The following is a 65,902-nucleotide window of genomic DNA, read 5'->3' as shown; positions in this document are numbered from 1 at the left end:
ATATAATGATATCAATTGATAAAATTGTACAACATAACAGTAAATCATAAAATTTAATGTAAATTGTATTAGTAGTAAATCATAAAAATGTAGAACATAGTCAATTTATTGGCATTAATAACGTGTCTCCAAAATGAGAAACACAATTAAAATTTAAAAATACACCAGCATATCAAATACAGTCATACAAATAATTATTCAAACTTCATCATTAAATTCAACCTAAGCAATTAATTAATTATTAGAAGCATTACCTTCAAATAATAATTGTTTCTGGACAATTAAGAGTAATGGATGGAAATAGAAATAAATAAGATTAATTAATCCACTCATACAATGACATAAAATTTCAATAAAATTTACTAAGGATTTTCCTACCTTTATCATAATTTTAAAATTGAGATTTAAAGATTGGTAAGATTGAAGTAAAAGTGTACATAAAAGATGGTAGAGTCGGAGCGGTTGCTTTATTTTTGCAATTATTTTTGTCACCATCTAGTTTGAAATACTCAAACATGACAAAATAAAAAGCATAGTATTTTGTAATTCTTGCCATTTTATTTAAAGTTCACAACAATCGTAAAAAAAAAATTTATCATGTAGTTGCCGTCATTAAATTGTCTATCATTAAATTAAAAGTTTGAATAATCAATTTGAACCATTAAAATTTATTTCCATGTGAAAATGTACTTGCGAATCAAATTTTATAGTTTTTAGAATATTTTATACTATTTCTTTAGATAGGTAGAAAACCATTACTTTTGAATAGTTGAGAATTTTCAAAACATGTGATTTTTTTTATCTTTTTAAAAAAATTACAAAATTCTAAAAAATATAAATTTTGATCTACAAGTATATTTTCATACAAAAATCGTATTTTCTAAACGTTCATTTTATTTTTAATAGGTTAAATCAATTACTAATTATTTTAAAACAATGTTGCTTAAATCAATTACTTTAAATTGCATAAATTTAATTAATATATGTATAATATAATATATGTATATATAATATATTTACATATAATTATATATAACTTAGGTTTTTGTACAATATATTCAGTGTTTTAAAATTTGATATACATATACATATACATATACATATACATATACATATACATATATTCGGTGTTTTAAAATGCGGTCGTATGCGCCGCATTTGCCACAACATGCGCTATGTATATATGTATAATATATGTATATATAATATAATGAGGTGGGCTACGGTGAGTTGCGAAGTAAAACGCGTTTCTACTTCACGCCGTATTTTTATTGTGAAAGTCCAAACGATCGATCCGAACCGTTAGATGTTTAATCCATATTGAAATGTGCTTGGAGACCAAATTTTACATTTTTTTTGAATTTTTTTACTATTTATTAAGCATTTTTTAAAATTGTTGTTTTGCTGTAAACAGTAAAAAACAGTAAAATTTTCTGGACCATCAGATCAGCGACTTTCAAAATTGCTTAATAAATAGTAAAAAAATTCCAAAAAATGTAAAATTTGGTCTCCAAGCACATTTCAATATGGAGAACAAGATGAACGGTTCGGATCGACGTTTTGAACTTTAAAATCGCAAAATATGAGCGTGAAGTAAAATAGTCGCTTTACTTCGCAACTCACCATAGCCCACCTCTAATATAATATATGTATATGTATATATAATATAATACATGTATGTATATATATGTATATGTAATATAATATATGTATATATAATATAATACATGTATAATATATGTATATACATATACATATAAGATGAATGCTAATGTTATATGTTTATAAGTGAAAAAAAATGTTATATGTTAATAAGTGAAATATGTTATGACATATAAATAATTCTATGATCAAATTTTATACAATTTAAGTATTCTTAGGTGACATAACAACAACCATTAATTTTACATCATTGAAAGATTCAAATCATTTTATAAACAGTAAAACACACATCAAATTTTATTATTTTTATAAACATGATATAATATATATGCATAACATATATCATACCTATAATATTAATTTGTAATTTTGGACTTGATTATTAAATTTTATTATTTTGGACTTTCATTAATTTTCTCTCTGTCAATATGGTTCGGATAGGCTATAGTATATACTGTAGGAATTATAAAAATGTGACTTGATAATTTTATGTATATATATATATATATATATATATATATATATATACTATTTGATATTGAACTATTCAGATTTTAAAAGTTGAATTATAAACACGTAATAATATTTATACGACACTGTTAAAAAAAATAAAATAAAAAAAACAAAAACAAAAACAAAAAACAGAAAGAAAAAAAAAAAAACAGTATACATACTGTAAGGGGTGGGGGGAATTTTTTTTTTAATTTTGAAATTTTTTTTTTTAAAAAAAAAAAGGTACATGGGTATACGGTAGGGGTGAAAACGGATCGAATACGGATCGGATAGTGATAAAACCATATTCGTATCCATTTTTATTTTCCGGATACGGATACGAATCGGATATTAATCGGATACCACTACGGATCGGATATTAATCGGATACGAATACGGATCGAATATTAGTCGAATACAAATACGAATACGGATATAAATTGAATTTCTAATTCGGATATATATATTATAAAAAGATTGTATAACATCTGTGGAGTGAATTAAAATTTTTAATTGTAAAACAACAAGTATCCACATTTGAAATCAGAACAAAACTAATTAACTAATGTGTTATTTAATAAAAATAAAATGACCCATCATAAACAATAAATTACATCAAAACTCAATTAATTAAATGAGAAAATAATTAAAAAAAATAATTATTAGTATTTTTAAAAATTTATTATGGATTTTTAAACCTAAGATTTAACTCAATGAGAAAAATAAAAATTCAAGATGTTGTTTGAATGACGATAGGGTCTCATGGCAGGACTTCTCACTCACGGATGGCCACACAGATCTCATCTCTTAATTCTTCTCTCTCTATTTCTATTACAGGCGGACCCCACCTGTATCCGAATATCCGAAAAATTATCCGAAAAATTCAAAAATCCAGATATCCGAAAAATTATCCGATTATCCGAAAAATGAAAAATTCGGATATCTGGAAAATCAACGTATCCGAATTCGGATAATTATCCGAATCCGTATCCGTATTCGCTTTCAAAATTAAAACCGAATTCGTATCCGTATCCGGATAAATCATATCTGTATCCGTATTCGTATCCGCAAATTATCCGTATCCGACTATCCGAATCCGAAAAATTAAAATACAAATCCGAATTCGGTCGGATAATATCCGACCCGTTTTCACCCCTAGTATATGGGTACGGGCACGGGCATGGGTACACGGGTACACGGGCACGGGCACGAGTATGGTTGGATACGGATATGGTCGGTCCGGGTATGGTCGAGTATTTGCCCAAAAAATCGTTTTTTGCCCGTACCCGTGTACCCGTTTACCCGACCTATACCCGAGCTCGGACACGGGTACTCCGGGCATAGGGTACGGGCGGGCAGGGCAGGGGCTGCCCTAGGCGGCCAAAATCAATACACTAAAACACACATTTTGAGCCGTGATTTTTATTTTTACCCATTTAAATAAATATTTTGTTAAAAATAACCAGATTTTAGAAAAAATTATAAAAATGTCCAAACCGTAGAGAATATTTACGATTCGGATTTAAAATTTCAAACTGCACAGAATATTTACGGTCCGGAATTTTTTTTTCGGACCGTACAGAATATTTACGGTCCGAATTTTCTTTTTTTCTTTTTCAATTGAGTGAAGTTTCATACGAAAATTGACCGACATACAGTCTTGATATCTCACGATCTGTTTGGAGATTTCGTGCGAAACTTCACAGCCTTGTTCTATGATGTCAAGACTGCATGTCGGTCAATTTTTAGGATTTTTGGAGATGTTTTGCTATGTTAACCATGGATGCAAAGTTGGGCTCATAATGCACTCTTTTAGTAGTTCGGGCAATTTTTGAGACCTGATATCTCATGATCTGTTTGGAGATTTCGTACGAAACTTCACAGCCTTGTTCTATGATGTCAAGACTAAGCATTTAGTCTGAGGTAGCTGAATATTTGTCTTTAGATCAAAACCAGGAGAGATCCCTTTAATATTCGTGCCGCAACGGATCGAACGAGAGATCAAAACCAGGAGTTCATGCCTTTAGTCTGAGGTAGCAGAATATTTGTCTTTAGATCCGTACCGTCCAATTAGAATCCGAATCTCCAGTCCGAGTTGGGAAGCATGAGCCCCTTTAATATTCGTGCCGCAACGGATCGAACGGTCCGGATCTAAACTCAAAATTTTTGTTACCTCAGGCTATTAAATTCTGAAAACCAGAACCAGGCCATATCAGACGAGGGGGAGGTTTCCTAGACAACTAGTTGATTTTCTCCATTTGAGCTAGTAAGATCGATCGATATTTCCTTTTGAAAGCGAGAGTAAGCTCTTGAATCAGCCATGGCGAACGGTACTTGTCCTTCCCTTTAATTCCTTCCCACATTAATTCTTTAATTCTTCATCGTTGTTTGTTTCCCTTTTCTCATCATCGGGAGAGTCCATCCAACGAATTTCAAAGTTGCCTGTGCCATGAGACTTTAATTGATTTAATTTTTTGGTTCAATTGGCACCCTTTTTTCAAGGAGAAAGGAATTTCTTGAGAAGAAGGTGCTAATTGACTGTTATACCGAGCCTGATTGCAGTAGAAATAGCCCATATTGCATTTGTCAGTATGTATTTATTGATTGTTATAGTGAAGTGATTATCAACTGTACTCTACAAACTAAACACAGTGCTGAGAATCATAGTTATATGATTTCAGGAATGAACAAGGCTCAATTCAATGTGTTTGGGGAGCATGCTCCGTTCGCATTTAGAGGTCAGAATCTTAATCTTATTTTGTTTTATAGTAGCTATGTAGTGAACTGTAATGATTTTTTACTTCCCGCAACACAAGTGACTCACTTCTTCACTGTATACATTATATCCTGGTTTACTTCTATATTTATTTTATTTTTGTGATTACATGGCCCGTAGTTCTATCCTGGTTTACTTTAGTTTACGAATGTGATGGTCCTTTTGATAAACTGGATTCGCATATTTCTCTGGCCAATAGGTTAATTTGGCCATAGTTGGGATTGTATTTCTAAGGGGGTATTTTTTTTTTTTAGAAGAATCTTTTTTTTTAAATGCATAATTATATTAAAGATCCTCATGTGTACCCTTGCACGCCACCAATTACTCTGCATACGCCCCGAGTTATTACCCATAAAATACATGAGAAAAATCCTAATTATTTCTCACCAGTTCATGTAGTTTGGTCAAACATTTATTGAAGAAAAATGTAAAGAGGATTCTCATGGGCTTATATTACTTTTCTTTGCAATACTATTGACAAAGAAATATTTGATACATTTCTTACATTTTCAGATGCATATGTTAGTACAACTTAAGAACAATTGACTTTATTGGATTTGTGAAATAACATAGTAAGTATCCCTCATTTAGGTCTCCTTGGCAAAGACAAATTCAATCAGGTTAGGGGCTACAAAACCATCACCCAATCTCCTATCGGGATGGGTAGATATCCCCTCTCTACCCGTCATAGTGTTCCAATTGGCACAAGCAGGGGACTGCATGCAGGTCGGGCCTTGTCGGGTCCTGCGGCGAACCGCCCGCTATCACCTCACCTTCCTTTGAAGAAGCCGCAGTTCAGCGCCACCTTCTCAATCTCACATCGTATTTTTGGTATGGCTTTGGGAACTGCTATCATGCTCACGCCTCTTGCTTACAAGTTCAGCCTCCAGTTTGATGTTTGAAAATATTTTTTTAATTTTGAATCATTGTTGTTGGTTTTGGGAATTCTCTGGGTTTGTTGGAATGGTAATTTTAGGTCTTTTGTTTCCTCGGGGGTAATTTCAGTTACTTCTTTCTTATTTAGTGTCCATGGTTTTGAAAATAAGCAGCAGCTGATAACTCTTTGAGCTTCTTTATATCTGAGTACATCTGTGGGACGAAATTCCTAATAATGGAGTTATATATTTTCCTAACTTTTTTCTGCAGATAGATCCCATTTATGTTTGTAATATTTGTATACCATTTTATATTATAATTTTCAAATTATTAAATCATCATATTAATCTATTTGTTAACTTTTCTGATTATGCAAGCTATTCCAATTTGAATCACAAAGCCAAATGGTTGTATATTCTCAGTTGTGCTTGAATAACTGAGATCTAAATTTATGTTTTCTTAATTGTGAATGGAAACATAAAACTGATGCATAGAATGAAAAAAAGGCAGACTATGTGATTAGAGGATTGATAATTAATTCGAAATTTCTATCTTTCAATTGTAACAGTAGGTGGATCAAAACATCTACATGCTTAATACAAAAGAAGAGATAGAAGAGATAATATATGTAAGTATAATTTATTGCACAACACGTAATAATAATCTCCATGTTATGTGTATGAGTAGTGTATTAATGGTCGGGCGGGTACGGGTACCCCGGGTATACCCGGGCACGGGTATGTCTCGGGTACGGGTATGACGGTACTAGGGTATACGGGTACGGGTATGTCGGGTATTTTTTTCAAAAACCATACCCTACCCGTCCTATACCCGTACCCGTGTACCCTTGACGGGTAGGGCGATCCGGGTACGGGTATTTTTTTTTTTTTTTGCTGTTTTTTCTGGATTTTTTGTTTTCGTTTTTTTTCCTGTTATTTTTTTTTCTGTTTTTGTTATGTTTTTTTTTTACTTTAAAACAATAAAATATAAATATAAATATAAATATAAATATAAATAAAAAAACAGAAATTAAAAAACAGAAATTAAAACAGAATTTTAAAAACAGAAATTACAAAACAGAAATTAAAAACAGAATTTTAAAAACAGAAATAAAAACAGAATTTTAAAAACAGAATTTTAAAAACAGAAATTAAAAAACAGAAATTAAAACACAGAAATTAAAAAATAGAAATTAAAAAACAGAAATAAAAACAGAATTTTAAAAACAGAAATTAAAAAACAGAAATTAAAAAACAGAAATAAAAACAGAATTTAAAAAACAGAAATTAAATTGAATTTGGGGTTTGAATTATTGGGTCGGGTATAGTGTTTGGTAAATGCCCCCGGGGACCCAACCCGGACCGGTCCGCCCGTGCCCGTGCCCGGACCGGACCGTGCCCGTGCCACGGGTATGCACGGGTACACGGGCACGGGTATTAAACGGGCCGGACCCGGTTTTTTGGAAAAATGCCCGTGAGAACCCGAACCCCCGTACCCGTGACGCCCGTGCCCGTGAGACCGTGCGCCCGTGCCCGTGAGCCCGTGTGTCACACCCCAAATCCACCGGGTCTGACAGCCTGCCGCGTGTATAAATCAGGCGTCACATATACACGCAAGGCAGTGGATCTTTTATATGCATTACCAATATCCTCACTCGCTGCGTCCGCATAAAATAACCTGAAAATAATCGGGAGGGTGGGGGTGAGAATAAATCCTCAATGCGAATTTGCCACATATGAATTATTGGACTTGCAATCAAACTCTATATTCAACAATGAAACTCAAACAATAACAATGCAAACAGTTATATAAGAAACATAAATAACAGAATGCCATTACTCGACAACAGTTAATCAACCTGAAACACAGTTTACGGAATTTCCAAGATGGTTTTCAACACACAACATATATTTTGGCTTAACTCGATTCCTAACTCAGTTCAATTGGGCTTGTAGCAATTACAGATGTTCTCTCGAGCTGAACCGTTATCAAACCCACATCTGTAGGGTTACAGACGCCTACAGATGGCCAACCAAGCTGAACCTTTATCGGACACCCATCTGCAATTGCTGTTTGGCTTAACCATTTCCTAAGGTTCGGTTACAAGTCACCAATACAGGTCAACTTGACACAAATGCAACACACGGAATCAAAGTTACCTATACAAGTCAACTTTGCTAAATCTCAAGCAAATATATCTCAAAGCCACACATACAGGTTAGTCTCACAAAATCATAACACATGGTCAACGGATAGCTCACCGTCACCTTATCCAGCCACCTTAACAGGTCGGTCTGGCAAATCCATAACAGGTCAAACGCATAAGTCAGCAGCGTCACCCTATCCAGCCACCTAAACAGGTCGGTCTGGCAAATTCTAACAGGTCAAACGCATAAGTCAGCAGCGTCACCCTATCCAGCCACCTAAACAGGTCGGCCTGGCAAATTCATAAACACAGGTCAACGGATAGGTCACCGTTACCTTATCCAGCCACCTAAACAGGTCGGCCTGGCAGATTTATTCACATCAAGAACAATTAATAGAACTAATCAAATAATAACCATACCAACATGCCAATCAACCTTAACTGAAACAATTCAATCATTCTCATCTATTCAAGAATCAATATGCAGCATGAATTCCAAAATATGCAACAATTAATCATTCAACATGACAAACGAATAAACAGTTTAATTCCTGAAAATAAAGTATCAAACAAGTCCAAGAATCCCGCACCTTATTATGACGAGCGTACAGCTTAATTACGGATCGGGCGTCTCGAATTACCTCGCGATATCTGGCTCGACTGAGCCTACACCTATATTATACGATTACTTGGTTTAGTTCGGTTACATTCTCAAACTTAAATTCCGAAAGCCGTATTTTAATTCGTCAATTCTTTTATACCTTTTTGGCTCATTTATAATCATTTTAATTCAATTCAATTTAATTAAAAGCCCATAATTTAGCAAGGGTTTAAGCCGCTAATTTACAATTCACAATTTACTCCAAGTCCATTTATAACATTTCTAATGCGTAGGCCGGTCATTAATTCAAAACCTCACATTTTCACATTTAGGCTATTAATTTATACTACTCTACATAAGGCCTTATATTTTACAATTCATACCCCTTATTTTTATAAAAATTCCCAAGGCTTGTATTTTGCACAAAACAACCTTCAATTTAATTTATTTATATTTTTGGGTCCATGTCAAGTCAAGGACTGCTACACACACAAAATCAGCACCATTTACCGGGAAAATCAACAACCCGAGCAAAGGTGTAATTAATTTTAATTCCCTTTACAAAATCCTAACTACAATTCCCTTTAATTCATACACATCACTGTGGTATATATTTTACAATTTCCAACCATTAATAAAACCATTTTGCAATATAACCCCTTATACTTAATTTATTCGAGCAATTCGATCGAGTCGGGAAAATCAACAACCCGTACTCAAAAACTAGAAATTTCACATCCTACGACATTAATCGGTTCATCCAGACACCAATCAAGAGGTTTAGAATTTATTTTGGGAAATTACCCGAAATAGAAAATGTCAAAAGAGATCGACCGGTTCCGAGGGTTTCGTCCCGCCTTGCAGCCACCTCGCTCGAGTACTAGGAATCACCATAGCACCCCAAGATAGCACCAATCGAGCACCGAGACAGCACCGAGCCTAAACCCTAGTTCCTAGGGTTTCAAGGGAGGGAAGGAGAGGCAGAAACCGAGAGAGAGAGGGGGCGGCTGTGGCTCTCATGGGCGGAGAGGAGGAGAGGAGAGATCAGAGATGGGTCCGGTGGGGTTCGCCGGCGACGGGAGGGGGCGGAGCCCCTCTCTTTTTTTTTCTCTTCTTTGGCGTAACAGAGAAGGGGCGGGTGGGGGGGTCTGTTGTGGGTGTCGCCAACAGAAAGGGAAAGAGAGGAAAGAGAGTGGGGAGAGGTTTATTTGGGTTGCTTTGAGATTGGTGCTAGATTAGATCCAAGGGTTCACAATTATATGAATTTTCAATATAGTTCCATTTAATTGATTTATGGTATGTTTCTTTTATAAATTCGAATCGAAGTTTCATAATATTTTGCGATTAATTTCGTGTGAATATTTTGTACTTTTATTTCTCTATTCTAATATTCAAATCATTCGGTATTAATTGTACATCTTTATTTATATATATTTATTTAATTAAACTTCTATAATTCATTAATAAACAAGATTTATAAATTTCATAATTTATGTGTACAAATACTTCGTATTGTTATTTTTTTATTTTATGTTTAAACTCTAAATTTTAATATACAAAATTTTATACTTCCTTTATATTTCGAAATTTTAGTTTCGTTTTAGTCGGTCAGAAAATTTTCTGAACGATCGTTAATTTAATTAAACTTTTTATTTAAGCAAATTGATCGGTTTATCCATTTAATCAAGTTTTAAAATTTCTGAATGTAACACCGTGGCAGAAATTTTTTTTTTTTTTTTTTTCTTTTGGGTCTAAAATTCGAAATTTGAAATCAAATTCTCCCCCCCATTCCCCCCATGCCCCACATCCCCACTTTCTACCCGGACCCCTACCCATTTTTTTTTCAGTTTTTTTTTTTTTTTTTTTTAAATTCAAATTTTAATCCCTCCAAACAAAATTCTATAAATATACACCCATTCCTTACAAATTTTCACATCTCTCTCAATATTTTCATCTCTCATTCTCTCAATCTAATTATTCTCCAATTTTAATTTTATTGTTAAAAAAAAATAGTTGTTAATTTAACAAATACGCAAACACAAACACAAACACGCAAACGGAAAGGGAATTACGAAGGTATTCTCGAAGATTTTCCCACGAAATTAAAAAGGCAACATTAATTTTTGTTAGATTACATTTTGTTAGATTAAATTTTGCTAGATTAAATTTTGTTAGATTGAAATATTGAATGTTAGATTTATTTTTGTAGAAAAAATTTAGAATTTAAATTGAATGTTTTTTTTTTTGAAGGACAGCTCGAGACTGTCAATTCCTTGATAATAAAAAGAGTATTTACAAAGGAATTTAAATTGAATGTTAGATTTAGTTTATGTTAGATTTATTGAATGTTAAGTAATTAGATTTGTTATATTTATTGAATGTTAGATTTATTAAATTTCTTAAGTAATTAGATTTATAAGATTTATTTTATGTTAGATTTGTTAGATTTATTTAGTTTATATTAGATTTGTTAGATGTGTAGTAATTATATTTGTTTTGAATATGTGATGTTATATTTTATTTTTGAAATTCGGATTTATTTTTAATAGGTTAATAAAAGATGTTAGATTTATTTTGTTGAATATGTGAAGTAATTAAATTTGTTTTGAATAGGTTAGATTTTATTTTTGAAATTCGGATTTATTTTTAATAGGTTAATAAAAGATGTTAGATTTATTTTTTTGAATATGTGAAGTAATTTGATTTGTTTTGAATAGGTTAGATTTTATTTTTGAAATTCGGATTTATTTTTAATAGGTTAATAAAAGATGTTAGATTTATTATGTTGAATATGTGAAGTAATTAGACTTGTTTTGAATAGGTTAGATTTTATTTTTGAAATTCGGATTTATTTTTAATAGGTTAATAAAAGATGTTAGATTTATTTTGTTGAATATGTGAAGTAATTAGACTTGTTTTGAATAGGTTAGATTTTATTTTTGAAATTCGGATTTATTTTTAATAGGTTAATAAAAGATGTTAGATTTATTTTGTTGAATATGTGAAGTAATTAGACTTGTTTTGAATAGGTTAGATTTTATTTTTGAAATTCGGATTTATTTTTAATAGGTTAATAAAAGATGTTAGATTTATTTTTTTGAATATGTGAAGTAATTTGATTTGTTTTAAATAGGTTAGATTTATTCTATTAAGAATGAGTGCCAACACAGCGGAATCTCATACGCGAGCTCTCAGCCCGATTGCAGAGCCCTCAGCGGAATCTCGTACACGAGCCCTCCCCTACTTCCGCTCAAGAGATCTCGAGGAACTTATGAAAGAAGAAAATCCCGAGAACCTTCATGAAAAGTCCCAACAACGTACAAACAAAGAACCGGTGGATTTTTGCAATCCCTGTCACCAATATGGGAAGAGGAGCGAGATGTTCTGTTGCGCGGAATGTTTGCAAGGTTTCCACCCTTCCTGCATTAGCGCCTACCCGACACGCACAAGGGAGGATATAAGGTTCAAGCATTTTATATGCCCACCATGCGCCTTAGACAAGTCTAAGCGAAGCAGGCAAAAGAGAAAACGAAAGAAGCAGTGGAACTCTGATTCCGATTAGGATTATCTCAACATTGTATTATTTTTATTTTCAAACGCGAGCTATCAGTTGCTAGTTGTAATTTCCTTTATTTCAATGTTATTTTTCCTTCATTTATCTCAATTAATTTTTTACTTTCAAAATTGAGTATTTATGACTTTAATTCACAACAAATGAAATTTTTATCTTTTGATTTTCTTATTTTGTCTTGTATATATGTATTATTTATTTTTATAGGAAAGATATAATTACATAAGCAATTAAAATGTGTAAATTATAACAAAAATTATTGAGTTCAAAAACAAATATAATTACTTATATTTCAAATGGAGAGTGAACAAATAAATCAGAATTTTTATAGGTTATAAAAATAGATTATAACCTATCTTTATCAAATATAATTACTATGTCAAATGAATTTTAATAGATATGAATTTGGATTTATAATTGATTGATTTTCAAAGAAAAAAAAACAAAAAAAAAAACAAAAAAACTGAACAGAAACAGAAAAAAAAACAGAACAGAAAAAAAACAGCGAACAAAAACAGAAACAGAAAAAAAAAAAAAAAAAAAAAAAAACGGTCCGGACCCGGACCGGACCGGACCGCCCGGCCCCCCGTACCCGGACCGTCCTGCCCCCGAACCCGTGACGGGCACGGGTATTAAACGGGCAGGGCAGGATTTTTGAAAAAAAAACCCGTGATGCCCGGCCCGTTGTGCCCGTGTGCCCGTGACCGTGGCTACCCGTGCCCGTGCCCGGGTTTTGCCCGGACCGCCCGGCCCGGCCCGTTTACCAAACACTAGTCGGGTATAAGGGTACGGGTACGGGTACGGGTACGGGTACGGGTACGGGTACGGGTAAGGGTAAGGGTAAGGGTAGACGGGTACCCGGGTAGGGTAAAGTCGGGTACGGGTATGGTCGGGTATTTGTCCAAAAAAACCTATCCGGTCCGTTTTTTGCCCGTACCCGCGTACCCGAGTACCCGACCCATACCCGGGCTCGGGCACGGGCGGGTAGGGTAGGGTATACCCTTAACGGGTATAATTAATACTCTATGTATGAGTATGACAATAGTTATTGGATCAAAAGACCTCGTTCAAATCATAGTTATCCCGTCTCCTTCAGACTTCTAACCCATCAACTGTAGATTAAATTCAAATTTTAATTGTTTGTTTTAACCATGGGATAGAAATCACAGTGCTCAGTAAACATTAAAGAAAGAAGAAAAAATGAAGTCCACGGACATACGGAAACAGGAGGTGTTCATATTCAACTGAGCTAGTACAACTATTGGATTATGATTACAAATTAACGAGAACTACTTGTAACGAATGTTTCTCTTCTCTGACAAACCAATATGCTCTCTCACACATCATACTGCCCACTTAAACAAAGTATGCAGCAGAGAACAATCGACAATAAATAGTTGAAAATTACGAAACATTTTTTTTTTGACAAAAGAAAAATTACAGAACAATTAAATAAATAAGACTTCATATCTTCCGTGGCATTGCCTGATGTCGAGGCTTATTCAATGGTACATAATACTTTGAATTGGAGATGGCTTTAGGCTTTGGTCCTATGTTGCAGCTCCTGTTGAATTTATGTTCAAGTTGTAAAGTACGCTGATCGGTGATGCAATCATGCGGAGGTTTCATCTTAACAGTGAATTTTACTCTACTTACCCCGGGGTGATGAAATCTTGGAGGTACACGGGGGATGGGACAGATCTTTCGGCCGAATCCGTTGCCCTCGGTTCTCTGTGGCAAGGAAGAAAAGAGCATGTATTGTAAGATAGATTCAGTAGCCAAAAAGTTGATTTAGGCATCTGGTTACTATCAAATGTATTGCATATTGATTATTGAGTTAATTAACATGTCGTGGATTTAAGAAAGATGGAAAGTAGATTGCCCATGAGTTGGGGCAATTTGTCTCTGTGCGGAGCTTTGTATAAAAAAAAGAAAATTCTTTTAAAATGTTTTATTGGTTGTGTTCCAATCATGTTTCACATCATTATCTTTATTTTTCAAAATCTAGACAGTTGATCCAAATATATCAACATGATCTCTATAATAAAATATATTTGAAAATCAAATCTTTTTTTTCCTACTTTTAAGTAGGTACAAAATAACTTTTTTTAGAAGATTCTAAACCATAAAATAAGAAAGTGATTTTGTAACTATCTAAAAAAATAATAAACATTTAAAAAAAAAAAAATTTTGATCTCCAAGCACATTATAATATGGAGATCATCTTGAGTGGTTCAGATCGACTGTTTGTATTTTGAAAATGGAAATAAATGTTTGAGGCATTATTGGAACACTAAAACAATGAGGCATATTAACCGTATTCAAAATAAACTATTAAGCATGTTAATAATTTGAATGCTTTAATTAAATTTGAAATGAGTTTTTAACCATGGGTCATGTTAGAATAATGCTCAGTTTTTAATTAAAGATACGAACTTAATTACTCGAACTTCTTGTTATATATATAATGATTTTGAAGGGGCTTCAGAAGATGGATAATGTGATGAAAGGAAATCATGAGAATAGTGCTAATCCAAGGGATTCAAGAATAGCACTAACTTTGGCTATTCCGAATTTGTAGAAATGTTGTTTGGATTGTATGTTAGGAATAGCAAATGAAGGGAAGAAATATAATAATGATTTATTTGTTTTTATTTTTTCAACTAACTTTTATATTTATAATGACTTGTTAAATATATATAAAGCATCATATTTTTCAATAATACTTCAATCTAATATTTAAATTAATATTATCTTATATTAATATTTAAACTAATATTATTTTATTTTTAAATTAATATTAAATTTAATATTAAATTTAATACTAATCTAATATTTAAACTAATATTATTTTATTTTTAATTTAATATTTAATTTAATACCAATCTAATATTTAAAGTAATATTATATTACATGTAATATTCAAAAAATATTATATTATATTTATTTAATATTAAAAAAAATATTATATTATATTTATTTAATACTAATATAATATTTAAATTAATATTTTATTTAATATTAATCTAATTTGATATTATAGTTATTTAATTATTAATCTAATATTTAAAGTAATATTATATTACATTTAATATTCAAAAAAATATTATATTATATTTATTTAATATTCAAAAAAATATTATATTATATTTATTTAATACTAATATAATATTTAAATTAATATTTTATTTAATATTAATCTAATTTGATATTATAGTTATTTAATTATTAATCTAATATTTAAATTAATATTATATTACATTTAATATTTAAACTAATATTATATTACATTTAATATTTAAACTAATATTATATTACATTTAACATTTAATCTAATACTGTATTACATTTAATATTTAAACTAATATTATATTATATTTAATATAATATTTTATTTAATACTAATCTAATATAGTATTATATTTATTTAATATAATATTTAAACTAATATTATATTATATTTATTATTTAAATGACGACCATATGATATTTAATCTAATATTATATTTAATATTATATTTATTTAATACTAATCTATATTTTAAATTGATATTATATTATATTTAATATTTACACAAATATTTTATTTAATACTGATATAATATTATATTATATTATATTTAGTACTAATTTAATATTTAAACATATTTTATTAATATCACTAACCCCACTAGAGCTATTCTTGCTAACCCACCATTTCTTTCGATTAGTAGAATAGAGCTATTCTTGAGCTAATTCTATTTCCAAATTTGTGTTTGGATCACCAAGATTTGAGAATAGTGGAGCCAACCAGATCTCTATGATCCAATCGGCACGTCTCGGTTCCCATTTCAAGAACTCGAAGCAACACATCATCTGGAAGGCCTGACATGGTTAGCTCTGAGAGAGATCTGTTTGAACAAGCAAAGCATGCAGCCTGCAGGGAGAGGTAGGGAAGAAATGAAGATTGACAATATATAAGAGAAATTACAAGGATATATTGCCTCCTGGCACTTCCAAATAAGTTATATTATATGTAGACAATATTTCTTAATTTAATGCCTCTGTTGTTCTTTTATCATATTTAGAACAAAATAATCGCAAAGAAAGATTGTGCCCGAGCTTATGATCCTTGAATATTGAAATAGGATACGATCTTTTTGCCTTAAATTTGCCAATGCAAAACCAAAATTGGAAAGAAAAAAATTACAGTGCATAAAATTTATGATGAAATCATTAGTTTTCTTAAAGAACAAGTTTCAATTAGTTATGAAGATTTCATGCATCTTGCCATATTATTTATGGGAACCAATTCAATATTGGGTTTCAAACTTGACATTGAGATTATGGGTCGGGCCGAGATGTGAATATGACCATTTTTCTAATGTTATTTTCTCTGTCATTGAATTTCTGTGGAGATCCGGTATTATTTTCTCTGCCATTGAAGTCTTTATGTAGGGGTGTACAACGGGCGGGTCGATGATATTTTATTAAAATTTGAACCCAACTCGATTACACCGGGTTAAAAAAATTCTTTAATTGACCCACCCATAACCCAACCCAACCCATCTATTTTTTTATATACGGGTTATGCGGGTTAAACGGATTAAACGGGTTGTAATTTTGATCGAAAATATATTATTATAAGGCCTCAAATTCAGCCGAAGTCGGGGGCTAGCAATTTCATTCATAGAAGGGAATGAACCAAGTCGAGCACCTTACAAACTTCCATTCTCACAAACTACGGCCTAACCTCCCTAGAGATAGAACGTATCACTAACATCATAGTAAATGTATGTTACATTTATTTTGTCTGACAACCCGGTTTCAGTTCATTTTTTAGAGCTCAAAAACCATAATCAGGCTCGACAAGCCGACACCAACTGAATTAAAACATGAATACAACTTTCACCACGAAAGTAATTTACTAATTTTGTCAGTACAATAACCTAAATCCATGACCGAGACCAAACTTGTCTGCATAACAATAGTAGCAATCCACCGATTAATCATTAATAAAGGTGCCACCATCAGTAAAATGATAAAATAAAAGGAATAAATAAACTTTGTTCCAATGTTAAACTTCAATTCCAAAATTAATATAAAAAAATGGCTTACATAGACTAAGATTATATGAACAAATGAAAGATTTATGTGAGTATTGGAAGTACTGGTACTAAGTCACAAAAAATCCAATGTCCAAAATTATTGCCCATATCAGAATGATAATTAAAACAAATTCAATTGTCTTACCAAACAAATGAATTGATTGAGATTTAAAAGAAAAACAATTACCATAAAAAAAATATTATTAGAAACATAGATTTGAGGCCGGATCCGGGTATAAACGGGTTATTAAGAGCAAACTCATGATCCGACCCAGAGTAACGGGTTTGTCAAAATCCAACCCGTACCCGACCCAGTAACATCTCAACCCGGTAAAATACGGATCGGGTCGGACGGGTCAGACGAGTCGGGTGGGTCGACAGTATTTTTGTACACCCCTATCTTTATGTAAAAATTATCAAGTTTTATATCGAGGAAAAATTGGTTATTTGTCACTCTAAAATCTTCAAATTGTAAAAATGTCATCCCGAAGTTTGAAATTGTAAAAATGCCACTCCAAACTTCATTAATTTGTAATTCTGTCACTCTAAATAATTAATGACTAAAATGCACTCCCTTCTTCTCCTGCCTTCTCTTCTTCTCCTCCCATGGTTGATTTTTTTTTGCAGGATGCGAATAGCTCCTTCTGTATAATAGTTAACCAATTTTACAAAATTGACAGCTGCTATCTTATTTCTTAAGCGAGGTGACATTTTCAGTCCCATTTCAGAGATAGCGTGCTATGCTTTCTAGTTGGTACTGCTAGCCCGAGCTCTTTGCATTGTTGCTCATATGGATAGAGGCTAACTGGTGAATCATTAAAATACTCTCTAGTACACTTACTGATCTATTAATAGTAAAGCATACCCTCACCGTTTGATACCATAGATGGGAATCTCTGTTTCGTACACTTAACTGGTGAATCATGAAAATTACTTACTGTAGCCTGCTATGCTAGCTTGAGAATCATTAAAAAAAAAAATCAGTCATGGCAAGAGAAGAAGAGGAGGCAGGAGAAAAAGAGGAGGAGAAGAAGAAGAGAGGATATTTTAGTCATTAATTATTTGGAGTGGCAAAATTACAAATTAATAAAGTTTGGAGTGGCATTTTTATAATTTCAAATTTTGAGATGTCATTTTTACAATTTCAAGGTTTTGGAGTAACAAATAACCAATTTTCCCTTATATCTAACCTATCAAGTTTTTGTAAATACTAGATATATCAATTCTTTATGAAGATTGGATAGCTAACACTAGTTGTTTTTTTAATTTAAATTGGAGTATTCCATAAATGCTATGTATCAAAAGTATAACTAGCCAGTGTAAAATATTATAAAAATCATTGATTGTAAATGTTACGTTACGAAACTTTAACAATTAAATTCTGAATATCTTAAAAGCAAGAGTCGAAAATTTTGCTAATAAAATAGACATTTAAACCTTAATTAAGGTTCCTCTAAATGAGTAAATTAAGTATGAATCGAAACCGCGTCGGAATTTCGAAGTTCTGAACCTTTATAGGTCCAGTGCGTCCGCACTGGTGGTGAGTGCGGGTGACTGACCCACACTGGATTCTGTTTTTCTTGAGTTTTTTCTGAATTTCTTCTCAGTGCGTCCGCACTGAGGTTGAGTGCGTCCGCACTGAGAAATTCTGTATTGGCTGAATTTTCCAGAATGGGACTAACTACTGAGTGCGTTCGCACTGGATTTGAGTGCATCCGCATTGGAGTATTCTTCTGTGTTGATTGAATTTCTTTCCAAAATCCGTGTAAGTACTGAGTGCGGGTGATCGACCCGCACTGAAATTGAGTGCGTCCGCATTACGCTCAGACATTTCCCTTGTTCAGTGTCGTTTTCATGAAAATTTGACTAAGTACTAAGTGCGTCCGCACTGGACTGAGTGCGTCCGCACTGGAGTATTCTTTTCTGTGTTTTCAAGCTGCCAAAATTCTACCAAGTATTGAGTGCGGGTGATCGACCCGCATTGAAAATGAGTGCGTCCGCACTCGTGTATATTTCTGTGTATTTTCAACTGCTGAAAATATGTTCCAAGTGCTGAGTGCGGGTGACCGACCCGCACTGAATTGAGTGCGTCCGCACTCAGGGTATTTTTAACCCTAAAACTCAAATCGAACCTTCTCTCTCTCCCCACAGCTCACTTTCCCCATTTTTATGTGATTTTCGCCCAAGAGAGAAGAAAACGAGCGTGAGAGCTTCCTTTCCCACTCAAGCCCCGATTGTTGTGAGAAATCGAAGTTGGAACCGAGCAAGCGGCCGTGGATCTCTTCTAACTCTCCGATTCAGTATTCCTTTCTCTCCTTCTCTCTTTCGAAACCTCGAATTTTCTCGATTTCTCGGGTTTTCGTTTTAAACCCGAGATTTGTGTTCGAATAGCTCGTGGACTAGTTCCTCTACACTCCTTGCTTGTTTATTTGTCAATCTTTTTCCCGATTTCCTTCCGATTTGTGGATTTCGATTTTTAGGGTTTTCATGCCAAAACTGAAATTGGGCATAATCGTGAATTGATTTGTTTAATCCAACCGATTAGACTTGTAATCGGTAGGGATACCTCTTGATCTTGGATTTCTAGAACGTTTAACGGTTAATTTGAGGTTTTGACCAAATTAGGGTTTAACCAATCGGTAAATCAAATTGTTACGAGAACCAAATTGGTGAACTAGTAAGTGAATTGTTACCAAATTGAGAGTTTACATGGTCCAGAGGACCTAGATGAAATTGTGTGTGGTTTTAGAGAATTTTGGTAAGAAAAGAGGAATCAAGATAATCGGTACCAAAGCATAGGAATTGGTTAAGGAATATATAAGCCCTAATACAACTCGAGTAAACTCCTCGATCATGAACCAAGGTTAAACCTAGTATACGTGTAATATAGGCGTAGGCTCAATCGAGCAAGACTTCGCGAGGCAATTCGAGACGTCCGATCCTTAATTAAGCAGTACGCTCATCGTAATCAGGTGCGGGATTCTTGGATTTGTTTGATACTTTATTATCAGGAATTAAACTGTTATTCGTTTTTCATGTTGAATCTCATTGATTGCATCATTGAATTGTGTAAAGCATTTTCATAGCCCAATCAAATTAAACTCGAATTGATATGACTTGAGTGATTTGCATGCTGGTATGGTTGTAGGTTGTGTCGATCTATTATGATCTGATTTGATTGAAAGTCACCACGATTTGGATATGTATGTGAATAGATTTACGAAGTTAAGCACTTGGATCCAATGAATTTGCAAAGTCGGGCAGTATGCTGGCTTTGATTCACAGGATCCTAAATGGCCTTAGGTGAACGGCCCTCAATGTTTCCCAGTACCGGTTGGGACGAGGGAGGGTGATTATGTTATGATGTGTGAATTGAAATCGTGGGTGACTAGTGTGTAACGTCTATGGCTCAGTGGCATTCTCCTACGTGTTAATGCATTTGGAAGGTCAATTAAATATTACAAATATTGGAAACGATTCTAAAGAGAATTTTCTTTATGTGACTTGAACCAGACCTTAATAAACGGTTAAGCCAAGCAATTGCAGATGGGTGTTAGATAAAGGGTCCAGCTCGGTGGGCCATCTGTAGGTGTCAGTAACCCTACAAATGTGGGTTTGATAAAGGGTCCAGCTCGAAAGAACATCTATAGTTGCTACAAGCCCTAATGAATCGAGTTAAGCCAAAATATATGTTGTGTTTGAAATTCATCTTGGAAATTCCGTAAACTGTGATTCAGTTTGATTAATTGTTGTCGAGCATTGGCATTCTGTTATTTATGAATATATATCTGTTTGAACTGTTATGGTTTGGGTTTCATTTTTGAATATAAAGTCTGATTGCAAGTCCAATAGTCTAAACTGTGGCAAATTCGTACTGAGAATTTTATTCTCACCCCCACCCTTCGGGTTACTTTACAGGTACTGGTGCGACTGATTCCGGAGAGGCACGAGAGTAGTAGGCCTTAGTAGCTTATCATTACATGACCCTAGATATGTTTTGTTGTATAGATTTAGGGTAGGCCTCATGGTTGGTATCCGGATGAGATACTTTTGTTGTATTATTTTTTTGTCCAGACTGTGTACTCTGATCAAATATTAGAAACTCATTTTATATTACTTGTTGTTTTGCTTGAATTGTTTATTGCCTTGTAAGCATACACGGCGTTGTATGCTTACGGCGGGGGACTGTTGCGACCCGTGGCTGCGGGGTGTGACAGTAAACTTTTTATTTATAGCAGTAAGACTTTATATCTAGCATATCAAGTCTTATAAAGATTCAAAGTGCATCTTTATACTTAGTCGTATGAAGTCTTTATATCTAAAATTTTCAACATGATTTTCTAAATCCCATGCACCAAGCTGATTGGCCTAAAATCTTGAGGTTTTGTTGAATTTTCCTTTTGTTTTGGAATTAGGGTTATAAAGGAGGAGTTCAAAGGAGCTAGTGTGGAATCTGTGTCAGTTACTGTTTGAATAACTACAATGTGATCAAGAAGCAGTATATCATGAATAGAACTCTCCTGTCAGTCCTTCCGGCCTTGGAGTTTTGTTGTTGGCCAGATTCATGATAAAATGTGTTATTTCCTCCTTATTGATGTTGATAAATCTTGTAGCTCATACCTCATTGGATACAAAGATTCCCAATTAATGTTGACTGAATTGACCTGATTTGATCCCATCAAATTGGAATAGAAATCAAAGAAAGCTTTAGCTTTTCCTTTCTGATCCGCATAAACCTGACCATTGTACTCTTATGTGTTCTATATTATTGTACCTTTTGAATGTTGAAGCATACGCTTGAAAAAACTGTGTTTTAATCTCCCTCCATTTTCCACTTAAGTTTCGCTCTTTGCCTCAAACTTATAACCTTTCATAAAGTACTTCTAATACAAATGTCTTATTTCAGACTCAAATTTAATATTAGTGAATTCATTGTATTATAAATAAAAAGATCCATCCAAAGCCCTTTATTCTACCATTTTTTGGTATTTCTGCAGCATAAGTAAATAAAGGGAATGCCAAGCTTGCCAATAAAAATACTTTTCTTTTCTTTTTTTTAAGAAAAATAGGAGTCATGCTCCTATTTTATATTACATGCAATTCGTTACTGAGTTTGTGAGTTTTCAGTTGTAACCTACAGAGGTATTTTATATTGAGAAATGTTCTGGTACCCCGAGCCATCAAACCCGAGCTCGTCCCCGAACTGATTTAACTGGGTTTAACTGTCCGCTAATAACGAAAATTTATTAATTTGCCATTAATTAACGCATCGATGTTTTAACGCATTTCTATTTTACATTGATTGCTTTAAATGTTAGCTTTGCACGGTTTTGTTTTGCGCTTTAATTTCGTGGACAGTCTGTTAGGAGGAGTTGTAATCACTAATCCCCGAGCTAGTCCCCCAGCTTATTAACAGTCATGTAATCATTAATTAACTACTTACTTGAACGTACTTTAAAGTACTTTAAAGTACAATTTAAACCCAGTTAGCTCGGGGACGCGATGGGGGATTGGTTCTAATTTTAATTATGCAAATTAATAGCTTTTGATATTTAATAACTAAAAATACAATCTCCATTTTGAACAAGTAATCCATTAAATGAAGATTTTTCAATGTTTGTAAACACAGGTTTATATGTTTTAAAATGTGTTTCTAAACACAGGTTTATAATGCACAAATTTTTATTGCTTTGTTTATGTTGTTTTCTTGCCAGTATATATTGGTTTACTTGCTTTACACACAGGTTTATATGCTTTAAAATGTGTTTGTAAACATAGGTTTATATGTTTGTAACACAGACTTTTTAATTTTTGTAAACACATGTTTATATGCTTTAAAATGTGTTTGTAAACACAGGTTTATATGTTTGTAAAAAAAAATTAAATGTTTGTAAACACAGGTTTATATGCTTTAAAATGTGTTTGTAAACACATGTTTATATGCATAAATTTTCATTACTTTCTTTATGTTGTTACTAGTTATATGTTATGATTTTGACAAGGAAAAGTCTTTGATGCTCCCAGCTCATAAACGATGTCTATATCAATTATGTACTGTACGACTTAGCTTAATCCACTCATATCAGTTTACTGTAGATTTAAAATGAATTGTCAACTAATCATTGCCACTTTATGTAAAAAAAACCAATATCAGAAGTAAATTTTTTTTATAGATGTAATATAAAGAGGGACTTACGAGGCTTCTTTGTTACTTGAAAAATCATGTGTCGCTATACTGTAATTGTCAAATAAGTATATTGGTGCTCCATTGGATCTAACAGGAAAAAAAATGTTGTGGGAGAATTGCTCCAATCAGTTAAAAAGTTCATTTGATCCAAAGCCAATACAAAAGAACATTTGTTTTGTTTTTTTATGCAGTTATGGCTACACTGGTACTACAGTATAGTTTTATGCTTAAGTCCCTAATATTTCAATTTTGTTGTGTATTAAATTCTTTATTCTTTCTGAAACATTTTCAGGATGATACAATTATTGTTGTGAACAAACCACCCGGTATGGCTGTGCAAGTAGGTACTTTAGATATTTTTTTTAAGAGTGCATAGCACAGATTTATCTGTACTATGGATCAATACTTTATTTTTAAATTCCAAACATTTGATCTGAACCGTTCAACCGATCTCCATATGAAAATGTACTTGTAAACACAGATTCAATGTGTTTGTAAACACAGGTTTATATGCACAAATTTACATTGCTTTGTTTATGTTGTTTTCTTGCCAGTATATATTGGTTTACTTGCTTTACACACAGATTTATATGCTTTAAAATGTGTTTGAGGAATAAGCTTTAAAATGTGTTTGTAAACACAGGTTTATATATTTGTAAACACAGATTTTTCAATGTTTGTAAACACAGGTTTATATGCACAAATTTTCAATGCTTTGTTTATGTTGTTTGCTTACCAGTACATATTGGTTTATATGCTTTACTTGTTCACATGTACTGTTCCTGACACATTCTGCACAAATGAAGAAAATTTGTGTTGGGGGACGCCCTCGGGGATTAGTGCAAATTTAGAGGTGTAAATTTTGTGCTCGGGGACGCGCTTGGGGATTGGTTCCAGTTTAGATCTATAAATTTTTGCTCGGGGACGAATTCGAGAATTCGTTTTTGTTTTTAAAAATGAAAATTTAACTCATTTATAATGAAAGTTAAACACTTGAACGCAGTAGATTAAACGCTTTCCTTTATATGTTTAAATTATATGATTGTTTCCCTGCATTTGATGGTGCTTTTGTTAAATTTGTTTAACAAAGTGTTTTTCTCTTCATGCAGCAAAATTCTATACAATAAAGAAAGATTGGTACTGTTATTGCGCTGTATGAAGTAAAACTTGATCTTTTTGTCACCGATATTCTAGAAGGTTAGGGGACGCGTACGGATACTTTGTTTGGGGTACAATTATCAGCTTCCTTTTATATTAACTAGAGTCATTTTTCAGGTCATCTATAGAGTATGTATATTGGTTTGAGGGTTTTTTATATATATTCCTCAAAAATTTCAATATTATGTGTTTATTTCTTTAAAATATGTAATTACATATTTATCAATAAAAATTGTAAAAACTAACATATTTGTCCAATTAAATCATATTTAACATTAACTTTATATTTATTCTCATTTTACTCTTCTTCTATTTTTCCTTCTAAAACTAGTGTTTATGTCTTTTTAAAAAGCTTCTCCACTTGATCTAATTAAAAAATGACAATCATTTCTAGAGAAAGGGGTTGATGGATTTGGAGCTTTTGTGAACTTACAATAAGATACTGTTTGGTGATTAGATTGTACTTTCTCAAATAAAAGTAGAATTATGTGTTAGAGATATATGTTTTTTATTTAGAGTTAGGCTGGGGTGCTATGGATAGCATAGTGGCCTCTATGCTACGGCTCAATATTCGAGTTTTCAAAATCCAAACGGTCGATCCGAACCGTTCATCTTATTCTCCATATTAATATCTGCTTGGAGACCAAATTTTATAATTTTATGAATTTTTTTACTATTTATTAAGCCACTTTGAAAATCGCTAATCCAACGGTTTTACTGTTTTGTGCAGCCACCGTTGGATCAACAATTTTGTAAAATACTTAATAAATAGTAAAAAAATTCAGAAAAATGTAAAATTTGGTCTCCAAGTATGGAGAATAAGATGAACGATTCGAATCGACCGTTTGGATTTTGAAAACTCAAATATTGAGCCGTAGCATAGAGGCCACTATGCTATCCATAGCACCCCAGTCTAACTCTTTTATTTATTACATGACTGGTGATTGGTGAAAGAAGTGAAAGTAGAAATAGAACCAAAATATGTTAAGATGCTTTTTAAAAAGGACAAGAACACTACTCTTGGAAGGGAAGATAGAAAAAAGGTAAAATGAAAATAAATAGAAAGTTAATGTTAAATATGATGAATTGAACAGATATGTTAGTTTTTACTATTTTCAAAATAAATATGTAATTATTAATTAAAAGAAATAAATAAGTAATTTGAGGGATAACCATGAAATTTCCTTTTTTATTTGGGTTTTGATTTCTCGATCTCTTTGTTATTTCACTTCCATTTCTCATAGAGATTGTCTCCAGTCTATTGAAACTGGATGTTTCCAGTTCACCGACCAGGCATCTTTGTATTTGACAAGGTTCATATTTCCATCAATAAATACTGTACGCTTTACAATTTCGGATAAATTTATTTTATAAAAAAATTGGATAAATTTTATTTTGAATACATAGACGGTAGAGAAAATTTCGAGTAAACTTTCTTTTAAACTAGTGGACATCAAGTAAATTTTATGTAAATTTTCTTTTAGATAAATAGACACTTAAGAAAATTTTGGGTAAATTTTCTTTTAGACTAATAAACAGTCAGATAAATTTTCTCTTTAGACAAATTTCAAGTAAATTTTCATATAGACAAGTGAACAGTCGGGTAAATTTTCTTTTAGGCAAATAGACATCTAAGAAAATTTCGGTTAATTTTCTTTTAAATATATGGATAATCAGGAAAATTTCAGATAAATTTTGTTATTAGACAAATGGATAGTCGGGTAAATTTTAGTTAAAATTTTATTATAGACAAACATACAGTTGGAAAATTTTTGGATAAATTTCCATTTAGACAAATGGATAGCTGAGAAAATTTTGAGTAAATTTTTTTTTAGACAAATAGACAATTGGGTAAATTTCTTTTTTGACACATAGATAGTCAAGGAAATTTACTTTTAGACAAATGAAATTTCTTTTTAGATATATTTTGGGTAAATTTTCTTTTTGATAAATTTTGGATAAATTTCCTTTTAGAGAAATAGACAATTGGGTAAATTTTCTTTTAGACAAATGGACAAACATGTAAACTTCTTTTTAGATAAATTTTGGATAAATTTCTTTTAACAAATGGAATTCTAACTGCCTCGACTTATTCTGACTGATCTACAGATTAAATTAATTAGAGTAATGATTTCATCCCCACATTCTAGTTCCCTAACAATCTTTCTGGCCATTAACTACTTATAGTAACTATCTCTCCCATTCTAGTTAGTCTTTCTAACTGTTTTGACCCATCTTTCTCTCCCGATCAACAAAAAAAATTCGCGCTCTTCACGGCCTTCATAGCCTCCGCCTCTTCTCTTTCTCGGCGTGGTGCACCGTTGAGATCCGGCGAGGAGAGCGTGGTGCATCGTCGAGATATGGTGGAAAGAGCATGGTGCACCATTGGAGGGGGTCCATGCTAGCCCAGCGAAGGTTATCAGAGTGCAAGATATGAATACTTCATTAGTTGGATATGCATACTTCATGTTGTTAGATATAAATACTTCATATCTACATTAATTAGTTATAAATACTTCATTATTTGTTAGATATGAATATTTTATACCTTCAATATAAATAGTGTTAATGTCAGGTGTGAATACTTACTATAAAAAAAGATTTTAAGTGAATTGAAGAGGCATTGGAAGAGATGTCCCGAAAGAGGTGTCTAATTTTGAATTGTATAAATTATTTCTTATATGTATGAATACTTCATGTTGTCAACATATGAATACTTCATTTGTTAGATATGAATACTTCATTATTTATATATAAATATTTCATTAGTTTGATAGGAATACTTCATTGTATAGATTCGCTGTAGTGGTCCCCAATCTTGGCAAATGTTGCTTTCAGACTGTTGCGGTCCTCAATCCAGGCTGTCAGACGTCGTCAGTGGTCCCCCTAGTCGTTACTAGTCCCCCAACAATTTGTGTTTACATTTGACCAATATTATGGATAATAAGTAAGACTACTTAAGTCCATAGGTATGAATACTATGCCTGTCAACGATGAAAAATCGCGTTAGCCCTGCAGGTTGCCGGCAGTTATCTGATGTCCAAGTCAGTTAGCGGTCCCCTGTTGCACGTTTTTTGTCTTTTAGCACGGAGAACGTTTAGGGAATTGATATGGGGGTACTATTAGTCGATCCCAATTAAATAAGCATTCTTCTAACTTAAAAATTAAATTAAGGAATAAAAGATTTAGAATTAGTCCTCAGTAGCTAAATAGGAAGGCTTAATTATATATGTTATATCATTTTTTGTAATAAATAATAAAGGCATGCTAACTTGGAAGGGGGGTAATATAACATTTAGTGGTTAAATCTTTTGATAAAAAATATTTACTAGTTAAATTTATGCATTTTTTTTTCCTTTGTAGTAGTCAAAATTTATGAATTGAGGCATGTGTACGTAAGTACCTTTTGTTAGCCCTGCTACGAACTTTGTATAAATTTAGTAAAGGAAAATATTTTGTGTATATATATATATATATATATATAGGCTGTGGCTAATTTGCTGCCGGCAGCATTTCTGCCGGCGGTGCTGCCACTGTTTTTTCTATTTTTTTATGTTCAAATGACAAATCTAAACCGTTAGATGTTTAATCTATATTATAATCTACTTGGAGACCAAATTTTACATTTTTTGGAATTTTTTTACTATATATTAAGCTGGATTGAAAACCGCTGATTTCAATGCTGCAGAAATTTACTGAAATCAGCGGTTTTCAAACCAGCTTAATATATAGTAAAAAAATTCCAAAAAATGTAAAATTTGGTCTCCAAGTAGATTATAATATAGATTAAACATCTAACGGTTTGGATTTGTTGTTTGGACATCACACGACTAAATATAGCCCCGGCAGCACCTCTGCCGAAATGCTGCCAGCAGCAATTTAGACAGACCCTATATATATATATATATATATATATATATAGAGTTAGGCTGGGGTGCTATGGATAGCATAGTGGTCTCCCGTGCTACGGCTCAATATTCGAGTTTTCAAAATCCAAACGGTCGATCCGAACCGTTCATCTTATTCTCCATATTAATATCTGCTTGGAGACCAAATTTTACATTTTTCTGAATTTTTTTACTATTTATTAAGTATTTTACAAAATTGTTGATCCAACGGTTTTACTGTTTTGTGCAGCCACCGTTGGATCAACAATTTTGTAAAATACTTAATAAATAGTAAAAAAATTCAGAAAAATGTAAAATTTAGTCTCCAAGCAGATATTAATATGGAGAATAAGATGAACGGTTCGGATCGACCATTTGGATTTTGAAAACTCGAATATTGAGCCGTAGCATAGAGGCCTCTATGCTATCCATAGCACCCCAGCCTAACTCTATATATATATATATATAGTAAAGCTACCATACTTTACAAATTAAAGTAGGCATTTTATTTGCGCTCATATCTCTAGTTTCAAAATTTAAATAGTCAATTCGAACTTCTCAACATGTTCTTCATATTGAAATGTGCTTAGAGACCAAATTTTACATTTTTTGGAAAAAATTTACCATTTTTTTAGAATTTTTCAAAATCAATATTTTTCTGAATTTTTTATTATTTTTATTTAATGAAAGTGAACATATTAAAAAATTCTAAAAAATATAAAATTTGATCTGCAAGCGCATTTTAATATATCTATTATGTTGAACAGTTTGAATCCTAAGCATTTAATCTAAATGTTTTCAGAAACTTATTAAAACTGGTGTTGATGAATGGTCAGTGAGACAGTGACGCTTGGTGTGGTACTGTGATAGCATTAAAAAAAAATGCAAAATAAATAATAAAAAAGAGAGCTTCCCGTTTCTTCCAGAAACTCCCCAATTTTCGGTGGGCCTACCTTTTTCTTCCAGAAACACCCCAATTGTCTACCGATACCTTATTTCTCTCTTCCTTTCTCTTCTAAAATCAAAATCAGATGACTCAACCTTCTTTCTTTTTCTTCCACACGTTACCATCCTCTCAAGCCGTAGCTTCCAGAACGTTTCTAAAATATCTCTTTGATCCCCCATCCAATAATCCAATATCCAATATCCATTCCCTCTGAACAACTTTGGTCGAGTCGAATTTTAATCAAACACGATGGCGGAACAGAACGGAGAAACCTCCGCCTCCGCTGGAGCCTCTTCTCCGGCAGCGGTGGTGGCGGTGGCAACGCCTGCAACGTCCGAGGCAGCTCAGCGATCTTTACCAACTCCTTTTTTGACAAAGACTTATCAGCTTGTAGACGATCCAGCTGTAGATGATGTAATCGCCTGGAATGAAGATGGATCGACTTTTATTGTGTGGCGCCCGGCTGAATTTGCACGAGACCTCTTACCAAAGTACTTCAAGCATAACAACTTCTCCAGTTTCGTTCGGCAGCTCAACACTTATGGATTTAGGAAAATCGTCCCTGATAGGTGGGAATTTGCAAACGACTGCTTCAAGAAAGGTGAGAAGCGGCTTCTCTGTGACATCCATCGGAGAAAGGTAACAACAGCACAGCCTCAGATACAGGCTAGTATACCAGTTACTGTAGCAGATGCTGCCATACCAGTGGCAGTTGCGGTTCACCGGTCGGGATCTCCTGCCAATTCTACCGAAGAACAGGTACTCTCCTCGAATTCCTCCCCGGGCCTGCATACAGCACCATCCACCTCCGGATCTGGAGATGCAATGGATTTGACTGAAGAAAACGACCGACTGAGAAAGGAGAACGCAAAGCTGTCGCGTGAACTGGGACAGATGAAGAAGATGTGTAACAATATTATGGTGCTTATGTCTAAGTTCGCCGCCGGTCAGAGCCAATCAGCTGGTGGTGATGTGGTAGGTGAGATGGTTGAAGCGCCAGTTTTGGATCTGATGCCAACTGGTCCGGGTATGGTGGTTGACGAAAAGGATGAAGAACCTGTTAAGATAGAAGAGGTTAATAGCCCGAAAATATTTGGGTTCTCTCTTGGATTGAAAAGGTGCCGGGAAGATGAATCTGACAGTCCGGGGCCCTCTACTGGAGATAATGTTAAAAAGGAGCCGTTGGATCAGCAGGATCCGATGGATCGGACGGATGATGATCACAGGCCATGGCCGATCTACCGTCCCCGGCCGGTTTATCAGGGTTTCAAGGCCTGTAACGGGCTGGGTTCTGGATCATCGGATCAGATAAGATCGGATGTCGATGGTTCTGGGTTGAGCTGACAAATCCGAAATGGGAGAAATGGGAGGTCGGTGGGGCCCGAGAGGAGCAGTAACTTTGTAGAAAGCCAATTGCATGCAGGAAACCTTTCTAGAAGGTTTAGATATTTTGATTCGTAGATATGTATTTAGTTAAATTCTTCAAAAAAGGTAGGTCCTTCAGCACACCTATTCATTTGGTAGTGCTTCAATACTCAGAATTCTGGGTAATGGTGCAAGCATTCTGTTTGGCATCTTGAGACAAGAGTTGCTGAACTTATATTCACATGCAGCACAACACAACAAGTAGCGAATTTTCAACATCTTTGATTGCTCTTCCGTCAAAACCTCTCATCTCAAGCAGCCTCTGAGTTGCAGCAGCTGCAACAAAGTCTCAGCCTAGCCCTTCATCTGACATCCGATCCGGATCAGATACGCTGGAATGAACCACGTCAGGAACCTTTACTGTGAAAAGCGCATTAAAACTAATGTTGGAAAGATTTGGAAATTAAAGGTTCAACCACGGATGATGATCTTCGTATGGCTGATGGTGCTTAACAGAGTCTCTACGATCGACAATCTCCAAAGAGAGGATACAACTGGTAAATAGGTGCGTACTATGCAAAATGAATGCTGAAACAGTTCACCATCTTTTCTCACAATGTGCATACACAATGCAAGTATACAGAAGAATAAATCAAATAGAAGGGACCAGTATTCCAGTGGGGTACGAAAACGTGGCTCAGGCATTGCTCCAGACAATATTCTCGTGTGAAGACAGATCAGTCATGCTCATAGCTCAGTTTGTAATATGGCGCGAGAACTACTCGATAATTTTCACAGAAAAAGCAAAACAAATGGAAGAAGAAGTAAAGAAGATACAGCAAACTAACTGGGCAATGAGAAGAGAAGCCCAAAGCAAGACAACTCATACTTGCTGAAATTCACTTCATTGGCCAGACCAAGCTGAGATTAACATGCAGTGAGGACCAATTACAACTAAAACAGTGCAACTGGTACCAACACTGGTACAGGGAGGCATACGGTACAGGCCAGCACAAGGTACTGGTAAGAAGTGAGGAAGGGCAAAACAGGCACAATGAAGAGAATAATACTGGAATGGACTCATTTAATTAAATCTATTTTGAGTCTTTTCGCCCTTGGGTTCTGAAATTTTTGGATTTTTTAATCATTCTGGTACTCTCATGTTTTGAGTACCGTCTTTTTTTTTCTTTTCTTTTTTTTTTGTATTTCACATTGTTACTCAATTGTTTTGAGTACTGTTACAAACCTCTTGTAAATATGTACTCTCTTTCCCTTCAGTTTCCTCCAAACCCTGAAACTGATTTTGTGTTAATTGGAAAAACCTCGTACTGGTGAACAAAGCCCTCTCTTGACTGTAGCATGCAATTCCTTAATGGCATCTTTCAAATCCTTCTCCTTAGTCTGCAATAACTCACTCACTCGTTTTTGTTTTCTAGGTACGTACTTAATATATCAATAAATAAACCAATGTATGTATATGTGGGTCAATCATAATTGAATAGCCAATTAAAAAATTATGAACAATAATAGAATATGAGTACCTTGGATTCTAATTTCTTTTGCAAGTCATTTCTGGAATGAAATTCGGTCCTCAATTCTTACAAGTGCATCAAATGCTCGACCTCTGCAGTAACTCATTCTCGTTTCCTAAGTACTCAATCTATCAATAGATAAACCATATGGTTAATCAAAATTGAAAAACAAATTAAACAAATTTGGAAAAATAATACACATTGAGTACCTTGAATAATTCAAGTTGAATTCGAGCTTCTTTTGCAAGTAATATTTGGAACCTAACTCGGCTCTTAATTCTGCGAGTGCATCAAATGCTCTCAACCTCTGTGTGCTTCAACTTAGTGTGCACTGAGCCATTCTCGTTTTCTAGGTACTCAATCTATCAATAGATAAACAAATATGCATATGCTGGTCAATTAAACTTGAATGATCAATTAAAAATTTCCACTATCAGTCAATTATTATCTCGTAATGGATCTATGTGGCCAATTTGTTTGACCAAGAAATAAAAATTTCCCCAACAGTAACGCCATTGATATTCACATCTCTTACACCACCACCAATCCCACCGTCATAGTCCACCCTCATATATTTTTGCAAACATAACCAATAATAAAGCCCCAAGTTGTTATTGTGTTGACATTCACTTATTATATATTTTCGCGTTAGGGAAAAGTTCCTAAAATTTGGATTTATATTTGCTTTTTGTTATAGGTATGTTGAATTGGACACCATTTTATTAACAAAAATTTAGTCTGACAACATATCTGTTAATGAAATTATAGGCCCAGCGTCCATGCATGGCCATTGCCCATTGGTATCAAACGATGCCATCTTTTTTTTTATTCAGAAATTAACTTATCTAATTTAGTAAGCCCCGTCTAATGCTGGGGCCTCGTAAAAAGTATTGTTGTGCACTGAAAGACATCTTCTATATAATATTGAATTCCATTGTTCCAGTTGCATTTGCAAATGAGTTATACTAAAATGACTCATAAGGTGTCTTATTAATTTATGTTCACCTTAGAATATTATTTGTATAATCTTTTTCAAATTATACTTGTTCTTTGGTCCTTCCATTTTACTGGGCTTATTCATTTTAGTTTATGAATTGACAATCTCAAAGGAATTTAAAAAGAAAAACACAACAATGTCACTAAACAGCTAATAATATTCTTTACTTTTATGATAAGGATTACAGCTCATGGATTAAACAGCTTCAGCGTGTCATTTTAATTTGTCAAGTTAGGAGTAGTTAATCAATTAAGAAAAATAATATATCTGTGTCAACAGAAAGTCAGGAAAAGAATGATGGAATGGATGAAGACTAAACAAAACAAATGAACTCGTTAATTAACCAAGACCAGCAGAACAAGGCCCCAATAATATAGTAGAACTATGGTGTTTCTATGTTCATCAAGTCTCTTTGTGAACTCAACTCTAAAACTTATCAGATTAATTTTAAATTCATCTATCTACCTTATGGGTGATACATCTACATGTGAAAAAAAAAACTTTCAAATTAATTTAGTATAAAATCAAGCGGTCAAAAAAATATTCAAAAAATGAATGCATTAAAATTAATTTGTAAACCTTCTAATTTTGACAGCTTGACTTTAGACTAAATTAATTTAAAAATTCAATAATTTAAAAAATGTAGATGCATCACTCGCAAAGTAGATGAATTTCAACAGTTAAGATTCATCATTTAAAATCATTTTGATAAGTTAAGAGTTGAGTTCACAAAAAAAAAATTGTAAATCTACTCTCATAATATAGTATTGTCCCCAAACAGCCAAACTCGCTCAAAGAACTGCAAATACATATAATTGGGCCAAGCCCAATAAGTGTGGCTTATTACTATCAGATAGCCGATGAATGCTTGCTCAATTCCGGCACCACTGTCTTCTTGGAAGCGAAGGGGTTCTATGAGAATATAATCAAACTCTGTTTGGTACGAAAAGATAGATCTTTTATACATAAAAGAACTAGAATTATATTCAATTGAACCTATAAATTAAAATCTAGAGAAATATTAAACCATTATAGTTCTAATTTCTAACCAGAATACAAGGTGGGAACGGGTCAGGCCTCTATAATATTTTCTTTTTTTCTCAGAAATGTTGAAGATCAAGCACTTATCTCTCAGATAGATATTTGTACATAATCATCTATGTTTTAAGATAAAGATAGGAGCAACTTCCTCACCTTTAAAAATCCATAAATAATCTCTCATCCGGATTTCAAATCTACAATCTCTCATACAAAGAACAAGAGTGCACTGTCTTTAGCCACTAGATCAAAAATTGGTTCTCCATAGTGTCTCCTAGAACCACCAATTAGTACTAGATGGGACACATTGTCTTAAACAAGTCAAGTAACACTAATTATTTAAGTGTTTGATTATAACTGATTAAGCGCGAAAATGTCAATTTCAGAAACCTCCAAGGAATCTGATGGAAATCACAATTGTACCAAAGAGCACAGTCAGGAGAGATTTGGAGAAACCATATTCAAACAGAATGGTTTAGATGATATGCTTAAACCAGCTCTATGAAATTTTTGAACTTACAACCAGAAAATATAGACAATTAGTTTTGGATGCTCCCTTTAGGAAAGATTATCATGCATATAATTACCCATTTTAAAGTCGTTATTGGAACTTACATTGTGTAATTGTGTGTTGTCAATCAGAGATTATAACGCTAAGTTTGATCGATTTTGTGCTTCATTACTAGTGGAATATACATCCAATCAGAAATTTCTTCGCAATTCCATAGCAATTCATATAATTGGACTGATTTTAGATTAACATAAATTAAACCCAGATCCAAACTAGACACTGAAAATAACAACTTAGGCAAAGTACACTAACAAGGAAATCCATCAGACAGTTGGCGTGCACATAACCAAAACCCAAAATCCCACACAAAGATTCAAATTTTTAAAGCAAATTCAAACCCAAACAAAAGGCCTCACTGCGCCGACTGAAGCTGCAAATTGAGCAGGGCCTCTCCGTCACCGCCTTTTGGTAGATGTGGCGACACATAAGGCACAGCAATGTGGTGCTTGGTCTTGCTAATGGGACGACACCTCTCAAGCGTGACCAAATCCCCGATTTTGAATTTGTTCTCTGGGTCATGCGCCTGGAATTTCCTCACCATACGCACGCGCTTCTTGTACTTTGGATCGATGCGGTAGCGTATCGTTCTGACATTCACAGTCTTGTCGTTGGTGGTGCGTATGACCTTCCCGTGGATCGGTTTCAAAGCGACGATTCTGGGGTAGACAGGCTGGCGGGGGCAAGGCAGCGGCTTGACGAAGGAGAGAGAGAGATTGGAGAGAAACGAAGACTGGAGAAATGGAATTGAGGCAAGCATTTTTTTTTTTTTTCTCTTTTCTTTTTCTTCCTTATTTGGTGAGAGCGTGAAGTTCTTGTGCTTGAGCGAACAGACGTGGTGATACTGGGATTGTGTTATCTCTTTCTTCCTCAAGATAACGAGTCCAGTTCCTGTGCTCTATATTATCTGATGGAGCTCCTGTAACGGGTTACTGATATTTATTAGTCTAACTTTGGTGGGACCAACGTTCAGTAACTCGTGACAGAAAATGTATGTCTCGGAACAGACGCTTGGGATGAGAATTAGCGGAGGAAATCCGGCTCATTTAGAAATCTAGAATTCCTTCAGGTAAAATTGTTGGTAAATTTCTATTTTCTTAAAGAGGAGGTTCAAATGCCTTAATTTTTTGTGCCGCTTTTTTTTTTAAAAACATTAATAACATAAAATTTAAAATTTAAAAGTCAAAATAAAACCGTTGGATATGATCTACATTATTTTATCTAGGCACATGTAAAAAATTATAACATTTCAATTTTGTTTTGGTTGTCATCAAGAGCTTGTAAAAAACGCATTAATGTTGATTTTTTAACTTATTTATTCACATATAAATAAAATTGAAATGTGATAATTTTTTATGAGCACATAGAGAAAATAACATAGATCACATCTAACGGTTCTATTTTGATTTTTATGTTTTAAATTTTGAATTATTAAGGTTTTTAAAAATAGAGGCGTGGTGGAGGCACAAAAAATGAAAGCATTTGAACCCTCCTCTTTTTGTGCCTCCATCATTTCCATGAATAAAAACTAAACTTATAAAAAAATTTGTCAGAAACACTTCCTAAATAATATGCCATGAATTACTTTAAAATAAAATTTATTTACCTTTTACATAAATAAACGGAGAATATATGGCTATGTATATGAAAATATTAAAAATCTTGTCTTCATTGATATGAGAAATGAGAAATGAGATTAGTAAAAAGATTGTATAATCTTTAGTTTTGACTTCTCATATTCTAATTTATGGCTATGTTTTTGTATATGGTGCAGCTTATGGGGTGGGACAAAAGAGCTCCTTTCATAACAAAAAGGTGACCGCCCCACGTTTGAGCGATCAGGACATTTTTAAAATTAATTTCAATGCGAGGGTAGATTTGATATTTTCTTATTTTTTAGGGTATTAATAAAAATCTCGGGTCAAAATTACCTATAATAATTGACTACAAATTTAAGCACGTAAAATATTATGTGAAATACAATCAATTTAAAGTTTTAAACGATAATAATTTAACTATTTTACGCGTGTATTACTAAAAGATAATATAGATTCTCAATTTGACTTTTCACTTGTGAAAATGTATGCAACTATAAAATTCACTAACAAAAAAATTGGTTAGAAATATAATCACCGAACATTGTGTTTAACAGGATATGATTATTCATTATGAGATGGTGATAACTTGATTCCTGAGTTATCCCTTTTCAAATATTTTAAAAAATCTTGTAACAAAATTAAAACAAATGATACACATGCAACTTGCTTCTTTTAGTAAAAATAAAGGTATAGATCAAGCAATCAAGGAACAGTTTGGAAAAATCAGCATAAAAATATTGCATCCTGTGTATTCCATATTGTTTCGGACAAAAATGTTTGGGTTTCAAACTGAAAATTTAAGTTATTAAACTGTGCTTATGAGTATGAATACTAATCTGTAATGATATATATATATTTTAAGCTTGAGAAAAAAATCATCTGCATGATAAACCTCAAATGACAATGTTAGAAATTTTCTATGATTATTTATTTATTTTTAAAGCAAGTTTAACAAAATTATGCTATACTGGTCACCTTAAATCTATTTGCATCTTTCATGTTTTATTATTGTTTTATTTTACTGACATGTTGACAAAGATCTATGTTGCGATTGTTACTGGTAAATGACATGCACCACCTTGGCCTCCTAATCAGTAATCACCATACCAATGTACGAAACTAAAGATAGCAAAGTGCATCAGCGAGTCAAAATAAAATTGGGATATAGGTTCACTTTTGAACCGGTACTAAAACAAAGACAATTACTTAAGCATGATGTTGGGACAGTAAGGTGCAGCAGCAACCAGATAATACTGGTAAGGTATCACCATAAATTTGAGCGAACACAAAACCAAGTTTAAAAACACATCTGATAAGGCATGTATGAGACTATGAGATGCAATGTGCATGTGGAATGCATAATACGTATTCCATACATGGGTTTATGGATCTAGGCTTAATTCACATATGTTAATGGTCACTGGATTTGAGAAGATTCATGCAAAAGAAAGCAATGTATTTTCAGCAAAACAAAACAAAGAAGTTTTGGATCAGACTTGTATTTTGGTTCATAGTAAATCTATAATTGTGGGTATGAATTATCCTTCATAGCTACCTGGTATGACAGTATATTAATAAACTGCTGATGTATAAAACGCTATGCACAATTGCACATGTAATAGACCGTGAAATTTTCATTGAAACACTAGTCACTCTTGTAATACCGCTTGAATTACAAATCTACGCAGTTGAAATTTTCATTGAAAACTAACATCAGAAGTGAAGAAATTAACAAGATTAACTAAGCCAATTAACCAACTAATAAACTAAGCCCTCTCACCACGAATCCTACGGGCAAGCTGTATATCTTTGGGCATAATCGTAACCCTCTTTGCATGAATCGCGCACAGATTAGTATCCTCAAACAATCCAACCAAATACGCCTCAGCCGCTTCTTGTAACGCTGCTACAGCAGAGCTCTGGAACCTGAGATCGGTCTTAAAATCCTGAGCGATCTCTCTTACCAGTCTCTGAAAGGGAAGCTTCCTGATCAGAAGCTCAGTACTCTTCTGGTACTTTCTGATCTCACGAAGCGCCACTGTGCCTGGCCGGAAGCGGTGAGGCTTCTTGACCCCACCAGTTGCAGGGGCTGACTTACGGGCGGCCTTGGTGGCCAGCTGCTTACGTGGCGCCTTGCCACCGGTAGACTTGCGAGCGGTTTGCTTCGTACGAGCCATCTCAGAGGGGTAAAGTTGGAATATGAAGGTTTAAAGGCGGATTTAAATAGAGAGGAGATGATGGGGGATTTAAATAGAGAGATTGATTTTGTTGTTTTAAAGGCGGGACAGAGAGGGAACTGAAAATTTCGGGAGGGAAACTGAGCATTGTGTAGTTGTTTCTTGGAGCGTTGGATTAGGTTGAACGAACGGCGGGATTGAAGATGTTGGTTTGGATCCGTGGGAGCGTAAAAGGTGGAATGTCATTGGTTGGTTTATTGAATTAGGAATTTAGGATCTTCCCAATCCATCCGGACCCAATTCTTTGCTCGGCTTAGCTCTGAGCTTAACACGTGTCCAAGGCGTCTGCTATGAAATATGAATCAGATTTTGCATCATAAATTTTATTCAATCAACTACAGCCGTTCCTTATTCGTTCAGATTCTGATCGAACGGTATTGGATTCAAACTCAAATTTTGAATTACTTTAGCAGTTCCGGATACATTTCTTAAGCGTCTATAAATCTACATATCGCCTTTATCTCGAGGTTCAGAATTTAATTATCTCCATTTTTATATTAAGTGCGTAAATGTTCTGATTCGTCAACAATTGTGATTAAAAGATCAAATTTTCAATTGAATATTATCCTTTCAATCAGATAATTTGTCTTTTTCTGATTTTATGCATTTTTGTTTGTGTTTTTACGTGTACAAGTCTAAATTTATTTAGGTGTGGATGAAGACCTGAGTTAGTGAAGATAGTGAGATAATAAGCTAACTCAACTTTTTGTTGAGTTGGTAAAATAGCACGCTAACTCATAAAAGACAACAAAGAATAGTCTATTTTTGCTAATCCAAACACATCCAAACATAGAATAGTAGTTGAGAATAGTCGCTAACCCGAGTTAACACTGCCTCACGTGAAAATTATATTATTTTTCTGATTGGTCCTGATTTCTTTATATTTTTTAAACGTCATTTAAGGAACTTTAATTGATTGGTCATGTGTTCATTTCTTTTTATTTTTATATTAAAGAATATTATTTGTCATTCAATATAAAATATGTCAAAAAGATCAGAAAATACATATGTCATTTAAAGAATGTTATTTATAAATATGTAGATATAATGTTATTTGTTGTTTAATCTAATTATTTTTTATGAAAATATGTCATTTTGTATGAATTTTTTTGTTCTCTGATAATATATTTCCAATTGCAATTAACAAAAGAGCACGGTACTAGTTAGAAATTTAAGCATGTAAAATATTTTGTGAAATCTTCCCCAAAAAAATAAATAAACGACACCAATAAAAAAAACTATTAAATTGCGGCCTACGGGTTTCTTCAAAAAAAAGAAAAAACTATTAAATTGCTAAAAGAAAATTGGTCAGAAATACAAGTACCTAAAGTTGCCGCCATTTTTATTAATATCCTAAAAAAAAAAGATTTTTTTTAAAACTGCCTTCATGTTTGATTTTTTTTTTTTTAAATGTCCCGACCGCCAAGCCCACAGACTGCCCACTCCTAGTAGACTGCCCGGGCCAGGGGCAGTCCACTAGGGACCAGACCACCTGGGGTCCAGGCGGTCCTTTTTTTTTTTAGAGAGAGATCTTAATATTTTGATTTAAATAATTTTGTGAAGAAAAAGTTTTCTTGTTTAGAGCGTATGCCAAAAAATAAGACATTTGATATATTTATAAAGTGATGTCGTAACTCTTTATAACTTTGATTTGGTTTATCAGTTAGATATCACAAGTTTAAAGAAAACACTAATTAAGGACTTGGCCTCTGACAGCTTATTGATCTTCTTCTCTTTATTTCTGGTACTAAAACAATAGTTTAGAGCTACTAAAATATATTAAAATCTCAAATTAGATCTCTGTCCATGCACAATGCACCCTAGATTGACATCTAGTGTGGTACCAAGTCCAAACTCAGCAGCCAAGTACTAAGCAAATGTCACTGGTATAGTGCAATGCACTAAAAACATAAAATTTGATCTTTTCTAGTAAATCAGCATATTTGGACTAATACAAGGACCAAACTGCAAAAGTGATTACACCAACATGTAGAGCATTCAAAAATATACAGAATTGATACAAATTTCAATTTATTTGAATTTTTCTACAATTAGTTATGAATTTTCAAAGTTCGGTTTTTGAAAAAACTTTAAACAGTCATAACTTTGGCTAGGAAAGTCGGATTTGCTTGTATGACCACTTTTCGAAGGGGGGGATGAGACGGATCCAAATATCACCCAAGGGCCACCCCCGGACATCAGAAGCATCAGAATTTAAAAAAAAAAATGTCATTTGATGTCTCAAAAATTCAGTTTAAGTTTTCGTTCAACGGTAGACGTACAACGATCAATATTTTATTTAGTTAAAAGCCTAAGAGATTATTTAAGAATTATTCATATAATTATTTTAAAATGCATTTACTATTTATTGTGTTTGTTTGCCTATCTCTGAGCAAACAGTATATGTTGACAATAATCAAATAAATCAATTATTCTCTAAAAAAATGGTATATGTTGACAAGAATCAAGGCCAAGTCCTTAGTGTTATCGTTAGACTTGTAATATCCAACTAACAAATCAAATCAAAGTTATAAAGAATTAAGATCTCTAAAAAAAAAAAAAAAAAAAAAAAAAGAGGACCGCCTGGACCCCAGGCGATCTGGTCCCTAGTGGATCGCTCCTGGCCCGGGCAATCTGCTAGAGGTCAAAACATTTAAAAAAAAAAAAACCAAACATGGGGGCAGTTTTAAAAAAGTCTTTTTTTTTAGGGTATTAATAAAAATGGCCGCAAAAGTTGTGTTTAACAGGAAGATAGATTATTTGTAACAAAATTAAAATAAATAATACACATACGACTTGCTCTTTTTATTAAAAATAAGGGTATTGTCGTATAGAATCAATGAACAGTTTGAAAAAAACAGCACAAAAATATCGCATCCGGTGTATTCCACATTGTTTCTGATAAAATTGTTTGGGTTTGAAACCGAAAATTTAAGTTATTAAACTGTACTTATGAATACAAATGCTAATCTGTTATGATATATATATATGATAAGCTTAAGAAATATGGTATCATCCTTTTCCTTGCTAGGTAAATCATTTGCATGATAAACCTCAAATTAAGTTGTTAGAAATTCTGTATCATTATTTTTCATAGCAGGTTCTCACAGAATTATGCTTTACTGGTCACCTGTGCATATATCAAATCTATTTGCTTTCATGGTTTATTATTTCTTTATTTTACTGCCCCATTGACAAAGATCTATGTTGCGGCTATACTGGTAAATGCCATATAACACCTTGGCCTCCTAATGAACGTACCAGTGTACAAAACTAAGATAACAAATTAAAGAGTCAAAATAAAATGGGGACAGGTTCACTTTTGAACCGGTACTAAAATGAAAACAACAAATTAAGCTGCTGCAGTAAGCAAGAATGAAGTTTTTAAACCAAAATGTGTCAAATCTTGACTGATACTTGTGCATGATATTGAGACAGCAAGATGCAGCAACGACCAAGTAATACTGGTAAGGCATCACCATTACATTTGAGCGGGGACATAGCAATGTGCATGTAGAATGCATTATATCAGAGAGGAACTGGCATGAAAAACAGAGCAATGTATTTTCAGCCAGCATGATTGTAACAGAGAGGAACTGGCAGAGATAATGTGTAGACCAAAAGTACGGTGCTTATCATTTATCAATTATCAAACACAGGAGTCAGGAGGGTCCATTATATCAGGAATTTGCACTGACTCTGAATTCCAATTCGTGGTGCAAATTCTAAGGTGTGGCTTATTGTTTGGCGCCATTGACTTTTTTACTTGGGGATCTGATCATTGACTTTTTGCATAGTGCGGTAAAAAGAGGTAACAAAACAAATCAAAAGTAAAGGTCAGATCGGATTTATTGTCCATCTGTCAAGCTGTCGTGCTTCGGATCATTCATATTTATTTCAAATTATCTCAAATCAGGTTGGGATTACTTTTCTTAGAATGTAAAAACCTCTCGTGTTGTAACTATTTATTTATGTCATGATTTTAGTCAAATCATATGTTGTGTTGTGTTGTGTTGTGTTGTGTGTGCCGTGATTAAATTTAAAAAGACGGATAAAGCACGTTAGTTGCCGTGATTACACATGACAAATCATGTTTAATAATGTTTAACTATATTTTTTTTTTATAATTTAAGTTAGTTTATTCAAGATTTATAATTCAATTAAGATCGAACGATTTTTAATCGTGCATGATTTATGTGATTACGTGATGTGTTGTGTGTGTCATGTTAAATTTCTAAAAAAATAATTATGTCATGCGAATGATCATAGTATAGAAACCCGAATTACGACATGTGACCAGCACACATATCATATCATATCATATCATATCGTGCCGTGACAGAATTGTACTGTATTGTGACTTATTCAGTCACGACATGACTTTTTTATATTCCTAGATTTTTAGCTTGGGGTCGTTTTAAATCTGAATAATTTCGAATTATTTTAAGATTTTAAGTGTTCGAGTTCGGATAAGACTTAAGAGACATCACAATCGGGTTAATTTTATTCTAAGGTCGCACTTGTCGGGTCTTTTTGTATTCATCAACTTTTTTCGAATTTCAAATTATTCAGATACTAATCAGGATGAAAATAATCAAGTTATCCACCTAGCTTCACATCATCTTAAGATTTCTATTTGTTTGGTTGTGATTTGTGAATCTCGTTGAATTTTGAATAGTCCAATTTTTGGTTCGTCTAATTTTGAATCATCTTGAATTTCTGATTATTTCGGACTGAGTTTGAATCCTCATCAAATTGATCCAATTTTACCTTAGATTAATTCAAAAAATATTATTTATTTCTATTAATTCAACCTCTTGTTTTACAGCAAGGAACACATTTCATATTTAATTGATTTGGCATGGTACCATGTGATTATAATGATAATTTGCGTTGTATTATTATCTGTCCTCATCTGACAATGGTCAATATTGGTTAACATATAATATACCCCTTATATTTTGCTACCTCTGGAGCTTATTCAAAGTCGCAACACATGAGAATCAAACTTTGACTAACTAAACTTAAATTATATTATATTATATATAATACAAAAGAGCGTCACCAATGAAACAACCCTGATATCCGATTTTTTTTTCACCTGTAGCATTTAAAAAACATAAATTTAGAAAAATAGCATTATATTCAATAAATCTCGAAATATAGAAGGCCCCTGCTATTTATGGAAGTGTATCCTCTACGGAGTCATTTCGTGCGGAGCTTTTAATCTGGTCTGTTCGTTTCGGATCGGACGGACCCGATTACAAGCGCCGCAAATTTTGAGAATTTTTTTTTTCAATCCAGACAAGATCTGATATGTTCTGTCCAATCCGAAACGAACGGATCAGATTAAAAACTCCGCAAAGCTCCGCACAGAACAACTCCGCAGAGGATACTATCTCGCTATTCATAACATTCCATTTTTTCTTTTACCGGGACCGCTACTGTTCATCAGCAATACTGCAATAGCAACCTTTCTATGTCCAAATTTTTTCGCTAGTCCTTATGTCCATAGAAGCCTTTGCCTTATTAAATATAACTCGTCTCATTTCCTTTATCGTTTTTACTCTTTTTAGTTCGTTTCTAATTGGTAGGTTTTACAGGGGCCTTTCTGCATGATGGTGTTTTTAGATGGTATTTTTGGATTCTGAGTAGGAGATCCGATAAAAATGGAAGGACGTTGTAACCCTGTATCTCTTTATTTGTCTAATATTACCCTGGCAGCCTCTGATTTTCAAAAAAAGAAAAGAAAGATATTATTAAATATAGATTTTATATCTGATGTGATCTATTTATTTTAAATTGGATAATCTGATAAAAAAATGATCATGTTTTCCTATTGTAAAATAATTACGGGAATTAAAGCTACTTTTGTGATGTATGTATTTAAATTTTAAAGTCTCTTTTGATTATTATTAATGTGGACTTCTACTGTGGTTATAAACGTGATTATGACATGATAATGATATACTATCTACATCATTCAATTCAAATTTGAACAGTCTTTACAATTTACAATTTCTCCAAAAAAAATTGTAACATAATTTAACATGTTTGATTTAAACCAAATAGTTGATCTAATTGAGTGAGAATAATTAAATTTAATTTGAGGAGGGATCCTATTACATTCTTTTTTGGTGACACTAGATTACACCCTATGTTTACAAAGTCCAAACAGTTGATTCAAACCGTTCAACTTGTTGGATATGTTAAAATGTGCTTGCAGATCAAATTTTACATTTTTCTGAATAAAAAAAAAAAGGCTATACATGTGCTGAATAAAAAAAAATAGACAAAGCCTCCAATTTTCTCTGAAATTGACTAGCTAGAGTAGAGAGTGGTTAGGTCCATCCAAATCCCAACCATCAACCACGTTTATTTCAGGTTTTAACACATCTCCGTTTGTAGATGAACAAGATATATCCATTGTACATTTTGGTTTATTAATTTTTACAGATGATCAATTTCTTTTAATTTATTTTTAATATAACAAAATTTCAAGCTTGATTACAATCATTTACACGAATGGTAGTACCTTAATTACTAGATTAGGTGTAGTTTTTTTTTATTTTTTTTTATTTTTTATGTTTTTAGTTTGAAAGATAGATGTGAAAAAAAATGTTCAACTGATCGATTCTCATTAAAACAAATGTTAATATGTTTGGAAGAGAAGTGACAAGTACATACGTAATGTAGTAGGTGGCTTAGTCTAATTCTAATATTAGAGAACAACTATCTGGCTTATTCTCACCAGAATATACAAGTCAAGTGTATGGTCTATGCGTAAAAATATATACTCTATATTGTAGGTGGCCAGAACATTTTAGTTTATTAAATAGTTAGAATATGAAAAAGATTTTTTTTTTATGGTTGGCGGTATTAAATAGTTAGAATATGAAAAAGTTTTTTTTTTATGGTTGGCGGTAAGGTGCTGTCAACAAATTTTTATAATAGTGAAAAAAAGGTTATTTACATGTAGTCTTTTATCCAAATAGATTAGAGACTATCGGAAAAAAATAATTACAATACTCAATAACTTATTATTTAAAATGCCTCTAGTTGCTCGCCATCCAGAGTTGGATCTCTTGTGTTGTTTGCACCACGAGCCTTTGCTCCATCATTCTTTTTTCGAAGAACACTCTTCTATTTCTTTCTCTCCACAGAGCCCACACCCCTGCCGCCCAGACGGTACTCCACCTGCACTTGTGCTTTATGAAAAAGTTATCTCACTAATTCTCACTAGGGTAAATAAGTGTAAGATATATGCATAAATTTATTTAATCTTACTGTCATATATACACTCCTATTCATATGGGTTGAGAAATAAATAAATAAATAAATTATGCATGCATGCATGCATAAAAAAAGAAGAGAGATATAGAAAATGAGTAATATATTAGACAGATTTGTCCCAAATTAAAGCACTTTTTTTTTTGTTTTTGACAAAATTGCATAGGTTTTTATTCAAACAATAATATAGTACAAAATGTAGGTTCACAAATGCAGAAAAAAGTACACATGATTAGTAACATATAAGCTAACTAAAAACATTCTGCTATGTCCACATTAACTAACCAGTGGACTACTTGATTTTCTTTTCGCCCGTATTAACTAAAACACTCAAACTTTTTATATTATGAATTCAAATAATATTTCTTGTCAAAATTATTGCTAAGTCAGCATCAACAAAAAAAAAAAAAAAACTCTTTGTATTAATAAATAATAATTATTGTTGTTAAATTGCAAGATATATATCTTAATATAAAATATAATTAAATAAAGTAATGAAATTTATTACAGATAATATTGTTTACATACAGTAACGGATTTTATAAAATAATAAGGATAATATGAATTTAAGATGAGCAATAGAAAGAGAACTAATATTTAGTCTCGTGACAAATGATAATATTATCAGTGTGGAAAATCACAAGATTTGAAATTCAAATAAAGATCATTTTTTTAATATTGAAATTTAAATGACTCAAGTTTTTTTTTTTATTAAAGAATATAAACTATAATAACAATTAGAAATAATTTAAAAGCATATTTATATTGGATACGTAGACATAAAACATACAAGTAGAATATTTTTTTGAAGTCATGTCACGCTAATAAATGAGTTGGGAAAGTGTGAGGTGCTGTCATGTTTGGTATTAAATGGAGAAGTTGTGACACGGATTTGACTAATTCCACTTTCTTCATACAAACTTATTATTTTAATGGGTGAACCCGGTCCACCAGATCTTCCCCTCAAGACCCGGCATCCTTTGAATCTCTATTCAACTTTTATTTTCATTTTTAATTAATGAACATTCTAATAGAGAAAGAATGCATGGCGGAATTAAAAGAAAAGGGTTTTCAAACTTCAATATTTAATTTCCCTAAAATATTATTCAGGATTTTTATTAGCATTTTGTTGTTGTTAGGAATTATAATTTGGACAGAAAAATATGAATCGTAGAATTTTCAGAAAATTATTGCAAGTGCTGTCTAAAGATAATTACAGATTTATTTATCTGAAATTGTTGTGATTGTGTGATCAGAATTATAAACTTCATTTGTTAGATTATTATGCAGTATGTACCATCATTAAGTTAGCATTTTATTATTTTTTAATTACTTAAGTATTTAATTCCAAACTAAATCTTAATCCAATCGATAAAAAAAGAAGAAGAAAGAAATCCATTATTATAAAAGTAATAGATTGGATTTGAAAAAAAAAATAGAATAATTGCACGATTGAATTGCAAACATAATTTAGGAGAAGAGTTTGCAAAACCAATCTTTTTAAAAAAATAAAAATTAGCAATCGATAGGTGTAAACATTTTTTAACTTGCAGATATTGCTCTCTACATAATATACTGTTACATTTAAAAGTTATAAATTATACAATGATTGTGATCTTCTTAGTTTTAAATCTTTTCAATTCTAAATCCGTTTTTATTGCTTTCTATTTCTACATTAGTAAATAATAAATTTTCTTTGAAAATAGATGGGAGATACAAAATTAAATATGAAATAATAATATCATAAATAATAAAATAAAGAAATTGAACTTTTCTAGTAGATAATAAAAAAAGAGAAATGTTCCTGTACCCTGAGCCATCAAACCTGAGCCCATCCCCGAACTGGTTTAACTGGGTTTAACCGTCCGCTAATAATGGTAATTTATTAATTTGTCATTAATTAACGAATTGCTGTTTTAACGCATTGCAGTTTTAATTTGATTGTTTTAAACGTTAGATTTGCATGCTTTTGTACTATGTTTTAATTTCATGGACAGTTTGTTAGAAACAGTTGTAATCACCGATCCCCGAATTAGTCCCCCAAATTGTTAACGGTCCTCTAATCATTTTCTAACTAATTAAGTAGTTTAACTAATTAAACTAGTTATAAGTACTTTAAAGTACAAGTTATAATGATTAGCTCGGGGACTAGCTCGGGGATTGGTTTTAATTTGAATGATAAGCACAAATTTTAATTAAAGTTAAACAAATTGCTTTTGATATTTAATAACTAAAAAAAGAGCGTCCGTTTTGAAGTTCCATTTTGTTTTTGTTTTGCTTCGTTTCTTCTTTCTTTATTTTTTTTAAATGGTTGTACTTTAAAGTATAACCATTTATGTTTTGTTTATACTTTTTAAAAAAATATATTTGATGAGTCTGCTAACAATTATTATTTTGAAGTACTTGTTTCATTGTTATTTAATACATGTTTGTTTGCTTACAAATTGTCATTGTTGTGAGAAGTTCTATGTTGAGAATATAAAATAATTGATGTGTCTGCTAACAATGATTGTTTCGAAGACTAGTTTCATTGTTATTTAATACAAGTTTGCATAGTTATAAATTGTCATTATTGTGAAAAGTTATACATTTCACAACATAAAAATAATTGATAAGTTTGCTAGCAATTATTGTTTCTAAGTAGTAGTTTTATTGTTTTTTAATAGAAGTTTTCATGTTTAAAAATTGTCATTGTTTGTAAAAGTTATAAGTTTGACAACATAAAATAATTGTAAATCTTCGAAGCAGGATACTTTTAAAAATAAAACTTAAGATTCTGCCGTTGAAATTTTTAACACACTATTTTCATTGGTAAATAATTGTGCTCTTAATTGTTCAATATATTATTGTTTCAATTGTACTGGTCTTACAACATCAATACTTGAAATTATATAAAATGAACAATTAATCTATTAAAATAATATTCATTTTGAACAATTAATCTATTAAATGAAGATTTTTCAATATTTGTAAACACAAGTTTATATGTTTTAAAATGTGTTTATAAACATAGGTTTATTCGGCCATCAAATTAAGAGCTGTAAATTTTTGCTCGGGGACGAATTCGGGGATTCATTTTTTTTTAAAAAAATGAAAATTTAACTCATTTACAATGAAAGTTAAACACTTGAATGCAGTTGATTAAACGCTTTCCTTTATATGTTTAAATTATACGATTGTTTCGCTGTATTTGGCTGTGTTTTTGTTAATTTTTTTTAACATAACGTTTTTCTCTTTATGCAGCGAAATTCTATACAATAAAGAAAAATTGGTACTGTTATTACGCTGTATGAAGTAAAACCTGATTTTTTTTGTTGCTAACATTCTAGAAGGTTGGGGGACGGGTACTTTGTTTGGGGTACAATTATCAGCTTCCTAAAAAAAACTGCATATTGTGCATTACAAGATTGAAATAGAAGTCATGGATATTGTATAATCCTTTTATAATCTAACCATAAATATTAATAATATCTACCTAACTGTTAAGAGATACAAGCTAATTATTTAACAGACCGACATATTTAATAATAATATAGTGATTTAAAATTTAAAATTACAGAATGTATACCAATTAGGTATGGATGAACTCTTGACTGATATTACATGAGCAATGACGATATTTCATATAGATTAGTACAATAATGCAATTATGTCTCCCTATATTTTGAAAAATATACTAGTTCATTAAATAATTAGGTAGTTGTCTTAACAGGAAGCAAGATATTTTTAACATTTTAGCTAGCAATTATAACTATTAAAGTATGGTTGTACAAATACGACTTGCATAATCATAATTGCTCCTGACATAACATGTTGCTTCAGTCATAATCTATCATAAAATTTTGAAATTAATTTTGAGAAAGAGTGATGCTATGGTATTAGGTAAAGTGCGAATTGGTCGTATTAAGGATTAATATTTTAATTTAAAAAAATTTAAACAGTCAATTTTAACCATTCAACATGATTTCTAGATAAAAATGTACTTAAAGACTAAATTTTATATTATTTAGAATTCTTTTACTGCATTTTAGATAGCTAAAAAATCACTACTTTTGAATGATCTTAGAACTTTAGATCAAAGTTATTTTCTATCTATCTAGAAATTAGTAAAAAATTCTAAAAAATATAAAATTTGATTTTCATGTACATTTGTATATAGAGATTACATTGAACGGTTCAAATTAGTTGTTTGGACTTTAAAAATTGAGATATTGATCCACAGTGTAGACCAATATGCACTATGTATAGTACCCTAGCCTTATTTCAATTAAATATTATTAACATTTAACTTGTTATTATGGAATCTAAATTTTAAAAAAAAATCTGACAGGATTGAATATAAAAAAGTTTTAATTAAACTCTGGCGTGTACACGAAAGTCATGTTTGGTCGTCCTTAGAAAAATATCGTTTTCTCTCGCTCGGTGTAAAGACCACGTCTACGAAGAATCCCACTGTCTGCTACCTTGCTCTAGTGAAAGCAATCGTAGAGAAAAATCTCGCTTTCTCTCGCTCTAATTTTCAGTTGAGAAATTTTGAGACATCGCTTTGATTCATAGGTCGATCCGACAGTCACTCAATTTTGACACTTTCAAGGTTCAATCCGCTAACTCGAGTGTGTTATTTCCCTTCGATACTGATCCTCACAGGTTTGATTCGAGTTTTCTTTCTCAAATCATATTTTCGAGGTGCTTTTCCTTTCCTATATCTGAAGCTTAGTTTGATTTTGAGTTATTCTTTGTGGTTTCCCCTCAGTTCGATGCAATACAAAAGCTTAAGTCATTGATTTGTGCCAATTGATTGCACAGAGATCAGAAGTTCGGAAGCTATTTGATAGTATTTAATATTTCAAAATTTTAATTTTGCATATCATCTGTTAGTTTTCTTTTGTCAGTTCCGAAGCATGGGTTTCTCTGAAATTAGGTCACATTTTTGTTATTTTTCAGAGGAAGAAAGAAAGAAAGAAAAAGATAAAATGATTTAGGGAATATGGGGATTTTACCTCACTTTACCTCATTTTTGGAAAAGCAATTTCAAGTACTGATAATGAACTTTCATTCAGGGATCAATTGATGTTACATCAGTGGAAATTTCCTCAATAACCTGCGTATAGCACTACTGGAATTTATTTGATGCGAATTGAGAAGAATATAAATTTGGCGTGCTAAGCTGTTGTCTGGAACAAAGAAAAAAAATGGGGGCTTTCTGTTCCAAAGGGTCACCAGTTGATAAGTCACCCAGTGAAACCACTCTAGACCTGAATTTCCTAAGAGAGCAAGAAACAATTCCCAGTAAATCTCAGGTGAGATCGGAAAAGGATTTGGCATTTCAACATGGTCATGAATTGACAGAGAAGAAAGATGAAATGGCTTCGACCAATGAGAGCATGCCACCTGGTGGCCCTGCTCAGCCTCAGGCACTGAGGGGCTCTCTGCAAAAATCGAAGTCTACAAGGTCAAGAGGAACTGCCAAGGCAAGTTTAATTCTTAATTAATCGTATAGTTGTATTTTTTTTGCATTGCATGAATATTTTTCTTTATTGTTAACTAATATGTTGTTTGTGACTAATTCTAAGGAAATAAATCTGCTGCGATTCCTTTGGAATCGCAGGCTCCCTGCAATTCCAGATCCCACCCTTAATACTTTAGAATACACTAATCTCAACAATAATTGTTTTCTCTGCACAGATCTCATAATAGCTGAAGGGTTTGGATGTGGAATCGCAGGGTCCTGTGATTCCTTAGAATCGCAGCAGATTTATTTCCCTAATTCTAAACATTTACTTTAATATGTTAAGTGGGAATGAGAAATATAAAAGTCCGGTGGTCCTTTATTCCTAGCTAATCAATCAACTATTCTGCTATTATATTCTTGTAAATTAAAATTTTGTTTACATTGTAATATTTTAATTTGCATGAGAACACCTTTTTCTTTTTAACTTATACACAAGATATATAATCCTAGATCAGTCTTTATGAAAGAAGTCAGTTTATGTTAATATTAATTTCTCCCGAATAATAGTTTTGAGCAGAGTTATTCGTAACAACTGGTGCTTCTTTGTATGAATAGCATATAACTTCACAATTAACAAAACAAGCAGGTAGACTGATATCAGTATTAACTCGTCTTGCTACAAAAAGCAGGTATCCGAAATGGGATCGATTTTGGGTCGGGCTGGTACAGTCAGTCTAGGCAAAGCAGTTGAAGTGCTAGATACACTTGGTAGTAGCATGACAAGCCTAAACCTAAGTAGTGGTTTCGTAAGTGGAGCTACAACCAAAGGGAATCAGATATCGATTCTAGCATTTGAGGTGGCCAATACCATAGTAAAGGGGTCCAATTTAATGCAATCACTTTCAAAAGAGAGTGTGAGACATTTGAAAGAAGATGTTATACCCTCAGAAGGTGTGCAAAATTTGATTTCAAAAGATACTGACGAGTTGCTCAGACTTGCTGCTTCTGATAAAAGGTCAGTTTGTTTTTATAATTTAATGAATGTATAAGCTCTTTATAGGTTAGTTCTTTGGGTTTTGCAAGGGATATATAGGATATTCGCCTATACTACTAAGGTGCAGAGATATTAACATTCTATATAAAATGGAATTTATTCATTTATCTTATATTTTTCTTGATATTAGGGAAGAACTAAAAATATTCTCAAAAGAAGTGGTACGATTTGGCAACCGGTGCAAGGATCCTCAATGGCACAGCTTAGATCGCTATTTTGAAAAGTAATTCCCTGATCTTGTCACAAATTTGTAATATTCAGGAATATTCGACAATCAACGTTAAGGGCACTTTGTCAATTTTGATAATCAAAGAACTTTTAATGATTAAAATTTTATTTTCTAAATTAATTTTAGGTTGGCATCAGACCTGACTCCACAAAACCATCTGAAAGAAGAGGCTAAAACAGTCATGCATGAACTAATGGCTTCGGTTCTGTGTACAGCTGTTAGTATTTCATTTACTGAAATTTGTATTTCATCATTGTATCTCATTGGATTCAACTGTACCGCGTAATCTTGTAAAAGGTGTTCTTAGTGAATTATTGACATTCCACAGTATCTTTCATTTTTTTCCAAACAAAACCCCCCAAAAAAAGGAGGAATAATCTGATGAGATTAGCTGAATGTTTAACATTTTTTTTTTACCAAGGTTCAATTGGTTCCATCTTAAAATATTTTTAAAAAAGTTTTTGATTAATTTTATGACTATTATTATAATAATACAGATATAAAGATAATCAAAATTTGTTGCTTACGTGTGCATTTACTTTCAGGAGCTGTATCATGAGTTGCATGCCCTAGATAGGTTTGACCAAGACTACCGAAGAAAAAACCAAGACGAGGAAAATTCCACTCCAGCTCCTAGAGGTACAACTACATCATATGTACATTTTTTTTAATGAAACTAATAAAAACACATTTCACAAGTTATGCTTAAATTTATACTATGTTTCTATTGAACTGTGTGCAGGTGACAGCCTTCAGATTCTAAAACAAGAGCTGAAAAGTCAAAAGAAGCACGTAAAAGGCCTCAAGAAAAGGTCTCTTTGGTCAAAAAACTTAGAGGAGGTTGGTATTTACTTTTAACAATCCCCACTGCACTGATATAGCCATTGAATGAATCAACCCCCCCTCCCTGCGGACAGTTGATAGTTTGTTTATGGTATAGTTCAGTAACTAACTGTTTTCATTTAACAAAATTTTATTTTTAGGTAATGGAGAAGTTTGTAGATATAGTACACTTTCTTCACTTGGAAATACATGATGCCTTTGGCAGTGCTGGTAATATTTTTTTTAAAACCTCGTACTACTCAAATAGTCAAATATTTGAATTAGGCTTATACCCTTGCAATATCATGCTTTTGCTTTATGTTGTATACCCTATTATTTGCAAACACAACACAAAAATGATACTAATAGTTATTTATTGTGGACGCTGGTAATTTTTTTATTTTCTAAAACCTCGTACAACTCAAATAGTTAAATCTTTTAATTATGCATATACCCTTACAATATCATATTTTGCTTTATGTTTTATATGCTATTATTTGCAAACACACACGAAACTAATGTTAATAGTTATTTATTGCAGACTAATTTTTTTTTTTTTTTCTGAAACCTCATACAACTCAAATGGTCAAATATTTAAATTATGCTTATACCCTTACGATATCATACTTTTCCTTTATGTTGTATAGCTTATTAATTGCAAACGAGCACGAGAGTAATGCTAATAGTTATTTATTGTAGATGTGCTTGATCCAGCCGAAGTGTATACTGTTAGTACAAACCGAAGAACACGACTAGGTCCTGCTGGACTTGCTCTGCACTATGCAAATATTATATGCCAAATTGACACTCTTGTAAGTTCAATTTCTGTATAAATGTCACATTGGTAACTCTAACTCAAATTTTGCCCACTGAAATTTTTGCTTGGATATTGTTTCAAGGTTTCTAGGTCAAGTTCGGTACCTCCAAGTACAAGAGATGCGCTTTACCAGGGACTGCCACCTGGCATCAAATCAGCATTGCGTTCTCGGTTGCAGACATTTGAAATGAAAGAAGATGTAACGTTTTCTATTGGACTTCTTTTCTTCATATAAAGTTTGTTAAAATGGGATATGTTGTTTTTCAAAGGTGAATTCTTATAATAACTATTATGCAGTTAACGGTTGCACAAATAAAATCTGAAATGGAGAAAACATTGAGATGGCTTGTTCCAATTGCCAATAACACCACCAGGTACAAATACAAAAGGTTTTAGATAAAAATTTCATTATTTTTTATTTTCATGTTCTCATGATATCTTATATCAAATTTATTTCTGGATTGATTTATAGGGCACACCATGGCTTTGGTTGGGTAGGGGAGTGGGCAAATACAGGGTAAGTACTTTCTAGCTGATATAATAAAGGATGCATGAAAGCTTCAAAAAATTTATATGATACTGAAATTCAACAAAAAGCTGAGAAAATTTCCAAAAAGAAGTGATCTATTCTTTGTTTAATGAAAATCCTTTTGTTATTTGTAGGACTGAGATGGGCCAAAGAACAACAAGTCAAACTAATCTGACCCGTATAGAGACTCTATACCATGCTGACAAAGAAAAAACCGAAAATTATATTCTCGATCTAGTTGTGTATCTTCACCATTTAATAAGCCTCTCCAAGCAGGCCAACGGTGGGCCCCGTTCCCCAATCAAATCCCCCATGCGATCCCCCAGCCAGAAAACAATTGCAGTTACCAGAAGAGAGAATAACAGTTCAAATTTGGTGCTCACTGAAGAAGACCAAGATATGTTGAGGGGGGTCAAGTATAGGAAGTTCATACCCGGAATTAGTAAGAGTCAGGAGTTCGGTAAGGGGAGGTCTTCTCAGCTTTATAGAGATGACAGGTTGAGTAAGAGCAGTAATCAATCTCCGACTAGTGGCACCAATAGAGAGAGTTTTGCGGTGCCAGTTATTAATTTTGAGTTGGATAGATTTAAAGCCTTGGATTTGATTGACCGGCTTGATGACGTCAGAAAAATATAACAGAACGAGGGAGAAGGGTATCTTTCAATAGAGGGAGGGGGAGGGGGGGTTGTTATATGTATAGAGGCAAATAGTTAGAACTTAGAAGAGTTCTCATGTTATAATATGGTGCTTTTGTTGGGGGGGGGGGAGGGGAGTAAATATGAAGGAAACGGGAGGGCAGCATTTGGTAAAGTTTTATGTAGTAAGCAGTAGTTTTGATGTTTTTAGATAATAAGGTTCTATAAATTTACTTATGGTTCGGATTGAGTTGGGGCATACTTGTCTTTTCTCTAATGAGGGCTAAATTGCCTTTAGTTTCCATGCTTCCACTATTTTTTTTTATTTTTTGACATTGAACAGATTGCATTTGGTTACAAAAATGACGAGACTGAGGCTATGGTACTGAATAATCCGTACTATGGATTTATCTCTCTTTTCAAAGTCTAAATTGTCAATCTCAATCTGAGCCACTCAATACAATCTCTCTGTTTTTTTTTTTAACTAGTTAAGAAATAGTAAAAATGTTCTAAAAGAATGTCTTCAAATACAGAGAAATTTTAAGATCATATTGAGCGGTTTAAATAACTGTTTAAACTTTACAACGACAATATAAATTCATAGCACACGCTGATATGTAATATGCACATCAGTTATCACCATCATAGCGTCAAAAAACGGATGTTAACAAGTTCTTAGAACTTGGAAAGAATATTATGCATAGTTTTATTATTCTTCCTTTTTTTCCATAGAAGCATGCATGACGGAGCAAATATTGTTACACAAAAGCCTTTATCAAGATAGCGTAACTGCTCGATATGTGATGAAAGGATCCGTAGGGTACGAATGGCCAGAGAACCGTTTGTTTTCATCCGATTTAGAGACGTCACAAATACATTACTTTAGAATACCTCGTTCCATACATTCAAATTTTGAATGAAATTTTACTAGTTGTTAGACAATGGAGTAGTCAGATTTTCCCGCACTTGAGCTTCGTGTTTTACAATACAAATGAATAAATGTACCATGTACATGTCGATGTCGTCATTAGCTCTAAGAGTACTGAGCATATAACTTGCGTTCCTAAATCATCATGCAAAAAAACTTTAACAAATAGCAATGCCATCTAATTTGCATAAGATAATATATCAATATAATTTTGGACAATAAACAGCCTAAAGCTATGTAATGGTTCTTCATTTCTATTTGTACAAAGTGCCAAAATCAGCCAAACAAACTGTAGTAGCATATCCTACCAATTAACAGATTCCAACTAAACAAAAAAAATTGACAACCAACAAAAAGTAGCAAAACTCTCCACAATAGTAGCCGATACTTATAAAACTTCAACTAATATACTCTTCTATGAAGATAGGGATTACATCAAGATAATCATGGGTGGAAAAATATAGGAAGCAAACAAATGAGCAGGAACTATGACCAGCAGCAGAAGCAATATTATGAGCTTTTGTTTTGCACCAACAATTATTGCAAAATCATGTTAAAGTCTGATAATTAAAGGACTATCAACTTATCACTTTTAAAATATTAAAATTGAAGACGCCAATAAACAATGACAGGTATTAGGTGATTTATCTAGGTTTACAAACTAGTAGTCATGCTATCGAGATTCCCTTCGTATTAATGCATGTAATTTAACTGTAACATTGTCATGTTCAAATAGAATATACCAACCTATACATGAAAAGAAAAGAACATTGCATACTCTCTATTTTATTAATCTGGAGTCTAATCCAAAACCTGATATAATGTAATGGAAACAAATCAGGTCCAAATCTGCAGAGAGCTAAACTAATCCCACCAACGATATGGAAAGATGAAATACATAAATCTCTGTGCAAACTAAGGACTATTTATACGAAAAATGAAGAAATTGAGGGCCTAATTTGAAAAAAAAAGGACAAAGAAGAACAACAAAGAACAATTGACAAGCATTAGTGCCCATAAGAGAGAGTATTCTTAGTTGGAGAGCATTTCAAATTCCTTTATATTTCTATATAATGAATCATGGAAGAATATTTAATTACTTTTAACTTTGTATTCATTTGCTATCCTGTGATAGTAATTTTTACTGTACATCTAAGCTTATACAGGCAGTAGACCTGTCCGGTACAGCACCTTATAAGCACAGTACTGCATGGAACAGGCTCCCTATGATATTTATGTTTGGTTGAGGTCTAAAGTTATGTTAGGGCCTAAGCTATTAAGAAATAGTATCTAATAAAGAAGAGTGAGAGGGGAGAAAATGGATCTAAGCTATTAAGAAATAGCATCAACTAAAGAAGAGGGGGAAAGAATTGTATAGTTGCTGACAGTAGGGCTGTAGGGGGACTAACTCTTAAGCCACTTAAAGAGGTTTAAATTTCGAGGCCTAGTTTTAGAGTTATGCCTAGTTAGGCTAACCTAATTAATTCGTGTTTGGTGGAATAACTTAACCTTAAACCCCTTATTCTATGGTTTAGGTCTCAACCAAACACCACCTATGTGTATGAGCATGGGTGCACTGAAGGACTGAAGAAATGACCAAAATGGAACAATTTCAGTTCCATGCTGGCATGCACCTGTACCAAAATCAAACTTGTCTGGTAATCTAATTCAAGAACAAAACCCTTTCTGTATGTGTTGGAGAGTACCAACAAGCTCCAAACAGCACTGAACCCAGAATTGGCGCCTAAATAAAGATTAATTGGAGAAAAAATGGTACATTGGATAGAATAGGTCGTCTTGTATAAAACTTACTATGATATAAAATATTTTTGTTAACCCCCAAATAGCATGTATTTCAGAGTATCAAAACAAAAATGCAGACTACAAATCAGAAGTATCAATTACATTACGAGGAGGTTGGCAAGAGAAGGTGAAATAACAGAAATTTAGTGTAATAACACCAATTCTGAAAGGACCATCAGTTTTGAGTCTCAGGAAAGAGAACATGTAGAATTCCCCCCCAAAAAAATAAATAAATAGAAACACAGGTCGGTACAGAATCTCAGCAGATTGAACAATCACAAGCATCCAGTAGAGAAACCAAGTTGTAGACCAAAACTTACCTTGACAAAGTTTTTCAAACATATGAAAGAGATAGAGAGAGAAACAAAGAGATAGAGGGAGAGAGACTGGAAAATGCAAGATCTTACTTGATAGCCGTTATTTCATAAATAGAACAGTTATGAGAAAGCCAGCACAGCATTTGTTACATGGATAGATAGAATCTCATTAAATAGCTGATGGGAACATACGCTGATAAGAAAGGAGTCAGATAAAAAAAAAATTACAGATAGGAGAGCAAGAGTAGCCAAGACCTAACACCAAATTAGCACAGAAGGGGCTTCTCCAGGAATAGATAAACACCGTAATAATTAACATTTTGAGATATCGCCAGGAGAACACTACAAAGGAAGTAGATGGAAGAGGAGAGGAGATGCTATGTTATGGTACGGTACGGTAAGAGAGGAGAAAAACCAACTTGAGGGAGCATTTAAACTGAGACCTTTTAACTAAGTTGAGAGAATGAAGGCCTTGATCAAATCCTCAGCTGATTGCTGCTGCTGGGGCGTGCCTGATATCTGAGCTATGCATTCATAGTGTGACGACTTCGAGTCTACAATCTCTACGCGTGCTCCAGAAATCTACCATTAAAGAAAAAAGAGATGAAAAAATAAATTAAAAAGAAACGTAATGGAATGACAAATAAATCCAACAAAGTACAAAAAAAAAAATCAAAAGGATTAATGCCAATTGCAACTGACCCTTCTAATGTTGTCCAGATTTACACCACCTTTCCCCATAACTTTAGGCATCGCATTTCCGGGGATCACCATCTCAACATAAGGGAGGGCCCTACAGATGAGCATGTAACATGAAACTTATAAGACGAGGTATAGTTTAAAAAGCACATACACTATTGCTATTGTTTTACACGCAAAATTTAGTATTAAAAGATATGGAGCATACCCAACAAATGACTTCGATGAATAAGAAGGAATCGCCCCATAACGAGAATCATCAACCTGAAACAAAATGCAACAACAGAGATGTCAGGCCAAAAAAGTAAACGCCCAGAAAATACAACCATCAAAGAGAAGAGGAGAATAGAGATTAAAAAGTACGGAAGACAGAAAATCAGAAATACCCACTAAAATCTAAATCAGATCTGACCCAAAACAGAAAACAGCAAACACACCAGCACCCAATTTCACGGAAGCTCTTTTGAAAAAGTGAAAATTATGAACACAATGCTAACTGAACCAAATTATCCATGGATCAACTAAAACAGTAATCAATATTTACCCAAACCCAAACCCAAACAAAAAGGTCTGTAACAAATCCGAGAACCATGACCGGTAAAAACCAACCTCCTCAGAACTGACCCTACCTGATCTAACAAAAGGAAATAAAACCACAAATAAATATGTTTTCTCAGAAAATGGCCCCACTGAAAAACCCGAACCTTCATAATTGTAACCCAGAATGACCACAATCTAAAAGCAGCTCCCAAATCAACACAACCAACCAATTTGATCTATGAAACAATTTGTACATGAAAGGGCTCTTACCGGCATAGAGTTGTACCCGTACAGGCCAGTACTGGGATAGATGCCAAGATTCCGATCAACATCAAAAGGCGCTCTACGGTCATAGCTGAGATGAGGCTGTGCACTTGGCAATCCTGAAGAGAGAGGAGGGAGGCCACTGCTGGGATACGGCACGTCTACTGAAGGCAGAGCAGGTTTACTGCTCATGGTGTCCCTTGAGGAACTCACTGTTTCATCCCTATCCCTCAGTGCGTCTTCTCTGAGCCTCAGTACAATGTGGACTAGGGCATCTCTAACACTAGCAACTTCTCCTGATACCTGAAATATATTCAAAAAAGACCAACAACATCATCCTTCGAGAGTTATTGAATGCATATTTCCACAAGTAGTTAATTAATTACTCCTATTATGTCATTATTTAACTGTTTTGCATGCCACACATTCTCACTATAAAGAGTAGTCCATATTAATATACTACCCCAAGTACTATCAAATCTGGAAAAGTCATTCTTGGTTCTTGCAACTATTAAATAGACTATTATATAAAGTAACGTTTATGGTTTCTTCCCATCTTAAATAATTGTTCTAGCCATCAGCTGCAATTATATTCGTGAAGAAACATATGTAAACATGTATCTGGTAAAAGACAGTTCATAAGGATAATATTGAATCTTTGAGATTAAAATTGTCTTGCAGCTATGAAAAAGGTAGTACTACAAAAGGCTCCAAAGATCTCAATGGGATATGAAAACAGATATACTTGCAGTTTGGTTTAATTAGTGCAAACGTTCATTGCTACTATATATATTAAATTCTAATATGATTTATGGGCCCACAGAAACACATTGATCACTAACTAGTTGACTTGAACTCTACTTCTAGAAAATTAATTTCCTACTAGTATCAATATCACCCTTTATAATCTTTTTTTTTTCCTGCTTTTAACAATAGGGAGTTAATTTCCTACGAGTATTAAGTATAGAAATAATTTAACAATTTAACAACAAAAAAACCAAGAGATGTACCTGAACAAGCTCATCAGGAGAGTTAGCTCTTTTGGGGTCATCCTTGGTGATGTGTATATCAGCATTAGTTTTTCGGCGCATGTCATTAATGATGTTACCGCCTTTACCAATAAGGCACCCAATAATTTTTTTAGGAACCAGGAGTTGCATCACAGCATTCTCTTTGTCTTCGTCACTTATCTTTTCTTGAAGCGACAATACAGCTTCAACCCCTGATGACTTCATATCATTCGTTCCCTGGATGTTAAAAAAATGGATAAAATCAATTTCCACTGATTAAAATACGAGGTTCAATCTAAGGCACCCCTTAATATAATATATATAAAGAGAAAACAGATGGCATGTTGTTGTGGCCTTAACCTGATAATTTAATACTTGGGTTTATTTCTTGTAGTTACTATTTCTATTTTCTAGGTACCAGCTGTTTGGTACTGCCCCATGTAACAGACAATATGATTTCAATACGAAATCAGTGGGCTTTGGTCACTTCTATAAAAAAAAATCTATATAAAAATAAAACTAACCTCAGTAGATATGACAGTGATCAATGAAGCATCAACTTCTTTATAATTATCATCAACATCTATGCGGGCCCCGGTAGTCTGTCTGATAGTTTTAACAGTACTACCTCCCTTGCCGATAACCCGTCCGATCTTATTACGGGGACAGAGAACCCGTACAACCAACTCTTCTGACCGAGTGGGAGGTATTGTGGCGACAGGTACAGGAGGAGCATACAGGCCGCTTGTCATGTCAGAGAATTGAGGGAGTTCGGCCACATGCGGTGTCAAACCGGGTCTTGTCGGGTCAGTAGGCTGAAAAAACCCACCTGAGGGGTAAACCGGCATGTCAGAGGGGATAATGATGCTTGGTGCGAGGTCCTGGGGTACTGAAGCTTCTAGAGGGATGTCCTCTCTTGGCAAAAATTTGCACATGACAAAAGAGATTATAAACAATGCTCTCTTGACAGACTCCGGTTCGCCAGATATCTGGTTTAATCAATTCAAGCAAAAATCAGTCTAAGATAGCTAACAGCAAAAAGCTTACAAGGGATTTTACCAAACCAACTTATATATTATCCATATTTACAAAATCTACATAAGAGATTATTGGCATTTTGCCAGAGTGTGGATGTATTCACCAATTCCTATAACCCCCTTAGACCTAAAAAATTGTGCCTCTAACAATGATTTTATCCTCTAAATCAAATTCATTTCTTTTTGCCTCCTTCCGATCACATCTTTTTCTTTGCCCTGTTTCTCTGAGATCCTTAACCCTACTCACTTATTTAACGTACAACTTAAAGAGTGAATTAGTGACTGCTTTCTGCAAAGAAACATCTGAAAATTTTAAATCAAAGAGAGAGTATTACATGAAGAAAATTGTCGAACTCCAAGGCACAAGAATGTGTCGCATCAGATGGGTCCTTAGGGCTAACTTTTATGGCAGCCCGAGCACTAGACCTGACCCGCTTGATCGTGGAACCCCCCTTGCCAATCACACCCGCAGCCTGACTTGCTGGCACTAGCAACCACACCTCCTCCTTGCCGAGATTTCTCTTGTCATTCTCTCTTGCATTTGCAAGGGCATCTACAATTGCCTCATGAACCTTAATAAGTGCCTCTTGTGCGGGGCATAGTAATTCCAGACCGGCACTAAATTCATCCACATCTGTCAAATCCCTGTCTAATCCAGGGGAAGATATGGTTATGACACGTTTGTCAGATCCAAGATATGGATCCATGACTTTCACTTTTGCACGGGTCTCATGCCTGATTGTGTTGATTACCTTCCCCCCTTTCCCAATCACGCTTCCAATAACAGTACCCGGGCAGATGATCCGGAATACCACCGGTTTATTGCCATCGCTTCCAGAAGCTTCAAGATTGCTCTCCGTATGACGCCTTTTAAAGTTGCCTCTATTGTCAGAGCGATCATCTTGGTCCCGGCGCCGGCGAAACCTCTTGCCCGTCTCACCCATGGATTAATTTAATAATGTAAACTGCAACCCAAAAGGGATAACTATTATGGTTATGGTATGGGGTATTTATTGTATGAATTGAAAGAGCGAGATGGAGAGCACAAAGATGCGAATCAGAAAAATTGTGAAATAAGTGAATCAGGAGAAGAAGCGAGAGAAGAGGCGAAATTACCTGAAGAAATCGCCGGAGAAGAAGTTAGGATTCGGGCCGCCTAGGGTTTGCGTTCTTTTCTCCTCGTTGGAGATGGATTGAAATTTACCGATTTCGATTCATACAATAGGAAACGCTGATGTCAAAACCGGGCCGAAAATGATTTCGGTGCCTATGGAGATATAAAATAGACTGCTTTAAGATTCGTGTCAACGGTTCAGATTTTTTAGGGGCCAAAATTGGAGATATATTAGGGGATTGCGAATTATTTAGTCACGACTCACGATGCAGATCTTTTTATTTATCTTATCTTGAATGTTTGAGAGCCGTCGGATCGAGATCTAGCAGATTTAATGTGAGAAGGGATGAATCCGTAAATAAATCAATTGAGAGGATACTGTTCCATAAATAATAAGTTTCCAAACGGAGCGTTCGTTTAGAACATCTACATCCCTTGCTCCAGTTGGAGGTAAAGAGAAGAACACTGTGCAGAGGGTAGTCTCACCTCAGATCCAATCTGCTCCAGAAGAGAAGAAACGGAGAGGGAAAGAAGGTGAACAATTATTGTACGGAGGGAAGCCAAGGTTATTGCTACGTTAATTTTTGACGAAAATGTTCACCTCCGAATCGGGGTTTAAATTTACTGTTCAAAGGGGAGACTCACCCACGGAGCCCTTCCTTCCCTTTTCATTAATGAACTTTTAATCTGGTTTTGTGGAGCATAGCCTTAGAGTTTGTAATATAATGTGAAAATTTCTAATTCAGTTTCAGAAATGTGAGAGAGTTTTTACCGAAATTTTTATTCATGATAAATAAAAAAAAAAAAAAATAAAGCAAGATTTTGAGGAATTTTCAAAAACTGCTATTTTGAGAGCATAAATTAAACTATTCAGAACAGAGAGGTTGAATATCTACTAGTTATTTCCCTTCTTAAAACCTTTCTATTTTTTTTTACTTCTAATTCGAATCTGCTATAATTAGATATTTACTTCTAATTACAAAAGGGAGCTGCTATTTTTTTTTCTTTTTGTAAGCAAGAACTAAAATGAATCAAAATATAGAGAAATTATATATGTGATTTTAAAATACTTTTTTTTTTTTTAACAAACTTTATAACGCTCAAGAGCTCAAACTTTGTACAAAAATAAGACCAACAAAAGTTGATCAAATTGAATTTACTGTGCTCATAACAAAACTGCCCTAAAAGTTCAAACTATTAAGTTATTAATATGATTAATTAAAAAAATAAATAAATTTGTACATGTTTTTTTTATTTAGTTTACTATAAAATATCTAAAAATACGTTCATAAAATTTGTAAAATTATGAACTAATTCATCTTATTGATGAATTAATCTCTAAAAATGATGATTATGAGTTTGTTGTCTTTTCGCAAATATACGAATATGATATTGAAGAATGACATGCTTCGTCGGATGCAAATTGATGTAACTTCTTATTTAGATTTAAGCCTTGACATGTAAAATGATATTATTGCATTGGTGTTGAATTTAGATTTAAGCCTCGACATGTAAAATTATATTATTGCATTGGTGTTGACTTTTTAACGTTGTTTTATTTGAAGGTGTATTATCTATTTGAAATAAAATGTTTTCTAATGTTTTATATAAGCATTCTATAAAATAGTCCACAACGTCACATTATTTATTATTTATAATGAAATATTTATTTGCTGCCAATTTATATCTCTGTGTAAATAAAGTTAATATGTGATTCTTTCTTTCTACACATAATATATCTAATTAATTGTTGCTCTGTCTCCCTTTCAAAAATGGAAAGGCATCATCCCAAAGTTAATATCGGAAAGTAAAAAAAAAAAAGGAGATGAGAACACTTATGAAATTATAAGGGACAAATAGTGGCTACATTTCAACTTCTTCCCTTGGCCATTTATCACCTGAATGAGATTAATTGCTAAGGTTATGTACTGGTATGCAGTGTCAAGTGTCTCTCATATTTACTGCCTTGACCAAAATTCACTCTATTGTTCTCTTTTGTGTTGTCTGATCTTGCCATGAATGTAGAGAAATAAAGCTCAAATTTTGTCTAAACTCATATTACTTAATCAAAGCTCAATTGCATAATAATTAATTTGTCTAAATATAAACTTGAGGGATACAAGTTCTGATATCGTAGCGCACAAAAGTTTGAAATAAAGCTCAAATTTTGGAACCTCTTAGTCTTATTTAGGTCATATTACATATGCACAGATGTAAAGACTTGGTAATATTTAGGTCATATCAATTCATACATAGACAATAGAGCGAAAACAGCTCCGTGTAAATCTTGTGCTCTACACAAATTAAAAACTGCCCTGTCAAAATTCGTACCCCAAAGATGCGATACTATATATGATTGATATTATAGCCTCACATCTAAACAATTCGGTGCAGTGCAACCTGGAATGCAAGATGAATGGATTTGGCAGAAGGTAAGGTTATGGCTAAAGTATTGCAAGCCAGCATATTCATAGAAGTTACAACAGATACTGCTGGTGTGAGCATTGACAGCTACCAGTGTTTGGACTGGTACAGGAGTACACAAAAAGGAATGGGGCAGGTAGTCTGGTAGTGCCAGATGTACAATTAGGTTTAAGATGGTTATGAAGAAGGATGTAATTGTTGAAACTGTTGTACC

The 65,902-nt window shown here is 33.2% G+C and overlaps 5 protein-coding genes and 1 pseudogene across 7 annotated transcripts; 3 read left to right on the top strand and 3 right to left on the bottom strand.

The window, feature by feature from the left end:
- Positions 1 to 4,372: 4,372 nt before the first annotated feature.
- LOC144566205 (succinate dehydrogenase subunit 3-2, mitochondrial-like) lies at positions 4,373 to 6,063 on the top strand. The gene is made up of 3 exons (XM_078316154.1): positions 4,373 to 4,484; positions 4,836 to 4,892; positions 5,522 to 6,063. The coding sequence occupies exons 1-3, from the start codon at positions 4,475 to 4,477 to the stop codon at positions 5,830 to 5,832; spliced, it is 378 nt and encodes a 125-aa protein (XP_078172280.1). The 5' UTR covers positions 4,373 to 4,474; the 3' UTR covers positions 5,833 to 6,063.
- A 23,395-nt stretch (positions 6,064 to 29,458) lies between these two features.
- On the top strand, positions 29,459 to 32,031 carry LOC144558227 (heat stress transcription factor B-2c pseudogene; annotated as a pseudogene). Its single transcript, XR_013512874.1, has 2 exons — positions 29,459 to 31,080; positions 31,320 to 32,031. The product of XR_013512874.1 is annotated as a heat stress transcription factor B-2c pseudogene (transcript).
- A 3,213-nt stretch (positions 32,032 to 35,244) lies between these two features.
- On the bottom strand, positions 35,245 to 35,649 carry RPS17 (ribosomal protein S17). Its single transcript, XM_078306257.1, has one exon. The coding sequence runs from the start codon at positions 35,647 to 35,649 to the stop codon at positions 35,245 to 35,247; it is 405 nt and encodes a 134-aa protein (XP_078162383.1).
- A 2,469-nt stretch (positions 35,650 to 38,118) lies between these two features.
- Positions 38,119 to 38,734, bottom strand: LOC144558221 (histone H3.2). The gene has a single exon (XM_078307014.1). The coding sequence runs from the start codon at positions 38,662 to 38,664 to the stop codon at positions 38,254 to 38,256; it is 411 nt and encodes a 136-aa protein (XP_078163140.1). The 5' UTR covers positions 38,665 to 38,734; the 3' UTR covers positions 38,119 to 38,253.
- An 11,706-nt stretch (positions 38,735 to 50,440) lies between these two features.
- LOC144558214 (protein PSK SIMULATOR 1-like) lies at positions 50,441 to 55,854 on the top strand. The gene is made up of 13 exons (XM_078307002.1): positions 50,441 to 50,661; positions 51,075 to 51,485; positions 52,156 to 52,481; positions 52,651 to 52,743; positions 52,876 to 52,966; positions 53,295 to 53,388; positions 53,492 to 53,589; positions 53,733 to 53,802; positions 54,271 to 54,383; positions 54,471 to 54,587; positions 54,686 to 54,762; positions 54,861 to 54,905; positions 55,052 to 55,854. The coding sequence occupies exons 2-13, from the start codon at positions 51,207 to 51,209 to the stop codon at positions 55,551 to 55,553; spliced, it is 1,905 nt and encodes a 634-aa protein (XP_078163128.1). The 5' UTR covers positions 50,441 to 50,661; positions 51,075 to 51,206; the 3' UTR covers positions 55,554 to 55,854.
- Positions 55,855 to 58,669: 2,815 nt separating this feature from the next.
- Positions 58,670 to 63,400, bottom strand: LOC144558236 (KH domain-containing protein At4g18375-like). 2 transcript variants are annotated; one of them, XM_078307046.1, is made up of 9 exons: positions 63,267 to 63,400; positions 62,486 to 63,115; positions 61,638 to 62,102; positions 61,114 to 61,350; positions 60,110 to 60,406; positions 59,508 to 59,563; positions 59,303 to 59,393; positions 59,044 to 59,182; positions 58,670 to 58,942 (listed from the first exon to the last, which is right to left on the bottom strand). In XM_078307046.1, exons 2-8 carry the CDS (start codon positions 63,092 to 63,094, stop codon positions 59,051 to 59,053), a joined length of 1,887 nt encoding a protein of 628 aa, XP_078163172.1. In that variant the 5' UTR covers positions 63,095 to 63,115; positions 63,267 to 63,400; the 3' UTR covers positions 58,670 to 58,942; positions 59,044 to 59,050. The 2 variants fall into 2 exon arrangements, with proteins under 2 accessions (XP_078163172.1, XP_078163164.1); XM_078307038.1 differs by having other exon boundaries at positions 58,670 to 59,182.
- Positions 63,401 to 65,902: the final 2,502 nt, after the last annotated feature.

The sequence above is a fragment of the Carex rostrata genome, chromosome 1 (assembly GCF_964058835.1).
Source record: "Carex rostrata chromosome 1, lpCarRost1.2, whole genome shotgun sequence".
Classification (NCBI taxonomy): domain Eukaryota; kingdom Viridiplantae; phylum Streptophyta; class Magnoliopsida; order Poales; family Cyperaceae; genus Carex; species Carex rostrata.
Note: the sequence above shows the minus strand (reverse complement) of the source record. Positions and strands in the feature narration are given on the sequence as shown.

Excerpts from the sequence above, each read along its gene's own strand:
- LOC144558221 (XM_078307014.1), bottom strand. The coding sequence starts at position 38,664 with ATGGCTCGTACGAAGCAAACCGCTCGCAAGTCTACCGGTGGCAAGGCG.
- LOC144566205 (XM_078316154.1), top strand. Across the intron at positions 4,893-5,521 it reads TGCTCCGTTCGCATTTAGAG|GTCTCCTTGGCAAAGACAAA; the intron begins GTCAGAATCTTA and ends TCCCTCATTTAG.
- RPS17 (XM_078306257.1), bottom strand. The coding sequence starts at position 35,649 with ATGCTTGCCTCAATTCCATTTCTCCAGTCTTCGTTTCTCTCCAATCTC.
- LOC144558214 (XM_078307002.1), top strand. The coding sequence starts at position 51,207 with ATGGGGGCTTTCTGTTCCAAAGGGTCACCAGTTGATAAGTCACCCAGT. Across the intron at positions 54,384-54,470 it reads TATGCCAAATTGACACTCTT|GTTTCTAGGTCAAGTTCGGT; the intron begins GTAAGTTCAATT and ends TATTGTTTCAAG. Across the intron at positions 54,763-54,860 it reads ATTGCCAATAACACCACCAG|GGCACACCATGGCTTTGGTT; the intron begins GTACAAATACAA and ends ATTGATTTATAG.
- LOC144558236 (XM_078307038.1), bottom strand. The coding sequence starts at position 63,094 with ATGGGTGAGACGGGCAAGAGGTTTCGCCGGCGCCGGGACCAAGATGAT. Across the intron at positions 62,103-62,485 it reads AGTTCGACAATTTTCTTCAT|ATATCTGGCGAACCGGAGTC; the intron begins GTAATACTCTCT and ends TGATTAAACCAG. Across the intron at positions 60,407-61,113 it reads CTCCTGATGAGCTTGTTCAG|GTATCAGGAGAAGTTGCTAG; the intron begins GTACATCTCTTG and ends AATATATTTCAG.